This window comes from Nicotiana sylvestris, chromosome 6 (assembly GCF_000393655.2).
Source record: "Nicotiana sylvestris chromosome 6, ASM39365v2, whole genome shotgun sequence".
NCBI classification, from domain to species: domain Eukaryota; kingdom Viridiplantae; phylum Streptophyta; class Magnoliopsida; order Solanales; family Solanaceae; genus Nicotiana; species Nicotiana sylvestris.
The window spans coordinates 167,604,239-167,676,327 of NC_091062.1; the positions used below are offsets into that span (position 1 = coordinate 167,604,239).

General features: G+C 39.5%; 2 protein-coding genes across 2 annotated transcripts; both read left to right on the forward strand.

Annotated features, from left to right (window-relative positions):
- Positions 1-25,430: 25,430 nt before the first annotated feature.
- On the forward strand, positions 25,431-25,957 carry LOC104243645 (uncharacterized). The gene is made up of 2 exons (XM_009798868.1): positions 25,431-25,481; positions 25,583-25,957. The coding sequence occupies exons 1-2, from the start codon at positions 25,431-25,433 to the stop codon at positions 25,955-25,957; spliced, it is 426 nt and encodes a 141-aa protein (XP_009797170.1).
- Positions 25,958-26,047: 90 nt separating this feature from the next.
- On the forward strand, positions 26,048-31,277 carry LOC104243644 (uncharacterized). Its single transcript, XM_009798867.1, has 6 exons — positions 26,048-26,267; positions 28,806-28,825; positions 28,955-29,010; positions 30,216-30,489; positions 30,581-30,928; positions 31,035-31,277. Exons 1-6 carry the CDS (start codon positions 26,048-26,050, stop codon positions 31,275-31,277), a joined length of 1,161 nt encoding a protein of 386 aa, XP_009797169.1.
- Positions 31,278-72,089: the final 40,812 nt, after the last annotated feature.

Sequence of the window (72,089 nt, forward strand, 5' to 3'; positions counted from 1 at the left end):
CCATGTATACTTAAAATCACTTACAAATTCAATTGTTATCCAATTTTGAGGGTAAACAGTTTGGCACCCACCGTGGGGTTAAGGATAATATTGGTTATTTGATACAAATTTCCATAATACACTCTATTTTACACTTGTTCTTTGAAGTGTCTCTGATTTCAGGTTTAAGCTCAAAATGTCAAATTCATAATCAGCACCCCTACACTTTGACAATGAGTCTGGTCACCACGGTGAAACTAACAACATAATGCCCAGTAACAAGGTGCCGCTCGTTGATCTCGTCGAAATTCCAGTTGCGGATCTGTTGGACGCTAACTCGCATGTGGCTATCAACACAAACCTGCCTACTAACCCCGAGAACAACATCCGTGGCGGAGCCCGATCGACGGTGCAGAATACTCAAAACAATGGGGGGATGAGATCAATCTATTGTCACACCTCCTTTTTACCACCTCAAGGGGGATATAAGTGAGTTTTTCAAATTTAAGTGACATTATCCGAAATCGGATTATTTTATTTAATTTTATTAGAATCGCCACTTGGAATAGTTTAATTGGTGTCCCAAGTCACCGGTTTATTTTGAAATCCCAAATCGAGGAAATTTCGACTTTATTTTAAAAATCTGCGAACCAAAAATTCTAAGTAAGGAATTCTGTTAACCCGGGGAGAAGGTGTTAGGCATTTCCGGGTTCCGTGGTTCTAGCACGGTCGCTTAAACTATTAATAATTGGCCTATAATCTGATTTATTACATGTTTTAACCTATGGTGCATTTTTAACTTTAGAACTGCTTTTAATTAATTTAAGTCGCTTTTAGGAAGATTCAACGTTATTTAAAACGCACCTTAAACCACACTACATGAAATGCACCCGCGGTTCGCGACACGTTCTATTTAAACATTGTTTTAGGAATTTAAATTAGGTCACATGAAATGTACACCCTGATTAAAAATCACAACTACGCTACGGGAACCGTACCCGTAGCTATGATGAATTATTAAAGAACGCGCCTAAAGCAACTACGAAGGTTCAAATTAACAACATTTGTGAGGGCCATGGAGAGTTTAATTGATGGCACACATCAATTTTAAAAAAATTGAATTAATTTTAAGAGGGCCATGAGTTATTAAATAGAAAATGGCACACCTCAAATGGTTTTAAAAGAAAACTTATTTAATTTAAGGCCACCTAAGAATATTCTTACTTGAAACTAACTTAAACTTATCAAAAGCTAAATGGGTACAAAACAGGTTCTCTTTAGTCGTTTTGGACAAGGGGAATGGGCCAGCAGTGGTCTTTAAAACAAATCAGTTTTGAAGCTTCAATTGGGTTTTCGATTTGGCCCAATAAATCATAAGGATTCTGGATATGTTGCTAGATCTGAACTAGGTAGCCCACATTGGGCTTAAATTTAGGCGGGCCCAGATGTTATATGCGTTTTAGTTGGGCCTATCTACCTCTAAGCTTAATAGCAACTAAATATCAGTTTTTGCATAATTAAAATAACATCAAAGCATGGAAATCAGATTGCCATCCAGTTTGAAAGTTAACTACATGATTTTCAAGGCAAGAAAAACATACACTTGAAGCATGATTAAAAAAATGGTAAAAACATCTAGATTTGGGCTTAAGACCTGGGCCCAATGGCCTAGGTCCAAATTCCTTTTCATTGATCAAATTCATTCGGGCTCTAAATTCAACCCTTCTCCAAATAAAAGTGGCACTACCTTTACGGATTGGGCTCAGAATTTAGCTCATTGTGCCGCTGTACTTTACGAACAGAAAAATGTGATAGCACACAGATACACTCTTTATGCTATTGTTCCAAACATCAGTAAACGAAATTAAAACCTTAAATTATTACAGCCCTTAAAAAATAAAATTTCTCCGGATCAATACATTGCAACCTATTAATACATGAACACTATGTTGATGACTAATCTATTAAAATTTTTGCATAACTAATGTCCTGAAGAATCTTGCATCTTTTGGACATGGTTTGTCCATTAGAGTTTAGTCCCTTCTTGTGCTACAAGAGAAGTATCCAAATGTCAGCTTCTGAACCTATTAATTTGGTCAATTGATGACTAAATCTGTAAGTACTAAGCCCCAAGTTATCCAACAGCTTTACAACCATTCTCATACTCAAATAATAGATGTAACACACCAATTTTAGTACATTATCAACTATCATATTTAACTCTAGGCCTTAACACATGCTGATTTGGACAATCAATGGCCAAATCTACAAGTTATGGTCTATTTGATTTCAAACAATGCAAACATTATACCAAAGTTTTTTTTAAAACAAAAAAAAACAAGAAGGACATGAATAAACACTGAAAGAGCTAAAGCGTAGGAGAGTTAGCAGAAAGTTTTGACTTATGCAAGTCCATGTTTCCACATTTTAAGAAGTCTACATACTCAAACCCATACAAATAATCATATCAGTATATCTCTATATGCATTCATGTTAGTTAACTCCAGAATATGCTAATCAATAAACACAAAGGAAAAACATTCATTTGCTGCACACATTCTTATAAACTTGACACTTTATAGCTCATCAAACACAGCAATTACATTAAGGTTCGAATCAGTACCTTAAACAACAAAGAAAAGACCGGCAGTTATAAGTGAAGAAACTGTTGAGAACTTTGAAAGAAATAGAGCAGCAACAACACAACAGTCACCAGCAACCAAAATCCCGGGATTTCAAACCCCAAATAGCAACTTGAAACCAGAAGTTACCAGCTGAACAACCCCAAGAAACTTTCTATTTCAAACTCTTTTTTAACTTGTAAAGAATCAGAAGAAATGAGAATTTTGGAATTTTATTTTTAGATTTTTGGAATCTAAATTTTCAGAAAGAGAATGGAGCTTTTGCAGCAAAAATGCTGATGAATCCCTTTTTTGAATGAGAGGACCTTACTATATATGGGTTGCCTAGGGGAGGGTATATTTTAAGCATATTCCTTATCCTAGGGAATAATAGTATTGCCCTTGGTACAGTTGTCCTATATTTCAACATCTTTTTGTAACAGCTAGGACAACTGTACCTTTTTCTAGGAAATTTCTGGTTTCTAGCCTAGGTAGAAACCCCTTTTTTACCCTTTAGGTTACTGAATATTTCAGCTTTAACCTAAACTTTTCCAAAATTCAAATAGGTCCCTAAAGTTTCGAATGATTTTCAGATTAGGACCAACACAAACAAACCTAAGGAAATCAGAAATCTAAATCAAAAAACCTAGAAGAACTATGAGACTGCCACCTAGAACTAAAATCTAAATTATTCCATAAAAGAAGATGTTTTCCCAACTAGACTATAAACCGAATCAGTGCATCTAAAGAGAAGAAAAAAAAAAGAGATAGCAGGAAAACATTCAAAGGAAAACAGTATTGACTAACTCAAACTCATGCAATTGAGTATTAAAAATTCAACATGCTTCTAATTAATCAAAAACAAGTAAACAACCAGACATGTGAATGAAATCTGAAATGACACCTAAACGGGCAACCAGTCAGAAATGTAATTAAGGGAAAAGAAAAGAAATCAAAAAATGAAATCACGGGGGGAAACTGAGTAACCAACAAACTAAAACTAAAAATAAAACCTAAATTAACATGATTAATTCCTAATGACAAAAATGTAGAACAAGAAACCTAAAATATGCAATTGCAAACAGACTAAACCATGAAAAATCAACCAAAAGAAAAGGAGAAGTTCAGAAAATTACCTGTAATTGAACCAACTAGAATCGGAGGACTTGGTCAGAGTCAGGCAATTCGAACAATAGGTCCAATCCACATGAGTCAACTGGTCTCATCAAAAGCAGTCGACTCATGTAGAGTGGAGCCATTAAAACCTCGGAATCAACTCAGGCAGAGGTTTTTTAGGGTTTCTGAATCTAAGATCTAAAATTCGGGCAAATTCGGGCCGATTTGGAAGGGGATAAGGGTAATTTAGGGTTTAAAGAGGGGTAAGGGTTGTAGGGTGTTAATTTAGAATGATTTGGAATGATTAGGGTTACGACAAGATTTTTCGATCCAAGATTCGAAGAACACCACGAGTATTTAGGAAAAACGGTTAAGGGATTCGTAGAGAGGGGGTGAAGGGGGATTTGGGGTGTTAATATGGGGAGCTTTGGACCGCCGGAACCGCCATGAAGGGTGGTTTGCGGTGGAAGTGGCGTAGGGATATGAGGCGGGTAGGGTTTCTTGTTGGTGAGAGTGAGATACAGAAAAAATAAAATGAATTTTTTGAGTTTGGGGGGGGGGGGGTTTGACTTAATTCGAACACTTATATCCTAAATGAATGACCAGTTCCTAGCTGTTAGATCCAAAGTGATCAACGGCTGAGATTTAAAAGAGGGGAAACGGGGTCGTTTGGGGTTAGACGGGGCTGGACCGGGTGTGTTTTAGTTTTAGGCCTGGGTTTTGGGTAATTTGGACGGGTTTGGGGCATTTTTGGGGCTGGTTTAGTTATTAGCCCATTTTCGAAAAACTTTTCTTTTATTCACTTTCTTTTCTTTTCTTTTCTTCTCTTTTTTTTAATTAAAAAAAATTCTAATAATTAAAAATCCTAAATTATCCAAAATGTGAAATTAAACTAATCAACTAATTATAAAAATTATAAACATCACTTAATTCTAAATTAAAAAAATCAATAAACTAAAAATTAAAGGACAAAAATGCAAAATGAGCTATTTTTGTGATTTTTAAATTTCTATAAAACAAATGATTAGTGATTAATTCTAAAAATATAAAAATAAATCCTAAATGTAATGCATGATATTTTTGGTATTTTTCATGATTTGAATAAAATTGAACATGCACAGAAAAATGCATATAATTAAGAAAATTCTGAAAAAATTCCTAAAAATGACGAATAATTAACAGAAAAATCTATTTTCTTGGGATTCTGTAGGAGTATTTCATATAGGGCAAAAATCACATGCTCACAACTGCCCCTCTTTCCTCGAAAACATGAAGGGTTTTCGGGAAAAGACAAAATAAGCAATTACGAGGGATTTTTGCCCGTTTGAAATTCCATGAGAAGTATCTTGAAAAAACCTGACCGAACCTTGCTTTAGAGGTTGCCTACATATCCTTGGCTATAAAGGAATCAGGTCAGTGTAGTTTTAGAAGTTTTGGTAGCTGGGACTACCAGGAAACTATGATTTCACTAGTATTGTTGTCGTTGTTGCTTGCTGAGCTCCTTATTACACTAAAATAAAAAATAAAAAGCTAAACTAGTTAAGCCTATCAACAACGAGTTACAAGATTCCTATCTATAAATCTTCTGAAGCTTGATCTTGAGTCTTGGCTGGTTCTTCCTGCAGACTCTGATCTGAATCTTGATGTTTGTTAGCTGCAACCACTGGTTCATTCTTTTTCAGCTTTTCGGATCAAGGCGGGACATGCAAAGTTTGTGACTTCAATCAAATTTGAGTAGTCCGTATCTTTTCTCTACTTCTACATCTTGAGTTCAACTTATTTTCTTGTTTATTCTTTTCTTTTATTTGGGTTGAACCTTGTGCCTCACAGTGAAAACCTGTTTAGGCACCAAAGTAAACAACGAACAAATTTTCTGCCCCAGTTTTCACTAGGAAAATTTCGTGAATTATTGTAAAAAAATCTGGACTATTTCTTTATTTGAAAGCAATAAAATGAAGATTGTGTATCCTTGGGAAAAAGAGATTAGGGTGTGGAGCCCTATATCTATATATAAAATCAACTAGGGAGTGGAGAGCCTATGTTGGAAAGGCGACTAGGGAGTGGAGACCCTATGTATAAAAATAAACTAAACTAGGGAGTGGAAACCCTATGTTGGGAAGGCGACTAGGGAGTGGAGACCCTATATCTAAAATAAACTAAACTAGGGAGTGGAGACCCTATGTTGGAAAAGCGATTAGGGAGTGGAGACCCTATGTCTAAGAATAAACTCAACTAGGGAGTGGAGACCCTATGTTGGAAAAGCGACTAGGGAGTAGAGACCCTATGTCTAAAAATAAACTCAACTAGGGAGTGGAGACCCTATGTTGGAAAGGCGACTAGGGAGTGGAGACCCTATGTCTAAAAATAAACTCAACTAGGGAGTGGAGACCCTATGTTGGAAAAACGACTAGGGAGTGGAGACCTTATGTCTAAAATAAACTCAACTAGGGAGTGGAGACCCTATGTTAAAAAAGCAACTAGGGAGTGGAAATTGTATGTCTAAAATAAACTCAACTAGGGACTGAAGACCCTATGTTGGAAAAGTGACTAGGGAGTGGAGACTCTATGTCTAAAAATAAAATCAACTAGGGAATGAAGACCCTATGTTGAAAAAGCGACAAGGGAATGGAGACCCTATGTTGGAAAAGCGACTAGGGAGTAGAGACCCTATGTCTAAAATAAACTCAATTAGGGAGTGGAGACCCTATGTTGGAAAAACGACTAGGTAGTGGACACCCTATATCTAAAATAAACTCAACTAGGGAGTGGTGACCTTATGTTGGAAAAGCGACCTGGTAGTGGAGACCCTATGTCTAAAAATAAACTCAACTAGGGAGTGGAGACCCTATGTTGAAAAAGCGACTAGGGAGTGGAGACCCTATGTCTAAAATAAACTCAACTAGGGAGTGGAGACCCTATGTTGGAAAAGCGACTACAGAGTGGAGACCCTATGTCTAAAAATAAACTCAACTAGGAAATGGAGACCCTATGTTTTAAAAGCGACTAGGGAGTGGAGACCCTATGTCTAAAAATAATCTCAACTAGAGAGTGGAGAGACCATGTTGGAAAAGCGATTAGGGAGTGGAGATCCTATGTTGGAAAAACGACTAGAGAGTGGAGACCCTATGTCTAAAAATAAACTCAACTAGGGAGTGGAGACCCTATGTTTTTAAAGCCACTAGGGAGTGGAGACCCTATGTCTAAAATAAACTCAACTAGTGAGTGAAGACCCTATGTTGGAAAAGGCGACTAGGGAGTGGAGACCCTATGTCTAAAAATCAAATCAACTAGGGAGTGGAGACCCTATGTCTAAAAATAAACTCAACTAGAGAGTGGAGACCTCATGTTGGAAAAGCCACTAGGGAGTGGAGACCCTATGTCTAAAATAAACTCAACTAGAAAGTGGATATCCTATATTGGAAAAACGACTAGGGAATGGAGACCCTATGTCTAAAAATAAACTCAACTATGGAGTGGAGACCCTATGTTGAAAAAACGACTAGGGAGTGGAGACCCTATGTCTAAAATAAACTCAACTAGTGAGTGAAGACCCTATGTTGGAAATGGCGACTAGGGAGTGGAGACCCTATGTCTAAAAATAAAATAAACTAGGGTGTGGAGACCCTATGTCTAAAAATAGACTCAACTAGAGAGTGGAAAGCCCATGTTGGAAAAGCGACTAGGGAGTGGAGACCCTATGTCTAAAATAAACTTAACTAGGGAGTGGAGATCCTATGTTGGAAAAGCGACTAGGGAGTGGAGATCCTATGTTGGAAAAGCGACTAGGGAGTGGAGACCCTATGTCTAAAAATAAAATCAACTGGGGAGTTGAGACCTTATGTCTAAAAATAAACTCAACTAGAGAGTGGAGAGCCCATGTTGTAAAAGCGACTAGGGAGTGGAGACCCTATGTCTAAAATAAACTTAACTAGGGAGTAGAGATCCTATGTTGGAAAAGCAACTAGGGAGTGGAGACCCTATGTCTAAAAATAAACTCAACTAGGGAGTGGAGACCCTATGTTGAAAAAGCCACTAGGGAGTGGAGACCCTATGACTAAAATAAACTCAACTAGTGAGTGAAGACCCTATGTTGGAAAAAGCAACTAGGGAGTGGAGACCCTATGTCTAAAAATAAGATCAACTAGGGAGTGGAGACCTTATATCTAAAAATAAACTCAACTAGAGAGTGGAGACCCGATGTTGGAAAAACGACTAGGGAGTGGAGACTCTATGTCTAAAATAAACTCAACTAGGAAGTAGAGCTCCTATGTTGGAAAAACGACTAGGGAATGGAGACCCTATGTCTAAAAATAAACTCAACTAGGGAGTGGAGACCCTATGTCTAAAAATAAACTCAACTAGGGAGTGGAGACCCTATGATGGAAAAGCGACTAGGGAGTGGAGACCCTATGTCTAAAATAAACTCAACTAGTGAGTGAAGACCCTATGTTGGAAAAGGCGACTAGGGAGTAGAGACCTTATGTCTAAAAATAAAATCAACTAGGGAGTGGAGACCCTATGTTGGAAAATGTAACTAGAGATTAGAGACCCTAGGTTACCATTTTTCTTTTTTTTTAGCAATCCACTAGGCAAGCACCTAGGGCTAATTTTTTATTAATAAAAGAAAAATAAAATACAACAATTAGGAAGAGTAGAAATAAGGGGGATAATAGCACCGATATTGTTACACAAATGCCTTGGCTATATAATCACTCCTCTGCGCCTCACACTGCCTTATGATGACAGCCTCATGTAGAGGATTCATGGTGTAGCTGTCGGCAACGTCTCACGAGGGCATATAATCTCATAGCCGTGTGGATAATTTCCAAAGGAATAGGACCAAGTCAACACAAACCGGGTTAAACCTTACCTTACTAATCCTATTGAGGCATACTATAGCCTCGCGAACTAACAAGCATGTAAAAAATATGAACTTGAAAGGACCAAATATTCTATGATCATCACAGAGTTTATAACATACTCTGTGATGATATTACAGATGAGGATACTAAGAAAGTGGTAAAATAAAATGTAGTACCCATTTGATTCTTGTCCCTTCTTTTCCAAACTTGTAAAATCTTCAATTTGTAATTCTTTGTCGATTCCCTCAACCGTGTGCAAAATGTATTCAAAAATCATCATTTCCTTTTTGAATGGTTGGACCTCGTAGAAGTAGTTGGGGCAGCCTGCTTTTGTTTGGTAACTCTCATTGGAGGTCGCCTAACAATTCCTTCGTCACTCACCTTGCCTTCCCAGCTTTTATCTCTTGTACGAATGTTGTGATTTGGTCCGATGCGCGAGGGTGATAAATCCTGTTGCCTACACAGTGCAAAAATTGGATCGTCCTCTCTTGCTAAATTGAAGTCTATCCCCAAATTCACAGATTGTGGAGCATTGGCACTCAGCAGTGATTCCAAATAAATTCTCTCATCGTCTGACATAACTTGACTGGTTATAGCAATCTGCTTCTGTCCAGATGTTGGTGCTGTGACTTGTCGATGACCTATAGGACTATCAGCTGGAATAAGTTATTGTTGTCCAGCATATGTCGAAGTCGATGCCAATTTGGACATTGTTGTTGCTTTTCGACCATAAGTATGTATAACAGATGAATTGTTTGGATCAAGCTGTTGCTGCCCAGATTGATTTGCGTCTAGCACTACAATCGATTTGGCTTCAGGTACATTTGTGCCATTTCGCTGCTGCATCGCGTCGAGCCAAACTCTATCCTTGTGTTGCTGTCCATCTTTTGACACCTGAATTACTGACTGTGGACTATTTTCAATTAGCTGTTGTTGTCCCGGATTTGGTGCTGCTTCATGTCGATCACAAATAGCAGTAAGAGTGTTCACAATTTGCTGCTTCTGCCTTCCAGATTTCTTGTTTGCTGCCTTTGCCTTCGAGCTAGTAACCATTGTGCTCGTTTCAATCTGTAGACTGCCTGTAGTCTGCTTCTGCTGTCCAGTCATGAAGCTAGTAGGAAAATGTTGCTGTTGTCCTGTATTTGGATGCAGTAGTGCATAACATTGAGTGCGTGCACGCTGTTGTTGCATTCTAGGAGAATGATCATGAGCATAAGAAGCTTCTTGACTGCGTCGCTGCTGCTGCCCAGATTGTTGTTCAATGAAATCATCAAGCTCATCATCCACACCATTTTCCCAATGCTCCTCTTCTTCATACTCAGCTCGATCTGCCCAGGCTTTACTCCTTGGCATCATTCGATTTGAGCCATTTACTGGAGCATCTGAAACTTCTGATTTCTGCTTTTGTTGTACACTTTGTGGTGTTTTTGGATGGCTGGTTCTTGGTGTTGCCTCACGTTTAAAGCCTGTAATATCTAATCCAACACCAGCAGTAACATTTGCCTGCATAGCTGTTGCACCAACGTTAGCAGATCCATTTGCTGTTGTAGTTCTACTAGCCATTGCACTAGTAGCAATAGAAGTTGCTTTTTAGATATCCTGCTACAGAGAACCCCCATGAACTGATGCCATACCTGTTGGAGTTAAAATTTGCTCATGATCAAAAGCTGCTACTGATGGTGTTATAACACTAGTAGTTGCACATTTCAAAACAACAACATCACTTTGAATCCCAGATGGCCCAGTGACTTGTGTAACCACATCAAGGTTGTTTGAGACAGCTTGATCATCAGATGCCTCTAAAGATACAGCAGAAGCTGTATTCATATTAGCGTTCAGTGGAACAGTAGCATCTAAAGCTGCATAATACTCAGCAGAAGTACTGGACACCATTGTCCATTTTGCTTCCTTGTTATCACTCTTTACACCCTCCTTCAAATCATCAGTAGCTCTAGGCTGTACACCTACTGTTTTTATATTTGCAGCAGTATGTTTATCAACCTTAGACACCACTCGATCAACCATTTCATTCAACAGAGGATCATCAGTTTTGTTTTCTATAATTGCACCAACTTGGCCTACATAAAGAAGCACATGTGCACTAGGTGTTTGATGCCCAACTTCATCAAATCTTTGCCTATCCCCTGGTCCTTTAGTAACCCCTGCTGCAGCACGATCAGGCACAGGATCACTGGACAATATAGCATTATCTACAGTCATAGGCTTATGTATTGCCAATGCTATAGCAGCAGAGACAATAGCTGCACCATTTACAGCATCAATATCAACATGTTTTTTCAACATTGTAGCAATCCTGGATTGATCAAAACCTTCAGCACCTTTTACTACTGCTTTCCCCACAGGTGTAACAGGCACAACAGTATTTACTTGGGCCAGACTACCCTTCTCAAATCCCTGCTCCCTTTCAGCTTGTGCGTTTGGAAATTTAGCCTCTACATTGACAATCTGCTTTGCATGATCAGTAGCATCTTTCAATGCCCCTGTTACAACTTTCATTACATTAGCTTGGCCATTAACATCTTTTGATCCAACTTGTTTTTCAAAGTCAGTTAGCAGCAGCTGCTGCTCGACTACTTTCATCATTGCTGCTTCATCGACCAATTGTTCTGCCCATTTAGCATTGAGAAACTCCCTAGCATCACTTTCTAATTTCTCAATACTGCCCAGCCCTTCAATTTCAACCACTGACGCAACTTCTTCGTTAGTTTTCTCCATCCTCCAACGACAAGATTTTACGTCATGTCCTTGATGATTACAACAGGTGCAATATTTTGGGAGATTATCATACACAATCTCTTGATAATGTTCAACTAACTTCCCAGAATTTTTATCCACAATATTTATCCTAACTCGCTTAGGATGTTTAGCGAGTAAATCAAGTAACACCTTAACTCTGGTCGTACTTGGTCGAGTTCTATCTTGTGTCGCTTTGTCCACTACTAAAGGTTTGCCAACTGCTGAAGCTATGGACATTAGAGACTTCTTGGCAAAGAAATTTGCAGGTAAATCAGGAAAGGAAATCCAAACAACTGACTTTGGAGTTTCTTCTCGCGGATTAAAACCAATTGTCCATGGGAACGATCTAAAGAAAAACTCATCGCCCTTCGATTTAACATAACCTGTGGATCTTGATAAAACTTGAACAAAATCTTCAAACAAATCAAACCTTACCAGTACATGTCGATATTCCAATTGTCCAACATTACAATAGCCTTTGACATCAAATTGTTTGGGTATCAATTGTCGCAACTCCTGAAGATCAGGTTTTCCATACGAGAACTTGAGGATGACTGCTTGATGTAAACCTTCTTAGATGGTGAATGCATTTACCTCTTCAATGGTGAATTCCACAGAAGGTTCACCATGTTCAAACGTGACTGGACATAGCTCGAGTTTTGACGAATTTGCGGCAGAATGCTTTCCTTGTAGCTGCGTTAAATATGACTGTTTTGTATTGCTTTTTGGGCGTGTTTCTGTACTGATTTGGATGGACTCTCCGACAACTTGAAGATGGGGAGAGACGACAGCATCCATGGCTGCTCAAAACGGCTAATTTAGTTTTGGGAGCTAGGGTTAGGTTACCATTTTTCGGATTTTCTTCTTATCTTTTTTTTTTCAATTCTTTAATTTTTTTAATTTTTTTTATTTTTTTTATTTCATAGAATAACTAAATGCGGGAAAGAAATTTGGAGGGGACTTCCCTTTATGGATTGTTGCTGCAAAGCTGTTTCTAGCCCTTGCGCAGTTTTTCCTTTTGGTTGCACCTACTTCTTGCAAGGTTGCTTTGGATTGCACCTGTTTCATGTTTTCAAACAAAGAATAATTGTTAGTTTGGAACGGTGGTTGGTTTTGTGGCCTTGATTGTTTTTGATCACTTGATCTCAGCCCGACTCTTTTAATGGGAATCTCTGTTGCTCGCTGGCTTTCTGGAGATCGATCTCCAAGGACCTTAACTTTCCAAAATTTAACATGACAGTTCACCCGTGTGGAACTATGGCTTTTTCATCTTATTCTGCATTCATAGGCACTTGACTTTGGGTTTCTTTCATTTTTAATAATTTTGACTTTGGAGCATCGGCCGTCACGACCAGTCGGGATCGACTTGATGCACCCGCTGAGGTTGGGTACTTTTCTTTGCATTCGAATTTTGTCAAAGAGAACCTTGGAAACCAATCTTGCCATATTTTCTTTGTATTAGTTTTGGAGAAGAATTAAACCGAAAGGGATTCAAAGAAAAGTAAATAAAGGACATGAAAATGAATTTAAAGAGAAGTGTCCCTTTCTGGGGAAGAAAGAAGGACTTATCTGGGGTGCATGCAGACTTCAATAAATATGACATGCTTCTTGGACTGGATACACGATATGCGCAACTATCCAACTTCTCATAAACCCATTGTGACCTGTATTTTAAAACTATGAAACCTTGCCAGAACTCTTTCAGTGCCAATTGTTGTAAGGTATTCTTTCTTTTCGATCAACGATGCCCTTTGTGGGTTTTCGCCAATTGACCTCTCTCATTTCTCTTCTCACTGTCGCCTTATAGTGCTCTTTATGAGTTTTCACTAATAAGACTCTCTCATTTTCAATTTCTCTGCTCACCATCGTCTTACGGTGCCCGTGTGGATTTTCACCAATAAGACTCTCTCATATTCAATTTCTCTGCTCACCATAGTCTTACGGTGCCCGTGTGGGTTTTCACCAATAAGACTCTCTCATTTTATTTCTCTCATCTTGATTGCATCGGATCCAAATAGCTGCGTTCTCCAATTCTTGAACATTCTCACTGATTGATCGGAAGGACTTGAATAGGGTTCGGGGTAAAAAGAATTTGGATCGAATTACAACTTTAGAACCATTCAGGTGGGATCATCACCGAACTATTACAACATCTGCCCCAGTTTCACTTTCGGGGGAAATTGAATTTTTATTTTGGTGTGACTGAACCCTAGAGAGAGGCTGCCTACGTATCCTTTCGGAATCAAGTCAAACGTAGTTCAGGGAAACTTTTGTTTTGTTGTTTTTTTACAAACGTTTGCAGTTTCCAAAGAAGGTAATCAAAGAAAGGTAACCAGCTCAAAGGGTTAGCAAAAGGGTTGAAGTGTTTGGGGTAGCGAGAATGAAAGCCTTCATCATCCCAATCGGATAATATTGGTACCACAAAAGAGTTAAACGTAGTACCTTTTGACCGCATCTGCATTCACAGCTGTTTCAGGGTCATTTCCTTCAATGTCTTCCAGGTACAACGCCCCTTTTGGCAACAGTTTTCTGATAATGTATGGGCCTTTCCAGTTAGGAGCGAACATTCCTTTTGCTTCCTTGTGATGAAAGAGAATACGTCTCAAAACGAGTTGCCCCACTTCAAAGTTCTTAGGCAACACTTTCTTGTTGCAGGCATGGTCCATTCTTTGTTGATACAACTGCCCATGGCAGACTGCGACCATTTGCTTTTCATTAATCAGGGTTAACTGTTCCAGACGAGTCTTTATCCATTCACTATCCTCAATTTCAGCTTCCACAATGATCCGAAGAGAAGGGATTTCAACTTCTGTGGGTATCACGACTTCAGTGCCGTAAACCAATAGATATGGGGTTGCTCCGACTGATGTGCTCACTGTTGTGCGATATCCCAACAATGCAAACAACAACTTTTCATGCCATTGCCCGGAACTTTGGATCATCTTTCTCAGGATTTTCTTGATGTTCTTGTTTGTTGTTTCGACAACACTATTAGCTTTGGGCCGATAAGGGGTAGAATTTCGATGCATGATCTTAAACTGCTCAAATATCTCCCTCATCAAGTGAATATTCAAGTTTGCAGCATTATCCGTAATGATAGCTGCAGGAATACCGAAACGGCAGATGATACTGGAGTGTAAGAAGTCCACCACAGCTTTCTTAGTGACAGCTTTTAGAGTAATCGCTTCAACCCACTTTGTGAAGTAGTCAATGGTGACCAATATGAATCTATGACCATTTGAAGCTTTTGGCTCGATCGGCCTAATAACATCCATACCCCAAGCAACGAACGGCCACAGTGCCGACATAGTATGGAGTTCTGTAGGTGGTGCATGAATCAGGTCACTGTGTACCTGACACTGATGACATTTCCGGACAAAACTAAAACAATCTTTTTCCATAGTCATCCAGTAATATCCTGCTCAAAGGATTTTCTTTGCCAAGACGTACCCATTCATGTGGGGTCCACACACTCCTGCGTGCACTTCATACATGATTCTTCCGGCCTCTTCGGCGTCAACACATCTTAACAAGTTGAGATCTGGAGTCCTTTTGTACAAGACCTCACCACTCAAGAAGAAACTGGTAGCAAGCCATCTAATGGTTCTCTTTTGGTCTCCACTGGCTTGCTCGGGATATTTTTTAGTTTTCAGAAATCTCTTGATATCATGATACCATGGCTGAACATTTGGTTCCACCTTAACCGTATTGCAGTAACCATGCCTTTCTCGGATTTGGATTTTCAGTGGGTCAATGTGGAGATTGCCTAGATACGGCAACATCGAGGCCAAAGTAGCGAGTGCATCGGCCAATTCATTGTGAAAATGAGGGATGTAACTGAAATCGACTGACTTGAATCACTTGATAAGATGCTCCACATGTTGCCTGTATAGAATAAGCTTGACATCCTGAGTTTCCCATTCACCCTGAGCTTGTCGGATAATCAAGTTCGAATCTCCCATAATCAACAATTCTTTCACATCTTGGTAAATTGCCATATTCATACCCATAATACAGGCTTCATACATAGTAGTGTTGTTTGTGCACAAAAACTGAAGCCGGGCTATGGCTGGATAATGCTGATTAGTGGGTGAGATCAAGATTGCCCCAATTCCGATACCTTTTGGGTTCACCGCTCCATCAAAAAACATTTTCCAACCTTTGGTGTCTTCTAATGTTACCTCAACTGAATTCACCTCCTTGTCTGGGAAGTAAGTACTCAAGGGCTGATATTCATCATCGACAGGGTTTTTAACTAGGTGATCTGCTAAAGCTTGAGCTTTCATTGTCGTGCGGGTGACATAGACTATGTCAAATTCAGTGAGCAGGATCTGCCATTTTGCAACCTCCCTGTGGGCATCGACTTCTGGAATATGTACTTTAAAGGGTCCAACCTAGTGATGAGATAAATGGTGTAGGCCAACAAGTAATGCCTAAGCTTCTGAGCGATCCAAGTTAGAGCGCATCAAGTCCTTTCCAACAAAGTGTATTTGGCTTCATAACTGGTGAACTTCTTGCTCAGATAGTAGATTGCCTGTTCTCTCTTTCTGGTCATATCGTGCTGCCCGAAGACACAACCGAAGGAATTATCCAAGACTGTCAGATACAAAAACAAAGGCCTCCCTGGTTCGGGTGGGACCAAGACTGGCGGGTTCAACATATATTCTTTGATTTTGTAAAAGGCTTCTTGACACTCATCCGTCCATTTAATTGATGCATTTTTCTTCAACAACTTGAAGATGGGCTCATATATGGAAGTCAACTGAGCAATGGATCGGCTAATGTAGTCCTAACAGGCTCATAACCTCTTTCTTGGTTCTTGGAGGAGGCAAATCCCGAATAGACTTTATATTTGTTGGGTCTAGCTCGATGCCCCTCCGACTGACTATAAATCCCAAGAGTATTCCAGACGGAACCCCAAATGTACATTTAGCCGGGTTTAGCTTCAAATCATACTTACGCAGCCGCTCAAAAAACTTTCTCAGGTCCTGAACATGGTCATCATGTGTTCTGGATTTGATGATCACATCATCCACATACACCTCGATCTCTTGGTGCATCATGTCATAAAATATGGTAGTTATGGCCCTCATATAAGTTGCCCCAGAATTCTTCAAACCAAAACGCATGACCCTGTAATAATAGGTGCCCTAGGGTATGGTGAAGGCTGTCTTTTCCGCATCTTCTTCACCCATCAAAACCTGATGATATCCAGCATAATAATCCACGAAAGATTGTATCTCATGTTTGGCACAATTGTCAACAAGGATGTGGATGTTCAGCAGAGGGAAGTTCTCTTTGGGACTTGCTTTGTTCAGATCTCGATAGTCAACACACACCCGAGTTTTCCTATCTTTCTTTGGCACGAGAACCACATTAGCCAACCATGTGGTGTATCAGACCACTCGGATCACCCCTGCTTTCAACTATTTGGTGACTTCTTCTTTGATTTTGTCACTGATATCAGTTTTAAACTTCCTCTGCTTTTGTTGGACAGGGGAATAATCAGGGTAAGTCAGCAAATTGTGGACTACCAAATCGACACTTAATCCTGGCATGTCATCGTAAGACCAAGCAAACACATCTTTGAATTCGAACAAAAGTTGGATCAATGCATCCCTGGTTCTTTCATCTGTGTGAATGCTTATCAGGGTTTCTTGGACCTCTTCAGAAATACCCAAATTAACTGGCTCGGTTTCATTTAAGTTTGGCTTAGGTTTATTCTCGAATTATTCCAATTCTCGGTTTATTTCCCTAAAAGCCTCTTCTTCATCATATTCCGGTTCTTGATTCATTATTTCACAATTATATAGCATGTTTGGATCTAGACATGAAGTCCGCAAGCATGTCATGTTATTTAAAGCCACATTATTTGAACTGAAAGAAGAAATAAGAAAAAAGTAACAGAAATCAGAAAGAATAAAGGGAGATGAACGATGAAATATTGATTTCATTTCATTGAATTTTGAAGATAACAAGGTTTACATTGAAATTTAAAGACAGTAAACTAAAAGAAACATCCAAGTTACACCCTGAAATAACTCGTGATGTAGAAAAGGTGGCAAGACTGGACTATCGGGATTCCCGCCTGACTGGGAACGGAGTAGCCTTCCAATTTTGCAACTTGGCATTGGGCCCAATATACAGCACCTCAGCGGTGCTCGAGCCTTCTCCTGGCTAGACCATGTGGGTTTCATACAACATTTACCTCATGGCTCCACATATGTCCTCAATTTACTCGTCCGTGAAGGCCTCATCTTCTTCTTCTTCGTTGTACTTGGGCCTGACGAATGTTTTGTAGAGATGCGGAACGGGTTGAAGTAAAACCCAACCATTGATCTTTAGTTCATTTGCTCATGTCACATCAGTTTCTGTGGCGCGAAAACCCACACCGGAGAACTTCTTGCTGGCAGGTAAAGTGATAGGTTCTGTGATACCTTGCAATGATGCCCCGAGTCCCTTCCCAAGCTTATAACCATGCTTGATCATTTCAGCAGAGACCATGATGGATGCATTTGACAGAAAAGGCTGAGGACAAGGGCTTCCCTCCTCACATTGATCTACGACCACCACCTCGAAAGCTTGATAAACTATATCCTCGCTACCTTTCCTGGCTTCGAGACATGGGACTGATGGGTCCCGATAAATTAACTACTTGTCTTCTCCATGAACCACAATTTCCTGGTCTTCATGTTTAAATTTCACCATATGGTGGGGAGTGAAAGGTACGGCCCCTGCCGCGTGAATCCAAGGTCTTCCCAAGAGGAAATTATAAGAAGTGTCCATATCTAGGACGTGAAAGGTCACCTCGAAATCCATAGGACCAATAGTCAAAATCAAATCGATCTCACCTATGGTGTCTCTCTTGATGCCATCAAAGGCACACATATAGACATTGTTAGGCCTGATTCTCTCAGTCCCAATCTCCATTCTTTGCAAAGTTGAGAGAGGGCAGATATCAACCCCCGATCCACCATCCACCATGACTTGTTTTACATAGTACCCCTTACACTTAACTGTCAGATGGAGAGCTATATTGTGAGCGGCCCCTTCCGGGGGCAAATCATTCTTGCTAAAGGAAATCTGATTGACTGCGAAGATTCTTTCTGCCATCCTTTCCAGCTGTTCGACAGTGGTTTCAATCGGAACATAAGCTTCATTGAGGGTTTTTATTAACACTTTCTGATGCTCAATTGAGCTTATTTGCAGAGACAACAACGAGACCTGAGTGGGAAACTTTCAGAGTTGGTCAATTATCTTGTAGTCAGCATTTTTCATTTTTCGGAAGAACTCTTCTGCTTCTTCGGCACTAACTGGCTTTTTGATCGGGAAGTGTTTTTGCTTGGCATTGTTCACTTCTCCCACATTAAGGTATTTCTCAGCTGGGTTAGATTCATTTGCATTCCCCAGGACCTCTTTTCCCTTGTAGGTTACTACCGCCTTGTTATAATTCCATGGGAGGGCAGTAGGATCTATCATGGGCTTCTACGGTGCGCGGCCAATAACCACGGGCTCATTCAATCTTGGTGAAATTATTGGCCCCCGTACCACATAGGTCCCTTTAGGCACGTACATCTTAGGTCCCTTGTTTAGCTTGAACCTTTTTGAAGGGCTCAATGCCATTCGTTCTTTCCTGTGACCCCGGAGAACGTAAAGAATGGCATCTTTTGGGGGTACTGCCCCAGTTTTGGTTTCCACTATCTTTTCTATATTTTGAGGGGTGGGTTTACTCTTCTTCTACCCCTTGTCTTGCTTTGCAGTGGCTTTTGGCTTCTTCTCGACATCAGCGATTGCAATGATGGCTTTCAAAGCAGGATCAAACTCCTTATCTTCACAAATCATTCCAATAACCGGCCCGTTATTGTGAGCTGGTAATGGATTGTTGGTCATATTAGAAATTTCTTCATCCTTTAGCACTATCCGTTTTTGCTCTATAAGATTTTCAATAGCCCTTTTCAGAGTCCAACAGTCTTTAGTGTCATGTCCTTCCGTTCTTGAATGGTAAGCACATTGAGTACTAGCTCGGTAGGAGGGAGACTCTAGGTTTTGCCTGGTTTGGGGTATATGTTGCAACAGACCCATTTGGACCAGTTTAGGGAAAGGGCTAGAGTATGACTCACCAATAGGCATGAAGTTTGTTCTTCTGGGTAGCTCCCGAGCATGAGCATTGTATGGGAAACTATTTTGTAGAGGTCGGGGATTATACTAAGCTTGGTGAGGAGGGTTGTTTCTAGGAAATGGAGCTCAGTTTAGTTGAACTGTTGTTGTGGCCGCGGTATGGCTGGGCGTTCATTATTGCGTACGGCTAAGGAGCCATAGTATATGCCACATCTTGATGAGGATAATAATGTTATGGGGTGTTTGGAGGGAAGTAACCTTTGGGTGGACGGGGGTTTCTCAGACTTGAAGTTGCCATCACCACCTCTTCTTTCTTCTTTCTGTTTGCTACACCTCCGGACCTGCTTTGAATTGCTTGGGATGTAGCTCTTATGGCAGATTGGCTCAATATGCGCCCTATTTTTAGACCATTCTCCACCATCTCACCAATCTTAATGGCCTCGACAAACGGTTTCCCCATTGCAGACATCATATTTTGAAAGTAGTCAGCCTCTCGGGCTTGTATAAAGACACTAACCATTCCGTTTCATCCATCGGGGGCTTGACTCTGGCCACTTGCTCACGCCATTTAACAACATATTCTCAGAAACTTTCTGATGACTTCTTCTTGAGATTCGACAGAGAATTCTTGTCGGGAGCTATGTCTATGTTATACTGAAACTGCCTGACAAAATCTCGAGCCAGATCATCCCAAATATGCCAACGAGATATGTCCTGATCCATGTACCACTCAGATGCAATGCCAACTAGACTCTCTCCGAAATAAGCCATTAGGAGCTCTTCTTTTCTGCCTGCCCCTCGTAATTGATTGCAGTACCTCTTGAGATGGGCTATGGGATCCCCGTGCTCGTCATACTTTTCGAACTTTGGGGTCTTGAAACCCATGGGCAAATGTACATGTGGGAACATGCATAGATCAGCGTAGAATACACTCTTTTGTCCACTTAAACCTTGTATATTCTTAAGGCTCTGTTCCATGCTCCTCATTTTCCGTGTAATTTCCTCTTGCTTAGGGTTCTTTGTAGCCTTCTCCTGTCCCGCGGTAAACTCGTACCAGGGTTGTTGAGGGTAAGAATTGGTGATGAATTGGGTAGGTTCTGGTGGAAAAGATGGTACTTGGAAGGTGAAAGATGATGGATCAAAGCTTGTCCTGGGCACAATTGGCTGTACCGCAGCTGATGTTGGTGGTGCGATAAATATGTTCGAGGCCACTCCCGAAACTACCTGGGGGCGAGCCTTAGAAGGTGTTCCGGTGAAGTGAGTTGAGATGGTGGGGTATCCAAGTGGAGTATTTGGGTAACTTATTGGGACATTGGAATTTCCACCTGCTCTTGGAAGTAACTCGGGGAAACCGGGTATGGCACTTGGTGGCTCTCTACCATTGGACCAGGCGTCCCACATTTCAAGCACACGGAGGCACAATGTCCTATACTCTTCAGCTGCCGCTGACTCTGAGGTTGGGATAACCGATAGTGGGCTATCCTCTGGGATGAGAATTGTTGGTGGATGACCTTCTGACGACATTTCTATACTACCCTTAGATCATGTAAAGTATGGGTGTGAAGCTAGGTTACCACAAACCAAACACCTTGAAAACATAACCTATACTCAATAGTAGATAACAAACCAATTAGTTTGAAGCAATTAACACATAGGAAATTGCACATTAGGGTGTGATGCACCTATACAGTTAAATGTGTTTCTACATGTTTTACAAAGATTGCATGTCTCATCCCAGCTTTGTTTATCTCCCCGATCTTCTCTTTTTCTCTCTTTTGCACTCTCATTTTCTCTCTTGTTCTCATTCCCTTTTCCTTCTTTTCTCTCTTTTTTTTGGTTCTTTTTCTTTTGGGTTTTCTCTTTTCCACATTCCTCTTTTATTTAAGTTATTTATAAAAATCATGACCAGATCCGATGAGGATTGCCTACGTATCACGACGCTGCGTGAATTAGATCATCACGTAGTTCAAGGATTAAATGCAACATAAATAAAATATTTTTGGTTTTTCAAACTTTTTATTAAAACAAGATTTCTAATTTTCTCTATTACAAAGACTCGACCCTACATACTTGAGAATTAAAAACTTAAAACAGACTCGAAACCGACTTTAGGGAATGAAAATATAGACTCGAAAAATAAAACACAATCAGGAGTACATCAGTGCCTCTAATCCTGTCCTAGGAACACCAACTGGTCTTGCTGCGGGCCTACGCGCCTTGTCATCCTGGAGGCGATAGAGATCCTCCATTATCCGGCAGACAAGATCATTACTATGGCGAAGAACATGTACTTGGTCATGTCCTCACTCTCATTGCATTTCATCACAATTTAGTCGGCGATTCTTCTAACCCTTTCCCTGATGATGCCCTTTTCTTGCAACAATCGCCCAATCTGCTGAGATCTAGCCTCCAATACCTGAGTGGTAGTATGATTCTGTTCTTGCAAATGTTGTAGGTCTCCCTCTAGCTGTGCCATCAAAGCGTAGCAATGTTCTCTCTCGACTTTGAAGCTCTTGGCTTGTTTGGCCATCTCATTCTCGAGGGTGGTTAGCTTTTTTTTTCAAGTTTGTGACTTCTCTATCGTATTTTCTTTTTAGTTGTCGAACAAACTCTGCGCACCCCTCAGCGTTCTTTGCCAACTATGATCTAGCTCTTGCCAAACTACCTTCGGATATTTCTAGATCATCCCCGTACTCACATATTTTCTTCCTAAGGCCATTGATGAGTTTCTCATCTGCTCGACTTCTTTCTGGATTCTCAGTAGCTATCTTTATCCTTTGGATCTGGGCCCGGAGGACTTCATTTTCTTAGGCTAATTTTTTCTTCTCACCCTCATCTACAACGGCTTGCACATCACTATCGAACTTGAGGTCTCTGATCTGTCCTTCTAACCTGCTTATGGTGGCCCGATATTCATTTTCTTTTGTCAACCACTCCCACTGTTCTTGTGATGCTTCGACAAACTCTTGGAGGTGGGGTCTTTTAGCTGGCCTTCCAAACTCAACTTTCCTATTGTACCAGGCGAGGTAGCCGGGTGAGACTTCACCTTTGGATAGATCACGCACTTAGGTATTTGCTGTCAGATGTTGGCATTCACTCCAAATCTAGCGAACCACTGTTTCGTGAAATTGGCCATCAGAACGGATCTTGACCACATGAAGGCTAAGGTCTTCATCCTTGGGAACTATTTGACATCTCCCTAGCTGTCTCAAAACTCGGTATCGGGCATAAGGCTGGATACTTCTGAGACCCATCAGGAGGAAGTGGGGACCGGTGGTTGGCATGTATATGATTTCATCAACAGGAAGCCAACCCAACGTCCATTCTATTTGATTTGCAGTGACGTAGCGATGGCAAGATATCCATTCTGCGACCCCTTATAGCATGTTGAACCCACCAACCCTTGTATAAAACCCCCTATACAGCTTTCTCCTGTCGACCCATAGTTTATGTACTGAGGACGATGACATAGATGCTCAATCATCCACATTTGTAGCAACAAATTGCACCCTTCAAAAAGTCTCCTCTAGCTTTGCAGGCTGTGAGAGCTCGGAATATTTCTGACACTATCATGGGTGCGAGAGTGCTTTTGGCCTGAGTAAGCAAAGTGTTGATGACCCTAGCTATCCGTACATCAATATTCCCATCTTTCTTGGGAAACACTAGAAGACCCAAAAATATTACCATGAAAGCGAAGCACCTGTGTTCTTCCCATTTTAGTCGATTCCCTTTGCTGCAAATTTTGCTTTATGGATTGTTGAACCCCCCTATGTGTCTGTATCGCTGGTATATGAACTGTGGAGTGGAAAACCCAACTGCCAAATCTGGGTATTGGACCCCCTGCTTATCTAAATTAGCTAAGGGTAATTTAGGGTTTAAAGAGGGGTAAGGGTTGTAGGGTGTTAATTTGGAATGATTTGGAGCGATTAGGGTTCCGACCGGATTTTTCGATCCAAGATTCGAAGAACACCACAGGTATTTTGGAAAAATGGTTAAGGGATTCGTAAAGGGGGGGTAAAGGGGGACCTGGGGTGTTAATTTGGGGAGCTTTGGACCGCCGGAACCATCGTGAGGCGATTTTCGGCGGTGGTTTGCGGTGGAAGCGACGTAGGGATATGAGGCGGCTAGGGTTTCTTATTGGTGAGGGTGAGATACAGAAAAAATGAAATGAATTTTTTGAGTTTGGGGGGGGGTTGACTTAATTCGGACACTTATATCCTAAATGAATGACCAGTTCCTAGCCGTTAGATCCAAAGTGATCAACGACTGAAATTTAAAAGAAGGAAAATGGGATCGTTTGAGGTTAGACTGGGCTGGACCTGGTGTGTTTTAGTTTTGGGCCTAGGTTTTGGATAATTTGGACGGGTTTGGGGCATTTTTGGGATTGGTTTGGTTATTATCCCATTTCCGAAAATCTTTTCTTTTATTCACTTTCTTTTCTTTTCTTTTCTTCTCTTTTTTTTTGATTAAAAAAATCCTAATAATTAAAAATCCTAAACTATCCAAAATGTGAAATTAAACTAATTAACTAATTATAAAAATTATAAACATCACTTAATTCTAAATTAAAAGAAGAAAATCAATAAACTAAAAACTAGGACAAAAATGTAAAAATGAGCTATTTTTGTGATTTTCAAATTTCTATAAAACAAATGATTACTGATTAATTGTAAAAATGTAAAAACAAATACTAAATTTAATGCATGATATTTTTGGTATTTTTCATGATTTAAATAAAAATTGAACATGCACAGAAAAATGCAAATAATTAAGAAAATTCTGGAAAAATTCCTAAAAATGACAAATAATTAACAAAAAAATCTATTTTCTTGGGATTCAGTAGGAGTATTTCATATAGGGCAAAAATCACATGCTCACATCTATGTATGAACTTCGAGATGTTACAGGCTCATTAGACGGCGATAGCTTCAGTTACAAAACCAAAGTCGCGCACTGAGCAGAATTGAACCCGATCCGTCCCGGAAAATTGTTACATCTAAGTTTCAATGATGACAATAGTGAAAATCTAATCACATCTATTTAATTGTAGGAAATCAGGAAGTAACACTACTTCAAGGGGAGTTCAAAGGCAACAATATCAGAATGGAATCGAGATCAAAGGCAACATGAACAATGTTGAATCAAAGGAAGTCAAAGCCATCAAAAAGGAAATAAAATCAATCCAGACACTTTAGTCTCAATCAAAGGATAATGAGGCTGTCTCAACAAGGAAACATATCAAGTGCAGCTGCCAATGAAATGTCAAGCCATACTTCAAGGACTAGAATAGAATTAGAAGATTGATCAATCAAATCGAAGCCAAAAATCACTCCCTAAATTTTGGATAGAAAAGGGAAGGACGTAAATGAATCCATCCCATCTCACGTGCAGGATTCGGAGGCACCCCTTGGGTTAAATCACTGAAAGGATTTTGTGCCTCAATCAAAGATCAATTTGCAACGGCTATTCAATCTCTCCTATAAGAAGACGGGAAACTTCGAGAAGAAGACTCACACAAACTATTTTCTAAGCCTTTCTAGTTCTTAGTACAAACACTATATTATTGAGTCTATAAGTGTCATAAAAGATAGGAAGAGTTAGAACACGAAAGGGAGTTGTGTCAACATTACAAAGATCACTGTTGCTGAATATCGTTGATGGTGAATGTACTAAAACCATCACCTATTGTAATCCTTTATCAAAGATCTAAGAGAACCCTTATGACCCAAGGGAACTAGAGGTAGGTACCACACCAGTACTGAACCAGTATAAAAACTGTTGTGCCTTCTTTACTTTTTTGTTAGTTTATTTCAGTCCTACTGAAATTTATTCACTGTGCAAAACCTAGTCGACTAAACTCACACTTAGTCAACCAAGATTTTAATTGGCTACAATTCATCCCCCTCCCTCTTGTACTTTCAATTGGTATTAGAGCAAGGCTCGTAAACTTTGCTTAACAACTAGTGAGGAAAAGATCATGGGATCAAACATAGTTGTTGTAGCACTATTTCAAGAAGGAACCTCTCAAGTACGACCTCCATACTTCAACGGGCTATAATTTTCTCACTGGAAAGTACGTATGGAAACATACTGTCATATGACATTAAGCTTTGACGCGTGATCAAAAAGGGAAATCTTCCAATTCTGCCAAATAAAGATGAAAATGGTCAAGTCATAGTATTAACTGATCCACTTGACTTAGATGACTACACTAATGAACAATCAGTTGTCATAATAGTGAATGCCAAAGCAAAAAATCTGTTGTATAGTGCTATCAGTGGAGAAGAATATGAAAAGATATCGAGCTGTGAAACTGCTAAGGAAATGTGGGATAAATTAGAGGTCACGCATGAAGGAACCAACAAAGTGAAAGAAATAAGGATCAATCTCCTTGTTCGGGACTATGAATTATTTCAAATGAAGGATAAAGAATCAGTAGAGGGAATGTTTTCAAGATTCAGGAAAATCCTTCGAGATTTAAAGTCATTTGGTAGACCAATATAAAGTGGAGAACAGGTCAGAAAAATTCTAAGAAGTCTTCCCACTATTTGGCAACCCAAAAGTATTGCTCTAGAATGTCAGGATCTTGACAAGATGTCCCATGATGAACTTAGAGGTAATCTAATTGCCTTTGAGAAAACTCACTTGGACAGGCAAATTCAACAAGAAAATAAGAAAATAGTTGCATTCAAAGCAACTGTGGCTGAACCAGAAAATGAAGAGGAAGAGGAAGGAGGAGAACAAGATGAAAACATAGCCATGCTCTCTCAAGTTATAACAAGCATGATGAGGAAAAACAGAAACAGTAGGAGAGGTAAATCTAACTTCAGAAAAGGAAGGATGAATAATGATTTTAAGCACGTGATTTTTGCCCTATGAGAGAATTACTCCCAAAAAATTTAAAATAAATAATTTTTCTTTGTGTGCAATTTTGAGAATTTTCGTGGCATTTTTGATAATTATTTGTATTTGTCCATGCATGTTTATTTGTTAAATTAATAAAAAATACAAATGTCGCATTTGCATTTAGGATTTAATTCTACAATTAGGAGCAATTAAGTTTGTTTTACAAGAACAAAAAATCATAAAAATAATGTACGTTGCATTTTTAGCATTTAATGTCCAAATTGTGTGATTTTATCGTAATTGCTATTTAATTGTGTGTTAATTGTTATTGAGAGTTAATTTGCACTTTTATAAATTAATTTAGTTCTATAGGATAATTTAGGATTTTTAGAATTTAGTTTTAGTTTAAGAAAAATAAAAGAAGAAAAAAAGAAGCATTGGAAATAAGAAGAAAATCGGATTGGGCCACCTTTTAATTTAAATCAACCAGGCCCAAACCAAATTAGCTCCTACCGGGTCGACCCGACCCGGTCCTCCCCATAACCCCAAGCAAACCCCCCTTCTTCCATTTTCATTTTTCATTATTTGAAGAAACCCTAACCTAAAAAAACCCTAAAACTACCCGCCCCCCTCTCCTCTTCTTCTTCCCCAAACACCTCCTGCTCCAAGCTCCACCTCCCATGGCTGCCCGCCCCCTCTCCCTTCGTCTTTAACAGCCAGCAAACCACCCCCTCATCGTCGACCAACCACTCCAACCCTCAACCAAACGAACTAGTCCATCGCCATTAAAACGACCCAAGTCGACCCCCGTCCGCCATTGACGAGCAGCAGCGCTGATGCATCGACCCCCAGCTTCACCTGCTGCTTCTTCTTCTTCATCTCACGCTGCTGCTTCGACGTCCAGCAGCAACCAAGCGACCACCATCGCTTCTGCTACGTCTAGCCATGAACACCACCCAAACCCGCCATTGCTTCTGTTACATCCTTCAGTCGATCACCCAAGTCGATGAACCACCATGACGACCAGCAGTTCGTCTCGTCGACCAAACAGTCCCGTCACCACCAAATCTCCATCTCCAACTCCAGCGAACCCTAGAGAAGCAGCCGTCCGAGGTTCGTCGCGGTTCTGTTGATAGCCGTTCTTGGTCGCGGTTTTTGTTGATTGCTTTATTACTGTTCAATCAGCTTTTCATTGCTATATTCACTCAAGCTTGATTATGAGCATAATTATTAAAGGTCCCCACCGGATCCTCCCTTCATCTCACGTCGAGGTCGTTGGCAGTCTTAGTTCGAGTTTTTCGTTTCCATTCGAGTTCGTCGTTGTTCATTTCCGGTTAGTTAGTTTAAGTTTCATTTCTGTCCGTATTTTGTTTGATATTCTCGGATCTGAAATCAGTATATGTTTGATTCATTTCTTGATTATTTCTTCAGTTTGTTTTATGTTCTTGTTTAGTTTAATCATGTTGTTAGATTTAATTTAAAGATCAATTGATTATTGAGTTTAGTGATTTGAATCTACTTGTTGGTTATGTTCAATTTGTTACTGTTATTGAATCTGAAAGTATGTTTGTTGTTAAAAATATTGTTCAGTCAAAAATATTAAGTTTCTAGCCTAGATTTGTTGATGAAATTTGATTAGGTGAATTGGTTATAGCTGATGGAGTAGAATGGTAAATTGCAGTATTTTCAGGGGTAAAATGATAATTTCAGTAATTTCAGAGGGGTAAAATAGATAATTATTTATTTTGAGTGCTCTGTCCACTAAGCTAATAATATTAAAATAAGGTATTAAAATAATATAGTGGGGGACAAGACATGTTAGTGGGGAATAATACATTTGTTTAATAAAAGTGGGGGACAAGACATGTAGTAGTGGGATTACGGGGCTCAAGAAGATGGGACCTCTTCTTTATTGTTTAATTGTTTAAAGTGGTCTGTTTTTGGACATAAATAAGGGGAGTTTTGGGCAGAATTGGGAGAGGACTTTTAAAATCTTGGGGTTAGACACAAAGAAAAAAAAAAGGTTTTCCTGAATGTTAAAGAAAAGAATTCCGAAAATATTGAAAGGGGATAGGAGATTGGGGAGAGAATAGAGGAATTTTCTGAACATTAAGAGAGATTTGAGGATTTTTTTGGAACAGAAAAAACATTCTGGAAATCTAAAGAGAGAGTAGTATACACCCGATATACACTCTGAATACACGGGTTATACGGAGTCAAAATTTAAGGGTTAAACATTAACTGGTCTTTCAATCTAAAAAAGGTTCACTTTATTTCTGCCCGTTGATTGTTGTTGGTATTTCTGGATTTTCATTTGGTTTGTTCCTTGATTTTGGATGGTTATTTGCTACTACTTCACTGGTTATTGCTGGATTTTTGTTTTTGCTTGATTTTAAAATCTGTCACTGGTTTCTCGTTGCTGGTTGTTACTGGTTACGGGGTGTTGCTGTTGTTGTATGCTACTGCATTTTTGCTGATCTTTCTCTTCTTTTGCTTCCAATATCAGGTACACAAATTGATACACTGGTTCTTGTAGAATGGAACTGAAGCATAAATATGAAATGAAGAGTTGAAGTTCTAAATTTATCTTAGTTATATTCTGAATTTTAGTTGTATATGTACATTATTTAACTTCCTCTAATTAAAATCATGTAGTTGTTTGATATATATAATGAAACATCTGACAGTAGCTTAGTGGACGAACTGTCTAAGTATGCTAGTTAAAAAGACTAATGGTGTAGTAGCTCTGTTCAGTTAGTTCGTTATGGTTTGATGATTATCATGTCTCAAAAAGCATATTAGCTGATTTAGACTATTCTTAAACATTCAACAGTTAGCTCATTAAACAAATAGCCCGTTTCGGAATTTGTAGGAATATTGTTTAGCTAGATACTACTGGTTAATTTCAGCATATAAATGGTTTAGGATTAAAATTAGATTGCTAAGTTCTTTAATTTGGCAAACTGTGAGCATGTGTAGTATGATGTAACTAGGTAGTAACATGTGAGTGAGATGGCCCGAGTCCAGTTTTGTACCATACACGTTGGGCCTGGGCCCGCATTGGCAACGAACTGCCATGCTTGCATCACTTTCAGATTTTATGAATCATATTCGGAACCCAACTATAACAACTCGTAAGCATTTAAATAAATTAGGACCTTTTCTCTTTCATTTTTAGAGACAAATCTAATAGAAAAAATGTAGGCACTTTAGGATTATCCTTTTAAAATAAATGAGATGAGCCTCGCCCAATAAAACGCACAAGTTGCGGGGCCCTCAATAATTGGTTAATAATTGTATAGACTTCGGGATCGGTCGTTTAGCAAATTTCACGGCCTTACCCAAAATAATGATACGCTAGTCGCTTTAGGCGCGCCTTTAACAATTTACTTTCTTAAACTCGGGTGCACATTTATGTGACCCAAATCCAAATCTCAACAGAGTCGAAATGTGTCGATAACCACGGGTACATTGATGTGACATGGTTCGAGATACGTTTTTCACAATGTTGTATTCTCTGTTAAAATAATAATAATAATAAAAGCGATGAAGAGTTTAAAGTTTGCACATAAGTTCATAATTGTATAAAATCAGATAATCAAGCCGAAAATGACAGTTGAGCGACCGTGCTAGAACCACGGAACTCGGGAATGCCTAACACCTTCTCCCGGGTTAACAGAATTTCTTATTCGGATTTCTGGTGCGCAGACTGTTAAACAGAGTCATTCTTTTCCTCGATTCGGGGTTCAACCGGTGACTTGGGACACCATAAATCTCCCAAGTGGCGACTCTGAAATAAATAAATAAATCCCGTTTCGATTGTCCTTTAATTGGGAAAAACTCCCTTCTGCGCCCCTTTTCGGCGGCGCGGGCGAAAAAGAAGGTGTGACAATGATAATGATAAAAATGATGGAAGGTGCTATGAATGTGGGAAACATGGACACATTCAAGCTGAATGCCCCGAACTGAAGAAGAAACTCAGCAGGAACTTTGAAAAGAAAAAGTCTTTCGGAGCCTGGAGCGATGAAGAGAAATCTGACCATAAAGATATTGCAAATATGTGTTTCGTGGCCATAAAAAAAGACAACAATGAGGACTCAGGTGAACTTGGGCTCATGGTAGACGAAGGAAAGGATGAGGAGGAAGACTCAGGTGAACTTGGTCTTATGGCAGACGAAGGAACTAGTAAGGTACGTCTTCCTCATGTCCTAATTGTTATGAACTTCAACAATTTATTGATATTGCTCTTGCAGAAATTGAGAGAGTTCTAAATGAACTCAGAAAAATCAAAAGGGAAAAAAAGACTTTGCCTTGAAGTTGGAAGTCTGTGAAATTGAGCGTGATATGCTTCAAGATGAAGTTAATAAACTTCAACTTCAACTGAATGGATTGCGAAAATCCTCCAGTCATAGTTCTGTCAAATCAAATCAGAGTCTTCACACATCTTTGATTAGAACTAGAAATTCTACTGTGTGCTTCTATAGCAAAAATGGCCATAACACTAACCAATGCAAGAATAGAATCAGAGAAGAAAGAGTCTTTGAAAATCCTAATAATCCTTCCCACTTCTATTGCAGAAAACTTGGGCACACTTCTAACCGTTGCATGTTCAAGGACAACAGGAGATGGGTTTGGTGACCTAAATCTTCTAGTCAAGCTAATAATCATAAATCTAACCATTCACGACCCAAGCAGGCTTGGGTAGCTCAAAACAAGTAATCTTTGTTTTTGGCAGGAACATCGCAAGAAGAATCGAAAAGGAAAATGGTATCTTGACAGCGCGTGTTCCATACATATGATTGGTGACAAACAGTTATTCAAAACAGTCACCAAACTAGATGGAGAAATAGTTACCTTTGGAGATAAATCAAAAGGAAACGTAATTGGAGTTGGAAAGGTTCCTCTCAGCTCAACATGTGATGTAGATGAAGTATACCTGGTTGATGAACTTGGTTACAATCTTCTCAGTATCAGTTAACTATGTGACAATGACTATGAGGTTCATTTTAAGAAACATGGTTGATTAAGAGAAGACGAATCATTTTCAACGTGAGAAAGGATACTATATTTCCACTATCAGAAGTGACCACGGAGGAGAGTTTAAAACAGGACATTTGAAAACTTCTGCAATGATCAAGAAATTTCTCATAACTTCTTTTCGCCAAGATCACCTCAATAGAATGGAGTGTAGAACGTAAAAATAGAATGTTGTAGGACATGGCAAGAACCATGATTGTGGAAAACACTCTACCCCACCACTTCTAGGCAGAAGCTGCGAGCACAACATGTCATATTATTAACAGATGTCTGATTCGACCCATTCTCAAAAAGACTCCATATGAGCTATGGAACCGTAAGAAATCAAACATCAGTTATTTCCACCCATTTGGATGCAAATGCTTCATCCACAATAATGGAAAGGACAATCTGGGTATGTTTGATCCAAAGAGCGATGAAGGTATTTTTCTTGGATATTCTCCCTCAAGTAGAGCATATAGAGTTTACAATAAAAGAACTTTATGCATTAAAGAATTAATTCATGTTGTTTTTGTGGATACTAACCATCGCTTAAGGAATGAAAAAACTTCTTGAAAATAAGAAAATTTTTGTTGTACCAAAGTCAGTTGTTGTAGGAAAAGACAGTCAAGATGAGTCGACCAGTTAGCAGAACCAGTCACCTGAGGAGCACATTGAAATTCAGGAGTCTTCTTCTGTAGAACAGTCGACCACTGGGGAAAAGGAGCAAATCACAAACATTCTTAATGAATGGAAAAGTGAACCAGGATATCCTCACAAATTCATTATTGGAAATCCATAGGAGGGTATCACTACAAGAAGATCTCAGAAGTTCAACTCTCATGTGGCCTAAATATCACAATTTGAGCCAAAGAAGGTGGATGATGTCCTTAAAGATGACTATTGGATCAAAGCAATGAAAGATGAACTTGATCAATTTGAAAGAAATATAATATGGAAATTGGTTCCAGAACCATCAAACGCCTCCATCGTAGGAAGTAAATGGGTCTTCAAAAATAAGTTGAATGAATCCGGTCAAGTGATTCGTAACAAAGCAAGACTAGTTGCTCAAGGTTACTCTCGGCAAGAGAGAATTGACTACAATGAAACTTTTGCACCTGTAGCAAGACTGGAATCTATTCAAATACTACTTGTTTTTGCTGCTCATAAAGGATTCAAACTCTTCCCTATTGGACGTAAAAAGTGCCTTTTTAAACGGATACATTTTTGAAGAGGTATATGTCAACTTCCTAGATTTGTAAGTGACAGCTTCCCAAATCATGTGTTCAAGCTGTCTAAAGCTCTATACGGACTCAAGCAAGCTCCCCGAGCCAAGAATGAGAGATTAAGCGCTTTTCTTCTAAACCAAGGATTAAACGAGGTAATATCAACACAACTTTGTTTATAAGCACTCAAATTCAGGTAATCTTATTACTCAGATTTATGTTGACGATGTTATTTTTGGAAGTCCTAACTCTGTACTATTTGAAGAATTCGCTCATGCTATGAAAAGAGAATTCAAAATGAGAATGATGGGAGAGCTAACATTCTTTCTTGGATTGCAACTCAAACAGTCTCCCAAAGGAATCTTTATCAGCCAAACCAAGTACACCAAGGAATTTATAAAGAAGTTTGGTATCGAGAATGCAAAGTCCATTGGAACTCCAATGAATCCAACAACTACGCTTGAAGAAGATAATAATGGAAAAAGTGTGGATGAAATGATGTATAGAGGTATGATTGGATCTTTATTATATCTTACTGCTAGTTGACCATATATAATGTTCAGTGTGTGTAAATGTGCAAGGTTTCAATCGGCTCCCAAAGAATCTCATCTTACTGCATTTAAACACATTATTATATATCTTATTGGAACCTCTGAATTAGGTTTACGATATGCTCACTCTAGCAATTTTGCGTTAAAAGTTTTTTCAGATGCAGATTTTGCAGGTGATAAGATTGACAGGAAAAGCACTAGTGGCACTTGCCAACAACTGGTAAATGCCTTAATTTCCTGGCATAGCAAGAAAAAAATTGTGTTACTCTGTCAACTACTGAATCAGAATATTTAGCTGTTGAAAGTTGATGTACACAAGTTCTTTGGATCATGCATCAACATCTCAATTATGATTTATCTCTTACCTCAATTCCTATATTTTGTGATAATACTAATGATATATATTTGTCAAATATTTATGGGCATCACTCTAGGGAAAAGTATATAGAAATTAAGCATCACTTTATCCGTGATCATGTTGCAAAAGGTGATATTGTATTAGAATTCATTAATATTGAGTCTCAACTTGCTGATATTTTTACAAAACCTCTTTTAGAAGAAAGATTTTTTTTACTACATAAAAAGATTGGCATTGTGCCTATTTTTGTAAAAAATCTTTCGTATCTGTATAATATATTTTACTTCCTTACTTAAGTTTGCTCAATTGTTTAAGTGTATTAATTTTGATGTGAGTGTAATTATTACACTTCCATCGGTGCAGTCGAAACAACTCTTCAGAAGTGTCACTTCCTTCTAAACTTGGCTTTTTCTTAACCGAAGCAACCCTCCAACCTTCCAAACACCTAGATAAGGACCCTCTTCTCCCTCTCATTCTTCATCACCTCTCATAAAATTTCCGTACCATGGAAAAAAGAAACCTCTCATCTTCCACTATCACCATACGAAGCAGACGATTTCAGAAAACCCACATCCCCGAAGAAACCGTAGACCTGGATTCATCCCTCGAATCAGACTTTCTTAAAACTAACAATGAAAGCAGTGAATCATCAGACGATCTACCTATTATCTAGAAAAGGCAATAAAAAGGCCTATGGAGCAAACCCCCAAAAAGCATGCATGCAAGAAAGAGAAAGTGGAAAGCATAGATTTTGGGCCAGAGGACAAACTAAACTTCTATGGACCAAGTGAGAAATCAAGGTTTGAGTCCTATAAGTCAAAATCTATGGCTTATGGACGCTTTGTAAGTCTTTCTCTTATGAAAAATCTGCACTGTCATGTAATTGCTATTCTTGACTTTCAACGTCTCTCTTCTGTGTTTGATACTATTGGAAATTCTGTGTATGAAGAGCCTATGAGAATGTTTTATGCAAATCTATTTGTTAATGACAAAGATGACTTGAAATCTATGGTTTTAGGCACTCGAATTGTTCTTAACTCTTATCAATTTGAGAAAATATTTTCTCCTAAGTTTCATGGGTATGATATTTTTGTGCAAAATTCCTGGCCAAAAGATTTTGAAGTTTCCTTAGAGGAGGCAAAAGCTTTCCTGTCGGATAACCCCCCTGGCATTGGTCTTAAAAATCTCAAGTTTTAACGCGGAGTTTTAGCCCACATGATAGCCACCACCTTACTTCCTAGAACTGGGTCCCTCAGTACTTTGACTACTAGAGATATTTTTGTTCTTCACTGTCTTGTGAATAATAAAAGACTTGACCGTGTTGTGTGGATTCGTCAGTATATGTTTGAAAGTATCAGGGATATATCCTCTTTTGCTGCTTATCTACCCTATGGTTTGCTCATCTCACACATTCTTGAAGTTATGAGGTTGATTTGGCACCTTTCTCACCCAAGCATACTGCCAGTAACTATGATAAGACTGCATTTGCTATGAGAGGTTACACCTTAAGTGACAACAGATGGATCAGGCATGCCAAAGTTGAAAGTGTTCCAGTATAGGTTGAAGCACCCACTGAACCAACAGAGACACAGTGGACTGCCACTACCAACTATATGAGATTTAGCAAAATCTAGATGGGTAAAAAATCCCTCTCATTACAATGAAAGAACAGGTGGACAAAATTAGCGAAGTCACCAAGGAAACAGGTACAGATGTGCCTAAGCTCAGGATGAATATGGGAGCCACGAAGAGGCAAAGTATCAAGGCATTCAACTCCATGACAGAAAAGATGGACAAAATTACCAAAGAAGTTGAAACCTCTTATGACTCCTTCTGCACCAAAGTGATCAATACCCTGAAGTACTTACTGGGGAGAAACTAAGGCAGTGCATGTGTGTTAAAAATAATATTTTTTGCTTGTTTCTATTTTGTGACTTATTTGTTTTGCATTGGTCTATAAGAACCATCACTCTATGCCTCTGTGGAAGGCATAAACTCTGCTAACCTCACTAGTTTGTTTATTATCTGTCTATTATCTACTCTATTGTGTATGTTTTGTCTGCATTTTCTTTCCTTTTTGATTGATGTCAAAGGGGGAGAAGAATCTGAAGAGTAAACCAAAGCGACAACTCAGGGGGAGTAGTGCTGTACAAATTTAAGTAACAACTTAGGTGAAGCAGGCATCTCAAACTATGAACGGGAAGTACACTTTGTTTTCTCTCTCTTGATTGTCATCATAAAAAAGAAGATTGTTACATCTATGATTCAATGATGACAGTTGTCACGACTCGGATTTCCCACCCTCGGGAGTCATCATGGTGCCTACTAGTGAAAGCTAGGCAAGCCGACCACTTACACTAATTACCTTTTTCCCATTTTTATTTTCTTTAACAAGTGTGAATCAACAGTTATAAATAACGGAAATTTAAAGCAAGAAGAAGAAAACGATATAACATTTGAATAAATATACAATACAACATCTTAAGCAAATTCTACCCAGAACGGGTGTCACGCTTCACAGACAGTTTAGAATTACTACAAACAAGGTCTGAAAGATAGCTAATACACTGTTTCTGAAATAAGTATATGAAACAAGATGAAGGGATAAAGGGAGACGCTAGGGCTTGCGGATGCCTGTAGGACTACCTCGGAATCTCTAACTGGACTGAAGGCAGCCACCTAAGCTAAGGTCCGAATGTTGTTGCTTCGGGATTTGCACACAGTACAGAGTGTAGTATCAACACAACCGACCCCATGTGCTGGTAAGTGCCTAGCCTAACCTCGGCGAAGTAGTGATGAGGCTAGGACCAGACTACCAAATAAACCTATGCAGTTAAATCATATACATCGGAAAACAAAAGTAGAAATGTACAGTTAAAGATGGGAGGGGGGAACATGCTGTGGGGACATCGAATAATAACAGAAGAATAACAAATAAACATGAGGATCACCACATTTCAATTAAAAATAGGAAAGGGGAATCATGCTGCGGGGTACAACAAGTATCAACAGAAAACCAACAATTTAAATGTAGAGAAACCATAGCTCAGTTATCAATAAAAATCAGGAAATCAAAGACAAGTGCACGACATCACCCTTCGTGCTTTAACACTCTCTCACCAAACTAGTACACGACATCACCCTTCGTGCTTTAACACTCTCTCACCAAAATAATGCACAACATCACCCTTCGTACTTTACAATCTTCCTCACCCAAGCAACAATCACAAAGAAATTAGGGAAAGGGAATCAATAACATCACGATAAAGTCAAGTAACAACAGAAAATTAGTAAATACACGTAAAGAACACCATGACTCAATTATCAGTAAGAATCAGGAAAATCAAGGACAAGTGCACAACATCACCCTTTGTTCTTTTACTCTCGTCCTCACCATAAAATTACTATTAATGGCACGGAATCACCCTTCGTGCTTTTACCTCACATAATTATGACACGGAATGATCCTTCGTGCATTATCACTCGTATAAAGGCACGTAATGGTACATCGTGCGGCACAACATCACCCTTCGTGCTTTAACACTCTCTTACCAAAACAATGCACAACATCACCCTTCGTACTTTACACGCTTCCTCACCCAAGCAACAATCACAAGCAATAAGGACAAGGAAATGAATAAAATCACAATGAAATCTCGGCAAGGGAACAATAGTTGAACAACCAAATACCGACAAGGGAACAATATTAAAGGCATAAACATCCCGGCAAGGGAGATACCATTAAAAGCAACAATATCCCGGCTAGGGAGACAATATAATAATCCTCTTCTCTTTTTCACATTTACTTCACAACTTACTTCACAACTTGAGCCAATGCTCTATAAGGTTCAATTGCCAATTATACTTCCACAATTTATTATGCAGCTTGAGCCAAATACCACTATTACTTCCACAAGCTTTATTCAACAATAGAAACCATCACATAAGGCATGGACAATACAAATGGAGTCATAATAGTCATAATATAAGACTCACGGGCATGCTTGACACCAACGCATAGATACTCGTCACCATGGCCATACGTCGTACTCAACAAATAACACATAGAAAATAGGAAACAACTCCTAATCCCTCAAGCTAAGATTAGACCAAACACTTATCTCGATGCCACGAACACAACTCAAGCCTCAACTATCGCTTTACCTCTTGATTCCTCCACGAACTCACTCGTATCTAGACACAAGTTACTTAATTATATTACTAAATGCTAAATGAATCAATTCTAATGCATGAAAATAAGTTTTCTAAAGTTTTTCCCAAAAGGTCAAAGATCAACCCTGGGCCCACTTGCTCCAAACCCGAAATTTGGACCAAAACCCGATTACCCATTCATCCCCGAGCCCGGATATATAATTGGTTTTGGAATCCGACCTCAATTTGAGGTCCAAATCCCCCAAATTTCAATATTCTTAGGTTTTCCCCAAAATTCCCAATTCCACCATGAAAATCCTAGATTCTAGGATGAAATCTTGTAAAAAGAAGTTAAGGAGTAAAGAAAATGAGTTAGAAATCACTTACTAATGTTTTGGAGAAGAAAGGATATTTGAAAAATTGCCTCTTATGTTTTTGGAGTTTTGAAAAATGAAAAATAACTGAAAATCCCGTTTAAATATACCCCTCTCAGACCCTCTGTGCGAACCGCACAAAAAGGAGTGCGGCCGCGGAGCTCACAATGTTGACTGCAGTGACATGATTTAGTATTTTGGCCATAACTTTCTCTACAAATTTCCAAATTGTGATTTTTTTACCTTTTTAGAAATTAGACACGAAGGGCTACAATTTTCATTTTTGAATCATCTCAAAAATACTAGAAGATCAAAACATATAGGCTCCCGAAGTCAGACCAGTGAATCTGCAGATTCTTCCTCACCGCGGACCGCACAAAATCGAGTGCGGCTGCAAAAGCCCCTCCGCGGTCAGCACAAAATCTTTGCGGACCGCACTGGCGGGTTCAGAGATCTGCATTATCTTTTGACCTGCAACAGCTATGTTTTAAGCCTAAAACATCCCGGAACCTACCCTAAACTCACCCGAGCCCTCGGGACTTCAAACCAAATGTGCATACTAACTCAAAACATCATATGGACCTACTCGTACAATCACATCATCTAAATAACATGTAAAACCATGAATTAAACCTCAAAACTCATCATTTTCATCAAGAACACTTAAAGTTCATAATTCTTCAACCGGAAGTCCAACTCACGTCAAATAAATTCCGTTTTTACCAAATTTTACAGTTATCTTTTTAATACTATAACAAGTTTGTACCGGGCTCCAGAACCAAAATACGGGCCCGATACCACTGGTTTCAAATATTAATTCTGTCACGACCCAAACCCCGATCCGGTCGTGATGGCGCCTCTCGTGAAGACAAGGACAGCCAACCAACCCATTTCACCTTTTCATAATAGTTAATATTAATAAACAGTATTAGCATAATTAAATAACCATAGTCTAAACAAAAGTTTTCTTTATTAAGTGCGGAATACAACCCAAACATAGCCCAAACCGGGGTGTCACAAGTCACGAGCATCTATTAGAGTATAAATACAACTACAAGGCCTGAAACATATAAAATAGGACTGATAAACAAAAGGAAGAAATGCGGTGCTACGAATGCTGGCAGTCACCTCACTAAACTCCGATAACTTAGCCTCCGACCAGCTCAAAACCCGCTACCGGGTGAACAAATACCTGCATTTGCACACGAGGTGCAGGGAGTAAAGTGAGTACTCAAACTCAGTGAGTAATAAAGGTAAATAATAACTGAGCAGTAAGAAATCACGTAAAACAAACCATCATGCTGTATAGAGCAGTATAAAACCCTTTGAGTAAAAGCAGTGAAACTGTGAAATCCTTGGAAAAACATCTTATCTCAGTTTAAATCTATTTTAAAAATGAATTTTTCAACTGTTACGCAAATGAGTGCAAAACAAATAGTGCAGATAAACCCGGAAATCTGCCCCTCGGGCACAACACTCAATTAAAAGGTAATGCCAGGCAATCAGATAGATATCACATGAAGTAGCACAAACAACAGATAATGGAAAACAAATGAAATAAAGCCCTCGGCCTCATATCAGTATTAGTATAACACTGCTATGGCGCGCAACCCGATCCCTTAGTATCCTCAAATCTAGCCCTCGGCCATACTCAGTCCAAAAATCACATAACCCCCTCACGAATTATTAAAAATAGAAGTTCTCATCCCAAAACATCATTTACTATATCATTTTAGTTTCAAAACCGAGTAAAAGTGGCTAAGTTGTAAAACAGTGGAAAACAGTACGACTGAGTTCAAGTAATAGGTCAAAACAGTGAGGAAATAGTGATAAAAATCCCCGGAAGGTTCAAATAGTTGGCTCGAAACCCAAATATGGCAATCACTCCAAATAATGATGATAACTAATAAGTTTCAATCAAATACGCGGTAAAAGCGTCAATCAGGACGGACCAAGTCACAATCCCCAATAGTAAACGACCCCACGTTCATCATCAAGCGCGTGTCTCACCTCAATATAGCACTACGATGTGCGAATCCGGGGTTTCAAACCCTCAGGATATCATTTACAATCATTACTCACCTCGAACCGGCGAAATCTCTAGCTCGCGACGCCTTTGCCCCTCAAATCTGCCTCCACGCGCATCGAATCTAACCAAAAGCAGAACGAATATATCACAATATGCTAAGGGAATAAAGCCCAAGCGAAAACAATCGAAAAATATCAAAAATCTCGAAATTAGCAAAACCTGAGCCCCGGACCCACTTCTTGAAACTCAGAATTTTTCACATCATTAGATTCCTTATCTCCCTACGAGTTCATACATACCAAAAGTTCTCAAATCCGACCACAAATGGTCCTCCAAATCCCAAATCAAAAGTCCAATTTTCTCAAGTCATAGCTCTTCAATTTTTGGCTTAGTTCCATGAATTTCTAGGTGGAGTTCACAATAATAATCGAGTATTGAGTTCAAAAATCTTACCTCTAGGTGATTCCCCTTGAATCCCTCTTCAATTTTCTTCAACAAGCTCTCAAGATGATCAACAAATGGGGAAATGAGCCCCAAAATCGCTGATGAAACGACTTAAAACATTCTGCCCAGGTCTGACCCTTCCTTCTTCGCGAACGCGGTCAACCTCTCGCGAACGCGTAGCACAAAATTGCATTGACCAACTTTTACTCTTTGCGAATGCAACATGGCAGATGCGAACGTGATGCCTTACACAGCCCACTTATCACGAACGCATCCTCAACCTCGCGAACGCGGTGCATCGCTTCGCCAACCTACGCGAACGCGATCCAGTCTCACGCGAACGCGATGCCTACCGATCCAGACCTCCGCGAACTTGAAGGCTAATCTCCTGGCCTTCCTCAATCCTTATTCGCGAACGCGAAGAGATAAATCTCTGCAACAGCTGAGCAGATTTTTTTCTGCAATTTCCAAACTTCAAAATGATCCGAATGACCACCCGAAACTTACCCGAGGCCCCCAGGACCTTAATCATAAGCACCAACACATCCTAAAACCTCATTCAAACTTGTTTCAATCATGAAAACACCTCAAACAACACCAAATCCATCAATTCACATTAAATTCAAGCCTAAGTTTTCTAAAAACTTCCGAAATACGCTTTCGATCAAAAACGCAACCAAACCATGTCCGAATGACCTGAAATTTTGCACATATATGACAAATAACATAACGAAGCTACTACAACTCTCGGAATTCTATTCTGACTCCTGGATCAAAATCTCACCTACCAACCGGAAATCGCCAAAATCTCAACTTCGCCAATTCAAGCCTAATTCTACTCCGGACCTCCAAAACCAATTCCGATCACACTCCTAAGTCATAAATCACCCAACAAAGCTAACCAAATCATAAGAATTCCGTTCCGAGCTCATATACAAATAAGTCAACTCTTGGTCAACCTTTCAAATTCAAAGCTTTCATCTGAGACTGTTCTTTTAAATTCATTCTGATTTCCTTGAAAACCAAAACCAACGATCTACATCAATCATAATACCTTATACAGGGCAAGTCATGCCCGAGAATTGGCGATCAAAGTGCAAAAGCTCAAAATGACCGGTCGGGTTGTTACATCCTCCCCCACTTAAACACACGTTCATCCTCAAACGTACCTAGAGTTGTTCTAGAAGCCAACCAATAACTGAATAACTTTACCAGGCATATACCCGGGGGTGATCCCACGTCACCCTATCTCATATAGGTTCGATAACACAATATAACTGAAATTTCACAATCCATCCTAATCCATAAACCATATAACCACATTTCTACTTCTAAAATCCTCAATACGATCAGAATCTCACATTTATGCTTTGAATAAGTCCGAACAAGCTGTAACAAACCATATCTGCTATCTCAGGTGCAATCACATGATATACCACATAACTCAAACACTCGTGGCGATAACTTCTAATCATAGCAGCTGCACATAACAACCGAATACTGATAGAAAACCTCTTATCAACTAAAGTCTCATTCCAACACTTCCATATACTGCCAATGATAACTAAAACACGCAATAAACCATAACCATTTCTCAGATCAACCATTCATAAAGTCACTTCTCCTTTGGCAAGGACCATAGCAAATTTCTGAGCCGAACCTCGATATTTATCCTCCCGACATGCTGAAATCGAATCCGTTTGTATTCATTAAAGATCCCAACGATCTTATCTAATCCAACACAACTACTCATGTGACATGACACCTCAATACAGACTAAGGCCCCAACTTGCGCAATACACGCAATAAGCAACAATCCGAACGTAATCAAATCATGAAAGTGACTCAAATGAAAGAGCTGTACCGCAAGCTCACCAGTACCACCACAACACAAGGCTGAGAACTCGTCTCACACCATAGAATAGAACACACGAATCTAACCCGCAAAGTCATATCTCCACATAGCTTCGCTGCAATGCGCAATCCTATCAAACACTACTTTACATAAAACACCCCAAGTCACTATGCTCGAAAGCGACAACCATGCACAATTTGATGTCTGGAACCAAAGCAAATTCATTACACCCACGGTGAAGCAAATAACATATACCACACAAACATGATAGAATATAACCGATACGCCATTCACCGAGCAACACCCAATTACTCTTCTCGCTCGACTTCGACTATGAACTCCAATAGAACCGCACTATATCTGCCCATAACCAACAAATCATACATCTCGCAACGCAGAAAGGTAATTCATAGACCTCCCAGATCACTAGTAAGCTCAATAACGGTTGAATCAACCTGTCCCTCAACAATACAGTTTGGGGCCAACTAAGCCGACTCATCTAGAACACACATCCATATTGGCCTGCCAACGAACTCCTTATCACAGAAGCCTGAAGCTGCTCCTTCCACTACTATAACTCTTGTCGGAGGCATACGATACGGTGCCCGGCACCAAATCAATACCAAAATCAACAACCCTGCCCGGTGACATGCCCGACCACAAGAAATACATCTGAAGAGTCCCTCAACACCGGAACTGAATCAGTGGTAGAATCCTCTGCATTGACATCCATCACGAAGGCTCAATTAAGAAAGGCAATCCTTCCCAGCCGTTCGCTGGGTCTTTGAAATATAAACCACTCTACTAGAACATAATCCGCCGCACCTCGCCACTCAACCCGTGGCATTTCCGGCATAGCCCATAGTGTAATAGTCCAAAATAACCCAACACTGAGACAACCAGTCTGAACTCCAACAATCTATCCAACATCTAACATACCAACAAAGAAAGATCCACTCGAGCCTCCAAATCCCGATAGTCGCTAAATAGTGCCGATACACATGATCCATAACCACAACATAGCTTGAATATGAGAACTTCCGTCTCCAAATCCTTACGGCCCATGAATCACCATATCCGATCCCAATTTCGCCATCCGAATATATGCTACGCCTCAAATACCCAATCATTCCACGATAGATACTCAAAAATTTCCCTGTGCCACCAAGCAAACCCGAATATCACCAGTCGATCTAACAAGAAAGTGCCGCAATACTACTGAAGTACCATCAACTTAATCACATTATCTTTTCTGAAACATATACCCTCGTCAAATCACCCCAATTAGCACTACCACTTCCTTAATCATCTGAAACTGCTCGTGCTGCCTAAGAATTCATGACTTTCTGTTCAGAACTGAACCGTAACCTTTCACACGCAATTGTCAATCCTCCACAACCTACCGCATATACCATACCATCTCAGGATAACATGAGAACTTCATCTTCCTCCTGAGCCACAAACATCTACGTACTCAATTGGTCAAGAAATTTCCATTGGTCCCAATCTAGAAGAAAAATCACTATACATCCTATGCTCTGCATGCCCATAGAAAATATACATCTCCAAACCGTGGTAAAAACCATCAAGAACTCTCCGAGTTCCCTTTGCACAAATCAAACATGCCAGGACTGAATCCTTCTAACTCGATCAAGCTAAGAAACCCATCAAAAGCTAAGAGCATCGCCGCAAAATACATGAAAGAACTCATTAGCTCGAACACACACAAGAAATTAATCATATCCTTACCATACCGATTCGGTCTACTATCAAATTATTCCATCTATCTAAATTTCCTTATGATTCATTTTCAACTTGATATTCTCTCTTGCTGTAGCACCACAATTCCTTAACCCAGGCTCACCACACGAGACCCAAGCACAAGACCACACTGTCTAAGACCTATAAGCCGCTGAATACTCACTCAATTACTCCCAGAAACACCACATTCCAGAACACTTTACTCTGAGGAACTTCCTGCGAATCTAAATCCGTTACCTTTGCTTTCCTGATACTGATACATAGAATCCTATAATCAATATAGAAATATCACAAGTTTTGACCTCTTCCAATGAAAACACAGTTTCTAACCCCATATACAACTTTAAGATACCCAATGGTTACATGTAGAACCTCGAACATATTAGAACCATTCTCGAGAGTCACTCACTCTCTTCAAACTACAATTAGCCCGATCAAACGAACAGAACCACCCGTGCCTCATTAGCACTATGACACCGCAAAATGAAATCATCATCCCAACACATCGAAGCAACTTCCTGCTCTATGCACCGAGCATTCTTTACCAACAACAACTTAAGTCATCCCGTGATTTTTCTTACTCTATGAAGCATAATATAAACTTTGTCAAAATACTTCCTCTACTCGAGTCATCCTCATTCTCAATTTCCGCAAGCCATAACTGATTCGCCCGCACGCCTCAAACTGGAACCAACATAGCACCTAACCGTGCCACCAGCTACTCACAGCAGACTCCCCCACTTGGCTCGGAGCCATAGATCAAAATACACTCGATAAATCATAACACTTATACGCTATTGATGCCACAATACCATAGTGAGATTAAGCTCAAATCCTTTTGTAAGCTTGTGAAAACACAGATCATCTAGTACTTTAAATCTTCTACAAATCTCGCATTCATCCCCGCAACTGTTAAGCCCACTCTCTTAAGCGACCCAAAATTTCAAATTTCAACACGTACTTTTCACTTACACATGAGATCTTCTAACATACACATAAGGATCACACCACTTCAAAACACTCCGCAGGAGATAACCCACCTGCTTCGCCTCAATCTAACATTTCTGTATACCTTCCACCGTCATACACATTACACAGTCTCTTAGTCTTCCTGAGTCTGAACGCGTATCGCAACATAAAATTTACTTCACTCTCAACTGGAAAACATGAAAAAATCCTTCACGCGCCCATAACTCAGGGCTATATTTCGAATCAAGATGGAATTCAAGCACCTAATAGTTCTTCTATCCTCCAGCCGGCCTTCCTCGTTACTTCCAAGTCGTATAGATACATCTCGCAGTACTAACATACTCAGCACACAGTTATCTAGCCGTCACTTCCACTAATAGGGACAATACTGAACATATAAGTGTAACACACTTGCTCACACAATAAGCACCTCGTTGCTAAAGCCGTAGGCAAAGATCCGACCTCAAGTTCTCCAAACTGGCCCAACATCAAACTTACAAAGATCACATCTCGCCCCTCGATCAGGGAATCACAAGCCATCAAGGCACATCTGATACTGAGCGCTCATGCGCGCATAAGAACATGTGGAAGGAATTTCAAAAGTTACTTTTCAAGCTGGATCAAGGACGCACGATAATAATTCAAGAATGTGAAGTTTTTCCTAAAGGTTCTGCAGCCTCTCGTGGATAAATACAGACATCTCCGTACCGATCCGCGAGACTCTACTAAACCTGCTCATGACTCGTGAGACCTATTTAACCTAGGCTTTGATACCAACTTGTCACAACCCAGACCCCGATCCAGTCGTGATGGCGCCTCTCGTGAAGACAAGGCCAGCCAACCAACCCATTTCGCCTTTTCAGAATAGTTAATATTAATAAACAGTTTTAGCATAATTAAATAACCATAGTCTAAACAAAAGTTTTATTTATTAAGTACGGAATACAACCCAAACACAGCCCAAACCGGGGTGTCATAAGTCACGAGCATCTATTAGAGTATAAATATAATTGCAAGGCCTGAAACATATAAAATAGGACTGATAAACAAAAGAAAGAAATGCGGTGCTGCGAACGCTGGCAGTCACCTCACTGAACTCCGATAACTTAGCCTCCGACCAGCTCAAAACCCGCTACCGGGTGAATAAATACCTGCATCTGCACACGAGGTGTAGGGAGTAAAGTGAGTACTCCAACTCAGTGAGTAATAAAGATAAATAATAACTAAGCAGTAAGAAATCACGTAAAACAAACCATCATGCTGTATAGAGCAGTCTAAAACCCTTTGAGTAAAAGCAGGGAAACTGTGAAATCCTTGGAAAAACATCTTAGCTCAGTTTAAACCTCTTTTAAAAATGACTTTTTCAACGGTTACGCAAATGAGTGCAAACAATTAGTGCAGATAAGCACGAAAATCCGCCCCTCAGGCACAACACTCAATTAATAGATAATTCCAGGCAATCAGATAGATATCACATGAAGTAGTACAAACAACAGATAATGGCAGACAAATGAAATAAAGTAAACACATAGAACAGTACCAGCACAGCTGCAGCGTGCAGCCCGATCCATATATCGTTGCGGCGTGCATCCCGATCCATATATCTTGTCAACAGTGCTCATTGGGGGTGTGCAGACTTCGGGAGGGGCCCTTTACGGTCCAAGCGCAATATCAAGCCATATCATGGCATCAAAATCTAGGCCCTCGACCTCATATCGGTATCAGTATAACACTGCTGCGGCACGCAGTCCGATCCCTTAGTATCCTCACATCTGGCCCTCGACCATACTCAGTCCAAAAATCACATAAGCCCCTCAGGCATTAGTAAAAACAGTAGTTCTCAGCCCAAAACATCATTTACTATATCATTTTAGTTTCAAAATCGAGTAAAAGTGGATGATTTGTAAAACAGTAAAAACAGTACGACTGAGTTCAAGTAGTAGGTCAAAACAGTGAGGAAATAGTGATAAAAATCCCCGGAGGGTTCAAATAGTTGGCTCGAAGCCCAAATAATGATGATAACAAATAAGTTTCAATCAAATACGCGGTAAAACGTCAATCTAGACAGACCAAGTCACAATACCCAATAGTAAACGACCCCACGTTCATCATCAAGCGCGTGTCTCACCTCAATATAGCACTACGATGTGCGAATCCAGGGTTTCAAACCCTCAGGATATCATTTACAATTATTCCTCACCTCGAACAGGCGAAATCTCTAGCTCAATATGCTAAGGGAACAAAGCCCAAGCGAAAACAATCGAAAAATATCAAAAATCCCGAAATTAGCAAAACCTGAGCCCCGGGCCCACTTCTCGAAACTCAAAATTTTTCACATCATTAGATTCCTTATCTCCCCACGAGTTCATACATACCAAAAGTTCTCAAATCCGACCCCAAATGGTCCTCCAAATCCCAAATCAAAAATCCAATTTTCTCAAGCCCTAGCTCTTCAATTTTAGGATTAGTTCCATGAATTTCTAGGTGGATTTCACAATAATAATCGAGAATTGAGTTCCAAAATCTTACCTCTAGGTGGTTCCCCTTGAATCCCTCTTCAATTTCCTTCAACAAGCTCTCAAGATCATCAACAATGGGGGAAACGAGCCCCAAAATCGCGGATGAAACGACTTAAAACATTCTGCCCAGGTCTGACCTTTCCTTCTTCGCGAACGCGGTCAACCTCTCACGAACGCGTAGCACAAAATTGCGTTGACCAACTTTTACTCTTTGCGAACGCGACATGGAAGATACGAATGTGATGCCTTACATAGCCCACTCATCGCGAACACATCCTCAACCTCGCGAACGCGGTGCATCGCTTTGCCAACCTACGCGAACGCGACCCAGTCTCACGCGTACGCGATGCCTACCGGTCCAGCCCTCCGCGAACACGAAGTCTCTCTTATGAACGCTAAGTCTCTCTTGCGAACACGAAGGCTAATCTCCTGGACTTCCTTAATCCTTCTTCGCGAATGCGAGACTCCACTCGCGAACGCGAAGAGATAAATCTCGGAAACAACAGAGCAGATTTTTTTCTGCAATTTCCAAACTTCAAAATGATCCGAATGACCACCCGAAACTTACCCGAGGCCCCCGGGACCTCAACCAAAAGCACAAACTCATCCTAAAATCTCATTCAAACTTGTTTCAATCATCAAAACACCTCAAACAATACCAAATCCATCAATTCACATTGAATTCAAGACAAAGTTTTCTAAAAACCTCCGAAATACGCTTTCGATAAAAAAAGCAACCAAACCACGTCCGAATGACCTGAAATTTTGCACACACATCACAAATGATATAACAAAGCTACTGCAACTCTCAAAATTCCATTCCGACTCCCGGAACAAAATCTCACCTACCAACAAGAAATCGCCAAAATCTCAACTTCGCCAATTCAAGCCTAATTCTACTTCGGACCTCCAAAACCAATTCCAATTACACTCCTAAGTCATAAATCACCCAATGAAGTTAAAGAAATCATAAGAGTTCCGTTCCGAGCTCATATACAAATAAGCCAACCCTTGGTCAACCTTTCAAATTCAAAGATTTTATCTGAGACTGTTCTTTTAAATTCATTCCGATTTCCCTGAAAACCAAAACCAACGATCTACATCAGTCATAATACCTTACACAGGGCAAGTCATGCATGAGAACTGGCGATCAAAGTGCAAAATCTCAAAACGACCGATCAGGTCGTTACAAATTCTTTTCTTCATTTTTTAGATAATTCAGTAAAATAATTTCTTTCAAAAATTGATTTCTAAGGCTTGGGACCTTGGAATTCATTCCAGGCATATGCCCAAGTCCCATATTTTACTTTGGATATCCCGGGATCATCGGAACACGGATCCGGGTCCGTTTGCTCAAAATGTTGACCAAAGTCAACCATAATCAAATTTTAACTCTAGAAATTTCTATTTCTCATATTTTCACATAGAAGACTTTCTGGATATAGGTTCGGACCACGTACACAAGTCGAGGTAAGACAAAAAGAGGTTTTTAAGGCCTCGGGACACATAGTTTATTTCTAAAACAGGTGATGACCTAAAAAGGTAATCACATTCTCCACCTCTAAAACAACCGTTCGTCCTTGAACGGACATAAGAAGGAAGTACCTGAGTCGGGAAAAAGATGGGGAAAACGGATCCGCATATCGTACTTGGGCTACCAGGTCGATGCTTCAGCTGACTGACCTCTCCATTGAACACGAACAGAAGAGAAACTCTTTGACCTCAACTGACGAACCTGCCAGTCTAGAATAGCTACCGGCTCCTCCTCATATGACAAGTCCTTGTCCAACTGGACAGTGCTGAAGTCTAATATGTGGGATGGATCTGATACTTTCGAAGCATGGACACATGGAACACTAGATGCACAGTTAATAAGCTCGGCGGTAATACAAGTTTGTAATCCACCTCCTCCACTAGATCAAAAATCTCAAATGGGCCAATGAACCTAGGGCTAAGCTTGTTTCTTTTCCCAAATCTCATCACACCCTTCATAGGCGACACCCGAAGCAATACCCGCTCACCGACCATGAATGCCAAATCACGAACCTTACGGTCGGCATAACTCCTTTTCCTGGACTGAGCTGTACGAAGCCTATCCTGAATGATCCTAACCTTCTACAAGGCATCTTGTACTAGATCCGTACCCAACAACCGAGCCTCTCCCATCTCAAACCATCCAACCAGAGACCGACACCGCCTACCATACAAAGCCTCATAAGGAGCCATCTAGATGCTCGACTGGTAGCTGTTATAGTAGGAAAACTTTACTAAAGGCAAGAACTGATCCCACGAGCCTCCAAAGTCAATGACACAAGCTCAGAGCATATCCTCCAAAATTTGAATAGTGCGCTCGGACTGCCTGTCCGTCTGAAGATGAAATGCTGTGCTCAACTCAACCCGCATTCCCAACTCACGCTGAACTGCTCTCTAGAAATACTAGGTAAACTACGTACCTCGATCAGAAATGATAGACACAGGCACACCATGAAGACGGACAATCTCCTGGATATAGATATCAGCTAGCCTCTCGGAAGAATAGGAGACTACCACATGAATGAAGTGTGCTGACTTGGTCAGCCTATCAATAATAACCCACACCGCATCGAACTTCCTCTTAGTCCGTGGGAGTCCAACAACGAAGTCCATAGTGATACGCTCCCACTTCCACTCAGGAATCTCAATCTTCTGGAATAGACCACCAAGTCTCTGATGCTCGTACTTAACCTGGTGATAATTCAAACATCGAGCCACATATGCAACAATGTCCTTCTTCATCCCCCTCAACCAATAACGCCACCGTAAATCTTGATACATCTTTGTGGTGCCCGGATGAATAGAGTATCGGGAACTATGGGCCTCCTCTAAAATCAACTCCCGGAGACCATCCATATTAGGCACACAAACTCGACCCTGCAGCCTCAAAACTCCATCATTTCCTAAGGTAACTTGCTTGGCACCTCCGTGCTGCATCATGTCCCTAAGGACACACAAATGAGGATCATCATATTGCCGATCTCGGATACGCTCCAATAATGAAGAACAAGCGAGTGTGCAAGCTAACATACCGCTGGGCTCAGAAATATCCAACCTCACGAATCGATTGGCCAAAGCCTGAACATCCAAAGCAATCGGTCTCTCACCGATCGGAATATAAGCATGACTACCCATACTGGCTGACTTCCTACTCAAAGCATCGACCACCATATTGGCCTTCCCCTGATGATATAAGATGGTGATTCATAGTCCTTTAATAGCTCCAACCACCGTCTCTGCCTCAAATTAGCTCCTTCTGCTTGAACAAATACTGTAGACTCTTGTGATCCGTGAACACCTTACATGCAACACCATACAGATAATGCCTACAAATCTTCAACGTGTGAACAATGGCTACTAACTCCAAATCATAAACCGGATAATTCTTCTCATGGATCTTCAACTGCCGTGAAGCATAGGCAATGACCTTGCCATCCTGCATCAACACCGCACCAAGTCCAATATGAGATGCATCACAATAAACTGTATAAGGCCCTAAACCTGTGGGCAAAATCAACACCGGCGCCGTAGTCAAAACTGTCTTGAGCTTCTGAAAGCTCGCCTTGCACTCGTCCGACCACCTAAACTTGGCACCCTTCTGGGTCAACCTGGTCATCGGGGCTATAATTGATGTAAACCCCTCCACAAACTGACGATAATAGCCTGCCAATCCCAAGAAACTCCGGATCTCTGTAGTTGATGCTGGTCTAGGCCAGTTCTTGACTGCCTCTATCTTCTTCGTATCAACCTGAATACCCTTTGCTGATACAACATGACCTAGGAATGCAACTGAACTCAACTAGAACTCGCACTTCGAAAACTTGCCATACAACTGACTGTCCCTCAAAGTTTGGAGAACCACTCTAAGATGTTGTTCGTGTTCCTCCAGGTTGCGGAAATAGATCAAAATATCATCAATGAAGACTATCAATAACGAATCCAAGTAAGGACTAAACACTTGGTTGATTAAATCCATGAAAGCTGCTAGGGCATTTGTCAATCCGAATGACATCACCAAGAACTCATAATGCCCATATTGAGTGCGAAAAGCTGTCTTAGGGACATCGGATGCCCTAATCCTCAACCGATGGTAGCCAGATCTCAAGTCGATCTTAGAAAACACTTGGGCACCCTGAAGCTGGTCAAACAAGTCATCGATCCTCTGCAATGGATACTTATTCTTGATTATAACCTTGTTCAACTGCCGGTAGTCTATACACATTCACATCGATTCGTCCTTCTTCTTGACGAACAACACTGGCGCACCCCAAGGCGAGACACTGGGCCTAATGAAGCCCTTATCAAGCAAGTCTTGCAATTGCTCCTTCAACTCTTTCAACTTAGGCGGGGCCATACGATACTGCGGAATAGAAATGGGCTGAGTTCCCGGAGCCAAATCAATGCAGAAGTCAATATCCTTGTCAGGTGGCATACCCGACAGGTTTGAGGGAAATACCTCAAGAAACTCACGAACAACAAGCACAGAATCAATAGAAGGAACCTCGGCACTAGAATCCCGAACATATGCTAAATAGGCCAAACATGCCTTCTCGACCATACGCCGAGACTTTATATATGAGATAACCCTATGGGTAGAATGACCAAGAGTCCCTCTCCACTCTAAATGAGTTAAACCCGGCAAGGCTAATGTGACAGTCTTGGCATGGCAGTCCAATATAGCATGGTAAGGTGATAACCAGTCCATCCCTAATATGACATCAAAATCAACCGTGTCCAGAAGTAATAAATCTACACGAGTCTCTAGACCCCCAATCACAACTATAGATGAACGATGGATACAATTTACCATAATAGAATCACCCACTGGTGTAGACATATAAACATAAGCACTTAAAGAATCACTAAGCATGACCAGATATGGTGCAAAATAAGATGACACATAGGAGTATGTAGATACTGGATCAAATAAAATTGAAGCATCTCTACTACAAACCAGAACAGTACCTGTGATAACTGCATCAGAAGCCTCAGCCTCAGGCCTGGCTTGAAGAGCATAACATCGGGGCTGGGCCCCACCACATTAAACTACATCTCTGGGACGGCCTGCTGCTAGCTGGCCTCCACCTCTAGCGGCCCGACCTCTACCTATAATACCTCTACCTCTACCTCTAGAACCTCTACCTCCACCTCTAGCTGACTGAGCGGGCTGGATGAGTCCCTCAATGAACCTCCTCACTCTCTCTCTGAGTAACAAGAAGAAACTTCTCCAGAAATAGCTGAGAAAACTAATCCCAAGTCAAAGCTAGTGACCCAACTGGTCTAGCTAAACAATAATCTCTCCACCAAGTCTTGGTGGATCTAAACAAGCAAAAAGAGCAAGGTCGACCCCATTGGTCTCCACTATCCCCATATTCCTGAGAGCCTTATGCCAACTGTCTTAATAATCTTGGGGATCCTTAGAAGATGCACCACTGTAAGTGGTAGTGAAGAGCTTGGTGAAACCTATCCAACCTCTGCAAAGCCTCCGAAGACGTAGTTGATCTATCACCGGTCTGTGCTGCTGTTCGGCTGAAGAAGCGGTACGTGACTTCGTCATTCGTGAAAGGACAAGAGTAAAGGTTTCAATTTAGCAGTGAGAGAACAAAATTGCACAACAGAGAAGAATAGAAGTGAAACTTTTCCTAACTCTGTAGCCTCTAGGGGATAAATACAGACGTCTCCGTACCGATCCCTCCGACCCTACTGAGCTTGTCTATGAATTGTGAGACCTATGTAACCTAGAGCTCCGATACCAACTTGTCACGACCCCGATTTCCCACCCTCGGGAGTCGTGATGGCGCATACGAGTGAAAGCTAGGCAAGCCGACCACTTACACCAATTACCTTTTTCCCATTTTTAATTTCTTTAACAAGTGTGAATCAACAATTATAAACAACAGAAATTTAAAGCAAGCGGAAGAAAACGATATAACATTTAAATAAATATCCAATACAACATCTTAAGCAAAATCTACCCAGAACTGGTGTCACGCTTCATAGACTGTCTAGAATTTACTACAAACAAGGTCTGAAAGATAGCTCATACACTGTTTCTGAAATAAGTATATGAAACAGGATGAAGGGATAGAGGGAGACGCCAGGGCCTGCAGACGTCTGCAGGACTACCTCGGAATCTCCAACTGGACTAGAGGCCGCCACCTAAGCTAAGGTCCGAATGCTACTGCTCCGAGATCTGCACATAATGCAGAGTGTAGTATCAGCACAACCGACCCCATGTGCTAGTAAGTGCTTAGCCTAACCTCGGCGAAGTAGTGACGAGGCTAGGACCAGACTACCAAATAAACCTGTGCAGTTAAATCATATACAATGAAAAACAAAAGCATAAATGTACAGTTAAGGATGGGAGGGGGGAACATGTTGCGGGGACATCGAATAATAACAGAAGAATAACAAATAAATATGAGGTTCACCACAGTTCAATTGAAAATAGGAAGGGGCAATCATGCTGCGGGGTACAACAATTATCAACAGAAAACCAACAATTTAAATATAGAGAAACCATAACTTAGTTATTAATATAAATCAGGAAATCAAAGACAAGTGCACGACATCACCCTTCGTGCTTTAACATTCTCTCACCAAAACAATACACGGCATCACCCTTCGTAATTTAACACTCTCTCACAAAACAATGCACGATATCACCCTTCGTGCTTTACACTCTTCCTCACCCAAGCAACAATCACAAAGCAATTAGGGCAAGGGAATCAATAACATCACGATAAAGTCAAGTAACAACAGAAAATCAGTAAATACACGTAACGAACACCATAACTCAATTATCAGCAAGAATCAGGAAAATCAAGGACAAGTGCAAGTGAGCATGTGATGTTTTCCCTTTATGAATTACTCCCATAAAATATTAGAAAATATTTTTTTCCATTTTTGCAATTTTATGGGATTTTTCGTAGAATTTTATTAATTATTTACATTATTGTGCATATTTAATTTCCATTAAAAATCAAAAATACAAAAAATATCATGCATTGCATTTAGATTTTTGTTCACATTTTAGGATTAATTAATTAATTAGTTGCTTTATTAAAAATGAAAATCACAAAAATTGCTTATTTTTACATTCATAGCTTTAAATTTTGGATTACTAAGTTTTTCTCGTTTAATTTAGGATCAACTAATTTTTATAAATATTATGGTTAGATAAATAGCTTAATTTTATAATTTGAATTAATTTAGATTTTTTTAAAATTAATAAAAGAAAGAAAAGAAAACAAAAAGAGAAAAGGAAATTGGAAAAGGTTGGTTTTAAAGTGAATTGGGCCACACATTTTAGAAGCCCAAATTTTCCCCCAACCCAACCCAAACCGGGTCGACCCGACCCGACCCAATCAAACACCCAAACCCTTATTCTTCTTAATTAACCTAATATAACAAGACATAGAGACCATAGTCTGAGGGGCGCCATTTGGAACAAGAAAACACCCCCTCTCCCACGTAAGTTCTTCATCGTCTTCTTCATTGGGACAGCAAGAAAAACTCCATTGAAGCTTCAGCCGTTTCCTAATACCTAAGGAGGAAATACAGAAGCTAACCTAAAGCGCCTAAATGAGCTGAAATACACAAAAGAGGATAGACCTAGATCCCTAAGGCTAAGCTAATCCGCCGTTGGAACAACCCTCCCCCTCCCCGAACCTAGGCGATGGTCTTCTTCATGAAGACTTAAGAGAAAAATCCTTCAGCAACAATTACACCCATAGCTGACCCTTCTTCATCATCTTCTTCAACACTAGAAGAACCAGACAATCCCAGCCCGCCACCAACAGACCTCGCCTACATTTCCACCCAAACCTGCCGGAAACTAGTCCACAAACCACCATCCTCCATCCGCCTCACTCACCTCCCAAATCGCGATAGTCACATGAAACCAGCAACTCTGTCCAAACTCTGCCTGCACCACCACCCCCTCCCATTATCGAAAATGCACACACCGGAGGAGAAGAACAAAAATAGAAAACCCCTCCATATTTTGTTTCCAAGTCAGTCCAAGTTCATCATCATCTAAGTATTCAGTAGCTAATTATAATTGACAAATTTCTACGGTTGATTGATTGATTCATTGAAAATACGTGCTGTAAAAGCAGCTGTGGATGATTTTGTGTTAACATCAATATGGGTATCTTGTTCATCAATACTTGGGGTTTTCACTTACCTAATTGCTTATGCTTTTGGAATTGCTCAAAGAATCACTGATTTTTGATTCATACTGTTCTTCTCGTTGTTCTGTTTTTGTGTTTGGGATTATTGGTAAGGCTTTGGGTGGTGTCGCTTTTAGTCTTGCTGGTACGACCGTCATCATATTCAACACCTTGGTTGCCGTCTTCGGCTCTTTTGTTTTTGGATTCTGCTACATTTGCTTTGAGTTTGAAAGCTTGTTTTGTGTTCGGGCTAATTCGATGTCGCTGTTCGTGATTCGTCAATTCGAGGTTCCGATTTGTAGATTCGGCATTTCGGCCCGCCGATCATGGCTCTAATTGGTTTGACGATTAAGTTGTAAACTTCCAGCTTTGTTTATCGACATAGAGGTTCATCCCTAACCTTTGTTTAAGTTAATATTGATCATTATCCTTTTTGATCTTGAATAAATGTTTGGTATGTTGCGGACTTTGTTTAATCTTTTGAGTTTTAGCTTTGTGTTTATATTATTTCTATCTCGAATTGACATGCTTAGTTGTCTGCGTTCATTAGTTTTTTTTCTCTCTTTAAATTAGATTGTTGTTTTTCTTTAAATTAGGTATGTTGGTTGTTTCATTCACTAGCTTGTTTGAAATTAGTTTAAGGACTTTCTAAGCATGCTGAGTTGCTTACTATTGTTTTGTGGACTTTTGCTTGTTTCAGCTAAGTTGAATTAGGTATAACAAAGACTAATGGGTTTTTTCGTTACTACTAATTTTGTTAACGCTAGTAGCATGTTTAGGCCGTCGACATCCGGGTAGGCAAACCTTTAGGTACATAATTAAATCATCACAACTACGGGTATGGTTCCCATGGCGTGGTTGTGATACTTAATCTTAAATTAGTTGTAAAAATGAATATCCATAGTTCACTTAGTTGAATGCATTTTCTTTAATAAAATTGAGGTGCGCCATACAATCACCTAGTCTATAGCCCTCACATCAATATCTTAATTAGAGTAAAAAAATACCTTGAAATCTCATAGTTTGCTTTAGGCGCGTTAATTAAATAATTATCATAGCTACGGGTACGGTTCCCATAACGTAGTTGTGATTCCTACGTTCTAAATCCATGGGTACATTTATGTGACCCGGCCACAATTAATCTTGCTAAATAAATAAATACGTTGTGGATCGTGGGTATGGTTTTCGTGACATGGTTCGCAACGTGTAATCAAATAATTTGTTGTATGACAATCAGATTATTAAAAAGCGGTTTAAAAGGAATAAAAATGCACATAGGTTTCAAAGATGTTTTAAAATCAAATAAATAGGACAATAATAACAGTTGAGCGACCGTGCTAAAACCACAGAACCTGGGAATGCCTAACACCTTCTCCCAGGTTAATAGAATTCATTACCCGGATTTTTGTGTTTCGCGGACTGTAAAACAGAGTCTATCTTTCCTCGATTCGGGATTTGAAATCGGTGACTTGGGACATCATAAATTATCCCAAGTGGCGACTCTGAATTTTAAATAAAAATAATCCCGTTTCGATTGTCACTTCTATTGGAAAAACTCCCTTATACCCCCTCCAGGGGTAAAAAAAGAGGTGTGACAGCTCTGGCGACTCTGTTGGGGATAAGAACCCAGGATCTATGATTCAGGGTTCAGAATTCGAGCTTAGAATAATAGTTATAATTGGCTTTGTTTATTATCTGGTTTTGTTACATGTTTGGGCCTAATGTGCTAAATGTCGCTTTTTACCGCTTTGATATTATATGAACTGTATATAAACTTTTACGAAACCTTTCTCTTCTCATCTTCAGAGATGTGCACGCTGGTGTGACTCCTCTTCTGTTAGTGTCATACCTTAAATTAGGAAGAGGCTCGGACAAGTTACAAAGCTGGATGGCCTTTTGGTTCCCGGTACGTAGCCCCCCTCGGCTCGAGTTGTCCGCTCGGGTACACAAGTCTAGAACAATACACACAGTTTTAAACCTAGAATAACTCAGCCTCATGTCGGATCCCTAGTAGGAATGCTTGTTTGCATCATATGCATTTGACTTTGGGGACTCAACACAGGGGTTGGGTCCGTCTAGGACAGACGTACCCGAAAATAAAAGACCATCTTGATGCATCATATGTGCTACATGTTGCATTTATTCAAGGATAAAAGGGTCAATTGGCGGACCAATGATAATTGAGGGCAAATAAAAAGGAAAAAAAAGAAAAAAGAGAGGGTGAAGTATGAAAAATAAAGCAAGTAGGGCCCGTTTATGTTTTCTGTCACATTTTTGTTAAGAAAAAAAAGCATGAAAAAAAAAGATTTTGCACTGTTTCATCATTTTCCGATAATTAAAAAATCAAAAAAAAGGAAAAAGAAAATCCAAAAAGAGTTTACATGTTTCAAAACAAAAGACAAAAAATACGTTTTCTCTAAATTAGTTGTTTTTTTAATTCTCGCCCGTATTCAATCTGCCCGAACTACGTATACCTGATTCTCGTCTTTCGGAACGTGATACGTAGGCAACCCACATAGGGTCCGGTCTTCCTAGTGAATCTTAGGTTCCTGGCTTTGCGGGGACTAAGCCAAATTTTGCACTTCTAGCCACCTTTTGGTCACATAAGCCATTTTACAAAAATAGCCTCAATCATGTCTTGCATGCGTCAAATAGGGAGTGTTATTGTCTCACATAATGTTGGTTTGAGTTTTTTTCCATAAAGGTGTGGATCTACTTACCGGAGATTGAGCATGACAGACACCCCGTGACCATCCAGTCAGGGTTGATCATTTAGGAGTTTGCTTAAGGAGATTTATTTTAGTTATTATATTTTGAGTGTGTTGTTCTTTTTATACTGTCTCTTATCTTCTAGTTTTGTACAGTAATGTCAAGTTTTTCTTTATTATCGTATTTCCTATTTTGTATTGAAAAAAGATGTGTAATAAATCAAAAAATCCAGAAAAAAAGATTTTGCGTTTTATATTTCTATTAGATGTTTTCTTTAGAATACTAACTCTAGAAGTTCAAAAAAAATTATTTTGTGGTTTTCCTTAAGAAAAAATTGCTTTTATATTTCCTTTAGTACATTAAGACTAAAGATTCAAAAAAAAGAAGAGAATTTTCTTTAGTACCTCTTTAAAAGTTTTCTTTTAAGATATTAATTCCAAAAATTCAAAAAGATTTTCTTTAGAGGTTCTTCTGTGGGAAATTAACGAAAAATGAAAAACAAAATTCTTTTATTTTTAATAGAACTCTAGGATATTGTACATAGAAAAAAAAACACATACTTTATCTTTAAAGTTTCTTCCTTAGGTAATCAAACTGAAATCCAAAAATATTTTTTTATTTTGTTCATTTCTCGTTTCGAAATCTTTCTTCAAGGATATCGAATGAAAATTCAAAATATTTTTTCCGTTTATTCTTTAGATTTTCTTCCTAAAAAAAAAGAGAATCAAAAAATATTTTTCTCTTCTAGGGTTTTTTTCCTTAATAATTTCCCATAGAGTATTTGTTTCAAAAAGAAAAAAAGAAAAAAAAAATATATGCTCGTTAAGCTTGAGTTTATAATATGTTATAGAACATTAAGTCTGGAAAATTTTAAAAAAAAAGAATTTGCTTCTTTTATTTCTCTTTTCTCATCAGAGTAGTCACTAAGGTAAAAAAGAAAAGAAAAAAAAGAAAATGAAAAAGAGAACATTAGTTTGTTTACTTTATTCCTGATCTTCCCGAACTACGCAAAGATTTGATTTATGCGGCGTCATGATACGTAGGCAACCTACATAGGGTCGATCGAATTATTTTTTTATTTTATTAAAAGAAAAAGGAAAAAAAGATAGAGAAAAGAAAAAAGGGATGAAGTTGTGGGACGTGAGAAATGAGAGGAAGGAAAAGAGTGATAATCAGTAAGAAAAAGAAAGGAATGGAAATGAGCAAGCCAAAAAGTGCTAGAAAAGAAAAGAAAAAAAAGATTGAAATGAATAAATTGGGATGATGCCATATGACCTTCATACCCTCGAAGTCATGTTAGAACCGATAACTGTGACTAGGTGCATTGCACGCAATGTGATATTTTAGCTGTTAAATGCCCTAACGCTAACGTGATGACCTCATTTTGTTCCTTTTGTTATAAAGCAAAAGGGTGGTTGGTTTGTGGTTCTTAAAGTGGTAACTTTTCTCTACAACATAAAGTTGAAAGGCAATGGCAGATGATAACAAAACTGAGTTGGTTGATACGGGTGCCCAAAAGCAATTGGTTGAACAGGACAATCAGTTGGTTGAAGAGGTGAGGATGTTAAGACGGCACATGGCGGACATGTATCCGGCTTGGATGACTGGGAAGGCACCACCCCCACCACCATTTACCTTCCTAGATGCTACCCTTACCCAAACTCCGGTCATAGTTCCAGATGATTCCCCATACTCTCCAGATTTTCCCGCTTATCAAAGCTTTCCCAACCACCCTAGTAGCTCCATCACTAGTCATCCAATTATCTTTCCCCAAAATTGCCCTCCTGTCATATCCACTATCCCCAACAATGAACATCCACTCAAAGCTCATGATGCCCAATATTACCCCTTAGAGGTTGCCCACAAGGTTCCTGACTCATACAATCAGAGACTTCGGAATGAGCCTCATGTTGAAAATGAAAAATTCACAGGAAACGAAGGGCGAGATGATCTATCCAGAAAGCTGAAAGGGTCTAAAACGCCAAAGATTAATTTATATGATGGACGTGGAGATCCAGTAGCCCATCTAAGAGGTTACTGCAGTCAAATGAGAAGTGTTGGCGGGAAAGGTAATTTGTTGATGGCGTATTTTAGTGAGAGCTTGACTGGGGAAGCCTTGCAATGGTATACTCGTCAAGAAGTCAAAAAGTGGCATGCATGGGATGACATGACTCAGGATTTTGTTCGACACTTTCAATACAATATAGATATTATCCCAGACCGCTCCTCCCTATCTAAGATGGAAAAGAAATCGGAGGAAAGCTTTAGGGAGTTTGGGCTCAGATGGAGGGAACAAGCTACTCGGGTCAGTCCCCCGAGTGGTAAAGAAGACATGGTTAAGCTTTTCCTACAAGCCTAGGGGCCCACCTACTTCAGTCATTTGATCCCGGCCTTGGGTAAACCTTTCAATGATATGGTAAAAATAGGGGATATGGTAGAGAAAGGAATCAAGTCAGCCAAAATCATAAGTTATTCTGCATTGAAAGATATTACAGAAGACATTCAAAATATCTTAGTAAGTTTGGGTGGAAGAAAGAGAAATAGAAAAGATGTTGTTGAGCCCCACCAACGTCAGGCTCCAGTGGGCATTTCTGCTCAACGCTTTCAGCCTCAATACCGACACTATGAACATCCCCAAACTCCACATAATCCACCCTAGTATTATCCGCTAAACAACATCCGGCCATCTGTCCAACCACTAGGTCACTCCCTAGGACGAGCACCAGCATACTAAAATTCTCGTATGCCTTCACAGCATTTTCAAGCATCCTTCAATCCCAGAAAACAAAGGCATGGAGGGAAACAAAGGCAAAAAGATAATTTCACGTCCATCGGAGAATCCTACACAAACTTGTTTGAGAAGTTAAAATATTATGGCCTGATTGAGTCGTTTCTCGGCTATACTCTGGACCCATATGCAAAAGGTTTTGATCCTACTGTACGGGGCATGTACCACTCCAATGTCCAAGGTAATAGCATTGAAGATTATCGTGCTTTGAAAAGGGAAATAGAAAGAATGATTCAAGAAGGGATAATTGTGATCAAGGACAGTGACAAGGAGTATGCAAATCCTCTTGGGAACTTGCTGACTGAGGTTAATGATAATGAAATTGGTAATGGTCTTGGTAATATTGATGTGGAACTCAGTGGCTAAGATGCCGAGCTTGGTAATTGGAAAGACGCTCCTTTCTTGACTAGTCGGGGAGGAGTCTTGGTGGTTTATTTTGTTATCATTTCTGTTGTCCGGGTTATTTTAGGGTTGTAATCCGGATATTGTCTTGTGACTCAAACCCTTCTATCCTTTTATTTTGCCTAGTTCCTTTAGTTGTATCAACTTATTTAGTGTTATCTAGTTTTGTTCCAGGGTTGTACCCCATTTTATTTTGCTTGTCTTGTTGTTCAAACCCTTTTTACCATCTGCCTAACACAATTTTCTATTTTTTGTTATTTCTAGTCATTTTGTTTAGTCCTCTTTTCCTTTTATAGTTTTTTTCTTGCTGATTCTAGTGACATGACATGGACGCATAATTCTAGGCTTGGTCTTAAAAGTTAGCCTAATCATGAAGCAATGAAACAATTTTGAAAATGATAGGGATATTTGAGGGAAGTAAGTAAATGGATTTTGATATCCCTTAAAGCCTGAATTGTGTGGAACTGGGGCAGATAGTTTGGGAAGTTAATAGGGTGACAAGAATTTGTTACAAGAGAGTACGTCCCAATGATTTGAAGTGAGCAATTTTGAGTTCAAGTACACCTCAATTTAGAAGATAAAGTCAAGGGAGTTTTCTCCAAACAGATGGGGGCGCCCATCGTGAAGAAGAAATCACCCAATGAGAGTTCTGTACTTGACAAGGTACTAAACAAAGGAAGTGGAAAGCATATCAGTGATATCAATGCCGAAACTGTAAAAGAAATGTTGTGTGTGATTTTCCTAATTCATTTCAAGTTGCATGTGTTGTACTTGGCATTTTTTAGGTACTGGGAGACCCTCTTTCAGCTAACAAAACACTTATACCACTCGACACTCTTTTGAGCCTGTATTGATTTCTTCGACCTCCCCTCTTTTGGAATCAAGTTAGAGTCATACAAAAAAAAGTCCATGCCCCCATAGGTTTATTTTAGAAAGTTCATTCCAAAAGGAAAATTCAAAAAAAAAAGAGATAAAAAAGGGAAAAAAGGGAAAAAGAAAAAAGAGAAAAAGAAAAAAGAGAAAAAGAAAAGAAAAAGAAAAATGGCAACAATAAAAGGTATCTTTATGAACTACGTTTGACCTGATTCTTGTCACCACAAGATACGTAGGTAGTCTTACGATTCGGTCATACCAAATAAAATATTTCATAATCCCACGAAGTCAAGAGTGGGAAATTCCATAAAAAAGAAAAGAAAGAGGGAAAAATAGATTCAAATTTCCTTGTTTTAGAAATTGGGGTAAATAAATTAACCCGTTGTCTTAGTTATTTTGAGCCTCTATGATGTCCTTTCTTTCTAACCTTGTCCAAAAGCTACATTGCAGTCCAAAAAAGACCTCCTAGATAATCTTTGAGAGTGCTGAGTTTAGACAAGCCAAGAGTATATGATGTTTTTACCATAGTTAATGCCTTGTCATCTGTAGAATAAGAGAAAATAAGAATAAAAGAACAAAATGAGAAAGTCTTATTGGTGAAAACCTTCACAGGCACCATAAGGCGATGGTGAGTTGAGAGAAATAACAAAATGAGAGAAGCTTGATAGTGAAACCCTTCGGGCACTACAAGTCGAATAAGGATCGTGAATCAGATTGGATAATCGGAGCATTAAAGCCAGTTTCACGATTTAGGGGGTAGAACAAGAGTTGAACATCAGACTTGCTTGACAGATTAGGCCACAAGTGTATGTTATGGTCATTAGAGTTGATATCCACATTTGATAAGTTTCTACTTTGTGGTTTTCTTGTTAAGAATCAACTATTTCCATTGTCCTTTACTCTGTTCGTTTTGTCTTGTTTACTTCCTCTTACTAATTCTATTTGGTCAGAACAAGTGAGAAATGACTTCAAAATTTGCCACCAGCTTTCCAATTGCACAAAACAGGATCTGTCTAGCACATCAAAGTGGTTTAAGTCAAGAAAGAATAGCATGCGCACTGCATAGGTGTCAATCGATGTGCTTTCGGATTCATGTGAAACACAAAGGTTTCGTATATGTCAATTCATGAACAATGCAACAGGTAGAGGGTGTTGGGTTTGAACGAACAAGGGTATTTTCTATGATAAGGTTGACAGAGAAAGTGGTTAACTAATAACAAGCAAGGTCTTCCAAGTGGAAATCAAAGTTATCATGGCAAGTGAAGGAGCAACAGACCTCAAGGCCAAGGCCGGTGGCATACCTCAAGAAAGAACAACAAGCGCACTAAGTTGGTAACAACCAACGTGCTTTGGGATATATGTGAAATACAAAGGTTCGGTATATGTCAATTCATGAGCACAATACAACAGATGAATGGTAGTGGATTCGAATAGATCAGAGGTATTTCCGTGTTAAGGGTGACAGAGAAAGTGGTCAGTCAATAAACAGGCAAGGTCTTTCGAGTTTAAATCGAAGTTATCATGGGAAGTGAAGGAGTAATCGCCCTCGAAGTCAAGACCGCAAACCAACCACCATGTTTAAACTCATAAGTTTTCTTTGTTTGAAACAAGGACGAAGACTATGTCCAAATCAAAGCTGTGAAGCTTGAGTTTTTTTCAAATGTCGTGCCCAATTTTATCAGCACAAAGTCAGTTTGAGAAGGGGAAAGAGAATTGGTTCGATATACAGGAACCCTCTATGAGGAAAGCATGGTTCAGGGGGCAAGGAATTTTGTTCATTCTGCAGAGATCCTCCAGGAAGAAAGCATGGCTCAGGTAAGTTCATTCTCGGCTTTTCAAGACCCTCCTGGATAATGGGACTTAATTTTAAATTTTCAGGACCCTCCTGGATAATGGGATTAATTTAAAGTTCCCATGACCCTATTGGATAATAAGATCTAGTTTTTAGTTTAAGACCTTCATAGATTATAAGATTTAGTGCAAGATTTACCTTTAGGAAATATGATTTAGCTTTGAAGTTGTCACTCTTAAGATAAGATTTAATTTTAAAAATTTCAGGACCCTCCTGGACAATGGGACCTAGTTAAAATTCAAAACATTCATGAGTAATAGGTTTTAGCATAAGCTCTACTTTGAGGAAATATAAGTTGGTTCTAAAGTTTTCATTCTTAGGACGAGATTAAATTGGAAATTTTCAGGACCCTCCTGAATAATGAGACCTAGTTTTAAGACCTCCATTAGATAATGAGATTTAGCATAAGTTTCGCCTTTAGGAAGTTGGATTTAGTTTTGAAGTTTTCACTCTTAAGATGAGATTTGACTTTAATTTTCAGGACCCTCCTGGATAATGGGGCCTAGCTTTTAAACTCTTAGAGAGATTGGGTAACATGATTCAATTAACACTTACAGATGTCCCCAGCTACCAAACTGGGGCAGAAAAGTTTCTTTTATTTTGTCTGTTTTGTTGTAATCAGGTTCAAAGGAAAAGCAGTTTCAAGATGAGGACAATTCAAGCCCAGCAATCAGGCACCCACCTGGAAAAACAAGGGAAAACAGTTCGAGTTTCAAGGGAAAGTAGTTCAAGTTCAACAGTTAGGCGCCCACCTGGAGAACAAAGGGAAAACAATTCAAGTTTCAAAGGAAGACAGTTCAAAGGAAAAGCAGTCTCAAGAGGAAGTAGTTCGGGTTTCAGCAATCAGGCGCCTACCTGGAGAACAAAGGGAAGACAACACAAGTTCAAATGAAAGCGGGTCAAGCTCAGCAATCAGGCGCCCACCTGGAGAACAAGGGAGAACAACTCAAGTTTCAAAGGAAAAACAGTTCAAGACCAACAATTAGGCACCCACCTGGAGAACAAAGGGAAAGCAGCAATGTTCAAAGGAAGACGGTTCAAGTTCAGCAATTAGGAGCCCACCTGGAGAACAACGGAAAACAAGTCAAGCTTCGAGGGAAAAGCATGCAAATGTTGGAAATCAGGCACCCACCTGGAGAACAAAGGGAAATCAGCAATGTTCAAAGGAAGACGGTTAAAGTTCAGCAATCAGGCACCCATCTGGAGAACAAGGAAAGCAGGTCAAGTCTCAAAGAAAAATAGTTCATGTTTTGGCAATCAGGCACCCACCTAGAGAGCAAGGGAATACAATTCAAGTTTTGGCAATCAGGAGCCCACCTGGAGAGCAGGGGAATATAGTTCAAGTTTTGTCAATCAGGCGCCCACCTGGAGAGCAGGGGAATACAGTTAAAGTTTTGGCAATCAGGCACCCACCTGAAGAGCAAGGGAATACAGTTCAAGTTTTGGCAATCAGGCGCCCATCTAGAGAGCAATGGAATACAGTTAAAGTTTTGCCAATCAGGCGCCTACCTGGAGAACAAAGGACTTCACTTCAGAATGCAATTCGAGTCAGTAACAAAAGAAGCTCGCAATAAGAATGTGAGTCTACAGTCCGAGATGATCAACAGAAGTTAGTTACAATCTAGAATAAAAAAGAAAAGAAAAGCAAGAAGTGAATCCAAATGCAGAAGTTGATGAAAGATGTGAGCTGCCCAAGACATGACTGAAGTCACAAGCATGGTATGTCCGGTTTTGATCCGAAAAGCTGAAGAAGAATGAACTAGCACCTGCAACTAGCAAACGTCAAGGTTCAAATCGAAAGTCTGCATGAAAAACCATTCAAGACTCAAGATCAAGCTTCAAAAGACTTATAGATAGGAATCTTGTAACTCATAGTTGACAGGCTTAGTTAGTCTTTTTCATTTTTTCATTTTTGATGTAATAACAGGAACCGCGGACCGGAACCTCGACGTCACCTCAATCGGCTCTCCACCTCGGTATACTCCATCATTTTGCTCACTTCTAAACTACACTGACCCGATTCCTTTATAGCCAAGGATATGTAGGTAACCTCGGAAGCAAGGTTCGGTCAAATCTTTCAATAATGCTTCCCACGGAGAATCCAAACGGGCAAAAATCGCTCGTATCCACTCACTTTATCTTTGGATGAAAAACTCTTCGTATTTCCGAGCAAAGAGGGACAACTGTGAGTACATGATTTTTTCCCTATATGAATTACTCCCATAAAATATAAGAAAATAATTTTTTCCCATTTTTGCAATTTTATGGGATTTTTCGTAGAATTTTATTAATTATTTGTATTATTGTGCATATTTAATTTCCATTAAAAATCAAAAATACCAAAAATACCGTGCATTGCATTTAGATTTTTGTTGACATTTTAGGATTAATTAATTAATTATTTACTTTATTAAAAATAAAAATCACAAAAATGGCTTATTTTTACATTCTTAGCTTTAAATTTTGGATTACTAAGTTTTCTCTTTTAATGATCAACTAATTTTAATAAATATTATGGTTAGATAATTAGCTTAATTTTACAATTTGAATTAATTTAGGAATTTAATTTAGGTTTTTTTAAAATTAATTAAAGAAAGAAAAGAATACAAAAAGAGAAAAGAAAATTGGAAAAGGCTGGTTTTAAATTGAATCGGGCCACACAATTTAGAAGCCCAAATTTTCTCCCAACCCAGCCCAAACCGGGTTGACCCGACCCAACCCAACACCCAAACCCTTATTTTTCTTAATTAACCTAATATAAATAGACATAGAAACCCTAGTGTGAGGGGCGCTGTTTGGAACAAGAAAACACCCCCCACGTAGCTTCTTCATCGTCTTCTTCATTGGGACAGCAAGAAAAACTCCATTGAAGCTTCAACCGTTTCCTAATGCCTAAGGAGGAAATACAGAAGCTAACCTAAAGCGCCTAAATGAGCTGAAATACACAAAAAAGGATATACCTAGATCCCTAAGGCTAAGCTAATCCGCCGCTGGAACAACCCCCCCCCCCCCTGACGCTTCAGCAGCCATTACACCCATAGCTGACCCTTCTTCATCATCTTCTTCAACACTAGAAGAACCAGACGATCCCAGCCCGCCACCAACAGACCACGCCTCCGTTTCCACCCAAAACTACCGGAAACTAGTCCACAAACCACCATCCTCCATACGCCTCACTCACCTCCCAAATTGCGATTGTCGCCTTAAGCCAACAACTCCGTGCAAACTCTACCTGCACCCCCTCCCCCCCAGTGCCAAAAACGCACACACCGGAGGAGAAGAACAAAAATAGAAAACCCCTCCATGTTTTGTTTCTAAGTCAGTCCAAGTTCATCATCATCTAAGTATTCAGTAGCTAATTATAATTGACAAATTTCTACGGTTGATTGATTGGTTCATTGAAAATGCGTGCTGTAAAAGCAGCAGCGGATAATTTTATGCTAACATCGATGTGGCTATCTTGTTCATCAACACTTGGGGTTTTCACTTACCTAATTGCTTCTGCTTTTGGAATTGCTCAAAGAATCACTGATTTTTGATTCCTACTATTCTTCTCTTTGTTCTGTTTTTGTGTTTGGGATTATTGGTAAGGCTTTGGGTGGTTCCGCTTTTAGTCCTGCTGGTACGACCGTCGTTGTATTCAGCACCTTGGTTGCCGTCTCCGGCTCCTTTGTTTTTGGATTCTGCAACATTTGCTTTGAGTTTGAAAGCTTGTTTTGTGTTTGGGCTGATTTGAGGTCGTTGTTCGTGATTCGTCGATTCGAGTTTCCGATTTGTAGATTCGACGTTTCAGCACGCCGATCATGGCTCTAATTGGTTCGACGATTGAGTTGTAAACTTTCAGCTTTGTTTATCGACATAGAGGTTCATCCCTAACCTTTGTTTAAGTTAATATTGATCATTATTCTTTTTAAGCTTGAATAAATGTTTTGTATGTTGCGGACATTGTTTAATCTTTTGAGTTTTAGCTTTGTATTTATGTTATTGCTATCTCGAATTGACATGCTTAGTTGTCTGCGTTCATTAGTTTTTTTTTCTCTCTTTAAAATAGTTTATTGTTTTTCTTTAAATTAGGTGTGTTGGTTGTTTCATTCACTAGCTCGTTTGAAATTAGTTTAAGGACTTTCTAAGCATGCTGAGTTGCTTACTATTGTTTTGTGGACTTTTGCTTGTTTCAGCATAGTTGAATTAGGTAGAGCAAAGACTAATGGGTTGTTTCGCTACTACTAATTTTGCTAACGCTAGTAGCATGTTTAGGCAGTCGACCCGGGTAGGCGAACCTTTAGGTACGTAATTAAATCATCACAACTACTGGTATGGTTCCCATGGCGTGGTTGTGATACTTAATCTCAAATTAGTTGTAAAAATGAATATCCATAGTTCACTTAGTTGAATGCGTTTTCTTTAATAAAATTGAGGTGTGCTATACAATCATCTAGTCTATGGCCCTCACATCGATATCTTAATTAGTGTAAAAAATGCCTTGAAATCTCCTAGTTGCTTTAGGCGTGTTAATTAAATAATTGTCATAGCTACGGGTACGGTTCCCGTGACGTAGTTGTGATGCCTAAGTTCAAAATCCTGGGGTACATTTATGTGACCCGGCCAAAATTAATCTTGTTAAATAAATAAACACGTTGTGGATCATGGATACGGTTTCTGTGACATGGATCACAACATGTAATCAAATAATTAGTTGTATGCCAATCAGATTATTAAAAAGCGGTTTAAAAGGAATAAAAATGCACATAGGTTTCAAAGATATTTTAAAATCAAATACATAGGCCAATAATAATAGTTGAGTGACCGTGCTAAAATCACGGAACCTGGAAATGCCTAACACCTTCTCCCAGGTTAAAAGAATTCCTTACCCGGATTTTTGTGTTTCACGGACTGTAAAATAGAGTCAATCTTTCCTCGAATTGGGATTTGAAACCGGTGACTTGGGACACTATAAATTATCCCAAGTGGCGACTCTGAATTTTAAATTAAAATAATCCTGTTTCGATTATCACATCAATTGGAAAACTCCCTTATACCCCTTCCGGGGGTAAAAAAGGAGGTGTGACGGTGACCGACATCACCCTTCATGCTTTTACTCTCGTCCTCACCATAAAATCAATATAAATGGCACAGAATCACCCTTCGTGCTTTTACCTCACATAATTATGACACGGAATAATCCTTCGTGCATTATCAGTCGTATAAAGGCACGGAATGGTACATCGTGTAGCACGACATCAACCCTTTTTTCTTTAACACTCTCTTACCAAAACAATGCACGGCATCACCCTTCGTGCTTTACACTCTTCCTCACCCAAGCAACAATCACAAGCAATAAGGGTAAGGTTAGCCCGGTTTGTGTTATATGGGTAACAAGACCGGTGATATTGTCCCCCTTATTTTTACTTTTCCTAATTGTTGTATTTTTCTTTTTTTTATAAATAAAAACTAGCCCTAGGCGCTTGCCTAGCGGATTGCCAAAAAAAACAATCACAAGCAATAAGGGCAAGGAAATGAATAAAATCACAATGAAATCCCAGTAAGGGAACAATAGTTCAACAACCAAATCCTAGCAAGGGAACAATATCAAAGGCATAAATATCCCGGAAAGGGAGATAGCATTAAAAACAACAACATCCCGGCAAGGGAGACAATATAATAATCCTCTTATCTTTTTCACATTTACTTCACAACTTACTTTACAACTTGAGCCAATGCTCTATAAGGTTCAATTGCCAATTATACTTCCACAATTCATTATGCAACTTGAGCCAACGCTCTTCAATATTCAAATATCACTATTACTTCCACAAGCTTTGTTCAACAATAGAAACCATCACATAAGGCATGAACAATACAAACAGAGTCATAATAGTCATAATATAAGACGCATGGGCATGCTTGACACCAACGTATAGATACTCATCACCATGCCTATATGTCGTACTCAACAAATAACACATAGCAAATAGGACACAACTCCTAATCCCTCAAGCTAAGGTTAGACCAAACACTTACCTCGATGCCCCGAACACAACTCAAGCCTCAACTATCGCTTTACCTCTTGATTCACCACCAACTCGCTCGTATCTAGCCACAAGTTACTTAATTATATTAATAAATGTTAAATGAATCAATTCTAATGCATGGAAATAAGTTTTCTAAAGTTTTTCCCAAAAAGTCAAAAATTGACCCCGGGCCCGCTTGGTCCAAACCCGAAATTCGGACCAAAACCCGATTACCCGTTCACCCCCTCCCCTCCGCCCGGATATATAATTGGTTTTTGAATCCCACCTCAATTTGAGGTCTAAATTCCCCAAATTTCAATATTCTTAGGCTTTTCCAAAAATTCCCAATTCCACCATGAAAACCCTAGATTCTAGGATGAAATCTTGTAAAAAGAAGTTAAGGAGTAAAGAAAATGAGTTAGAAATCACTTACTAATGTTTTGGAGAAGAAAGGTTTTTTGACAAAATACCTCTTATGTTTTTGGAGTTTTAAAAAATGAAAAATAACTGAAAATCCTGTTTAAATATACCCCTCTCAGACCCTCTGTGCGGACCGCACAAAAAGGAGTGCGGCCGCGGAGCTCTCAATGTTGACTGCAGTAATATACTTTAGTATTTTGTCCATAACGTTCTCTACAGATTTCCAAATTGTGATTTCTTTACTTTTCTGGAAACTAGACACGAAGGGCTACAACTTTCGTTTTTGAATCATCTCAAAATTCCTTGTAGATCAAACGATATAGGCTCCTGAAGTCAGACTAGTGAATCTGCGGATTCTTCCTCACCGCGGACCGTACAAAATCGAGTGCGGCCGCAAAGGCCCCTCCGCGGTCAGCACAAAATCTTTGCAGGTTCAGATATCTGCAACATCTCTGGACTGCAACAGCTATGTTTTAAGCCTAAAACATCCCGGAACCTACCCCAAACTCACCCCGAGCCTTCAGGACTTCAAACCAAATGTGCATACTAACTTAAAACATCATATGGACCTACTCGTGCAATCACATCATCTAAATAACATGTAAAACCATGGATTAAACCTCAAAACTCATCATTTTCATCAATAAGACTTAAAAGTTCATAACTCTTCAATCAGAAGTCCAACTCACGTCAAATAAACTCCGTTTTTCACCAAATTTCACAGTTATCTTTTAAATACTATAACAAGTTTGTACCGGGCTCCGGAACCAAAATACGGGCCGATACCAATGGTTTCAAACATTAATTATTTTCTTCATTTCTTAGATAATTCAGTAAAACAATTTCTTTCAAAAATTGATTTCTAAGGCTTGGGACCTCGGAATTCATTTCCAGGCATACGCCCAAGTCCTATATTTTACTGCGGACCTCCCGAGATCATCAGAACATGGATCTGGGTCTGTTTGCTCAAAATGTTAACCAAAGTCAACCATAATCAAATTTTAACTCTAGAAATTTCTATTTCTCATATTTTTACATAGAAGGCTTTCCGGATATAGGTCTGGACCACGCACACAAGTCGAGGTGAGATAGAAAGAGGTTTTTAAGTCCTCGGGACACAAAGTTTATTTCTAAAACAGGTGATGACCTTTTGGGTCATCACAACAGTAGTGCAAATCTAATCGTATCTATTTAATTGCAGGAAATCAAGACGTAGCACTACTTTAAGGGAAGTTCAATGGCAACAATGTCAGAATGGAATTGAGGTCAAAAGC

What these genes read in the sequence shown, in the direction of transcription:
- LOC104243645 (XM_009798868.1), top strand. Translation starts at nt 25,431, where the DNA reads ATGGGATCAAACATAGTTGTTGTAGCACTATTTCAAGAAGGAACCTCT. An exon ending in TTCAAGAAGGAACCTCTCAA is followed by an intron (nt 25,482 to 25,582) that starts GTACGACCTCCA and finishes GTGATCAAAAAG; the next exon opens with GGAAATCTTCCAATTCTGCC.
- LOC104243644 (XM_009798867.1), top strand. Translation starts at nt 26,048, where the DNA reads ATGTCCCATGATGAACTTAGAGGTAATCTAATTGCCTTTGAGAAAACT. An exon ending in TTAGTGGACGAACTGTCTAA is followed by an intron (nt 29,011 to 30,215) that starts GTATGCTAGTTA and finishes AAATGATGGAAG; the next exon opens with GTGCTATGAATGTGGGAAAC. An exon ending in TCAAGGACAACAGGAGATGG is followed by an intron (nt 30,929 to 31,034) that starts GTTTGGTGACCT and finishes TGTTTTTGGCAG; the next exon opens with GAACATCGCAAGAAGAATCG.